The 72,089-nt window shown below is 45.7% G+C and overlaps 1 protein-coding gene and 1 long non-coding RNA gene across 3 annotated transcripts; one reads left to right on the forward strand and one right to left on the reverse strand.

Annotated features, from left to right (window-relative positions):
• Nucleotides 1–4,299: 4,299 nt before the first annotated feature.
• LOC140710821 (uncharacterized) lies at nucleotides 4,300–53,393 on the reverse strand. 2 transcript variants are annotated; one of them, XR_012091892.1, is made up of 5 exons: nucleotides 52,766–53,393; nucleotides 49,280–49,443; nucleotides 35,381–35,931; nucleotides 7,384–7,485; nucleotides 4,300–5,569 (listed from the first exon to the last, which is right to left on the reverse strand). It is a non-coding gene; the product is annotated as an uncharacterized lncRNA (long non-coding RNA). The 2 variants fall into 2 exon arrangements; XR_012091891.1 differs by lacking the exons at nucleotides 4,300–5,569; nucleotides 7,384–7,485 and adding an exon at nucleotides 33,240–33,468 and having other exon boundaries at nucleotides 52,766–53,387.
• LOC140710820 (uncharacterized) lies at nucleotides 36,144–42,173 on the forward strand. Its single transcript, XM_073013350.1, has one exon. It carries the CDS (start codon nucleotides 37,397–37,399, stop codon nucleotides 41,876–41,878), a length of 4,482 nt encoding a protein of 1,493 aa, XP_072869451.1. The 5' UTR covers nucleotides 36,144–37,396; the 3' UTR covers nucleotides 41,879–42,173.
• Nucleotides 53,394–72,089: the final 18,696 nt, after the last annotated feature.

Here is a 72,089-nt window from a genome sequence, read left to right on the forward strand (position 1 = left end):
CCTTGGGTCTGATTTTACATCCATGCTCTATTTCCTGGGCTGCCATAAGCTGAACCTCCACCCGGGCCATGTTGGCCTTCGTGATGCACTTCCTGCTCGCAGACTCCATAGCTGGCCTTCCTGAGATGGTAGAGACGATTTCTGAACCTTGTGAGCGCAAAAACACACTAAGTAAACTGAGCGTGTTAAATGAGAGCCATGGTGGGGAATTTCTCCGGTACAAGAAGAGTGGGACTGGCGTGGCTGAGTCTCCTGTTGAAGCAGGAGGGGACAAAAAGAAGTTGCCAGTTTTCCCCTCCATGTCATTGTGTCCTGCCCACCCCGTTCCCGGGGCTGCCTGTAGAGCTCACACTTGCTCCACACACCTGAACTTCTGGCCCTCTGCTGAATTCTTGCTGTGCCCTTGGGACAAAGCTTGAAACTCGGCCCCTCTCCTGAGTCCCCAAGCGACCTTGTCTTGGTCAAGAGGGCCTTGGGAGTGACACAGGACATCCCCAGCCACCTCTATGAAAATAAACCTGTCTGCACCTGTGTTGAACAGTCAGGTGCCGACTCTGTCCACTCGCCAGTGTGGACGCCCAGGGGACCCGTGGTGATGAAGTGTCCAGTCCTAACAGGCAGCCTGGTAGGAGGGACACAAGCAGACTATCCCCTGAGCCTCCACACACTGACAAAGGCCCCTTTGATGTTCTCCATTCTTGGGGACCACTCGACCCTCTCAAGCTCCTGGCCCTGGCCCACCCCAGCCTGCTCTCAGGGGCCTCACGCTGACCCAGACCCTTTGCAATGCCACGGTTCTTTCTTCACAAGTCAGCCTGGGCCACCCAACTCCACACCCTCATCCCCTGAGGACCTCTGACCCCTCTGTCCCTGTCTTCCCTCCAGCTGGTGCCTCACCTGAGGGATCCCAGAGCTCAACCTCTCACAGGACCTCCAAGACCCATCACCGCAAGGCTTCTCTGAGGGCCTAGATCCTTGGTCCTCGCGAGAGCAGCTGGCCTGACTGTGCGTGCAGGTAGCTGATTGGCTGGCTCAGTGCGCATGCAGGAGGTGGTGCCATGTGGAGCCACACCCCCTCCAGGCACTCCTACCCCTGAGGGACGGCCCATGGCTGCTGTGGACTGGAGGGTGGCTTTCCTGGACCTTCACCCCTACAGTCCTCCAACTCCTCATCCTGGGGAAGGACAGAAGGACCTGGGAGTGTAATGGGGAGCAGCCAGTGACCCTGCACTGAAGGATGGAGGCCATGTGGCTGTGGCTTAGGACCTTGCATCTAGGCTCGTTCCAGCCATCTCTGCCCCTTTGGGAACAATGACCATAACCTGGGCTACTGAAACCTGACCCTCCACGGGTGTAGACTGACGGCAAGCACATCTACAATTTTTAATTTTCTATCCAAAACATTGTCTACTGTCTTATCCAAGAATGCATTTTTCCTCCAGGAACAGATTTTGACAATGCTCCCTTAAAAAACTACAGTCTACGGACCACTGAGCTTTTTTTTTTTTTTTTTTTTTTTTAACTCTTGAGCCTTTATGGTACAAGAACCAGTCATTGCATTCTCTGAAGTTGGCTATGACCAAGCCAGTTGGGGTGAAAGAATCAATCAAAGATAATGTGGTGTTGCTGCTGTTGCTGTTTTCATCCTGAATTATCTCATCATATATGTGAGGTGCCTGAAATATAGGAAACACTCACTGAATATTGCATTGCCTTCTTGTGTACCTCTTAAATGACAGCTGCTTTCTCCATTTATTCTTGATGGCATGTCACCCAATATGGGCTCCTATGCTACTAAATATAGGTCAAGCTACATGACAGCAGCATTTCATTTTCTTAAAACACAAAATCTTATTTATATAATTTAGTGAATGTCAACTCAGCTGATGTCAAACTATAAACTTAGCTAGAGGGTATTCACTGGAGCAAATAGTCTTTAGTTTCCTTTTCCAAACATAAAGTATGTTTCACTTTGATTACTGATGTTGGAAGATATATGTATAATTATCAGTTTGAAAATTGACCATTCTAAGGATTCAGAGTAAGACAGGTTTATAAGATCACCTTGCATCTGCGAGACTGGACAGATTCACCAATTTCCTGGCAGCAGAGAAGTGGACTGCCTGGTGAACATTATGATCATAATGAAAAGAATATATAAAACTGAGCTTCCAATGTCTCTTTGTAACTCTTACATGAATTTAAGTATTACTTGAATTTAAGTATTACTTGTTTTCTTTTCTTGATCTCAAATCACATAATCTAAAAAATGTTTATTAGACTTCTTTTTCCTCCAAACTACAAAAGTGAAGTGTGCTCTTAAAAAATAGATAATTGCCACCAGGCACTGTAGCTCAAGCCTGTAAACCCAGCACTTGGGGAGGTTGTAGCAGGAGGATCGCTTGAGCCCAGGAAATCAAGACCAGCCTGGGCAACGTAGCAAAACCCCAACTCTACAAACTTTTTAAAAAATTAGCCAGGTGCGGTGGCCCCTGCCTGTAGTCCCAGCTACTCAGGAGGCTGAGGCAGGAGGATTCCTTGAGCCCAGGAGGTCAAGACTGCAATGAGCTATGATCATGCCACTGAACTCCAGCCTGAGTGACAGAGCGAGATCCTGTTTGAAAAAAAAATTTAAAAACACAACTGTTTATAACTGCAGAAGTTAATATCTTTAATGGTTCCCCTCATATCATGTCATTAATTCCCAATTAACCAGCAATGGGATATAGACTGCTATGTATATATGTATTTCTATACCGATGTAAAGAGGAGTTAACGATGGCACATTAAACTTTCCCATCATTAAATGCAATCAATACCACCTACCTCATAGAATTAGCTTGATAATTAGATGTGTTAATATCTGCCAATTTTACCAAACAGTGTCAAGAACATAATAAATAATCTGTAGTATTTGGTATAATAAATAATGATCACCAGATGAGCTTTTATTTTCAATGGAAGTGACTTTTATTTTAAATTTCAGAAATCAGAAAAATAATTCCCCTTTGCTTTTCTTTAAGATATAACAGCAAAAGTTGATGTCTGTAGGACATAATATACATATACACACACTCACACAGATACACACCGGTATGCACACATACACGCACACAAACACGACACACACACACAGATACACACACAGAGAAAGATACAAGCGCGCACACACGCGCACACACACACATACACACACACGCAGTATGAGCTATCCCAACCAAAACTTTCAGAGTAAAGGCAGTACAGCCTGCTTCTGGAGTCACTTTTTTTTTTTTTTTTTGAGATTGGGTCTCACTCTGCTTCCCAGGCTGGGTGCAGTGGTGCCATCATACCTCACTGTGCCCTTGAAATCCTGGGCTCAAGCAATCCTCCCTCTTCAGGCTCCCATGTAGTGGGATTACAGGTGTGTGCCACCGCTCCTGGCTAGTTTTTAAAACTTGTAGGGCTGGGTGCCATGGCTCACGCCTGTAATCCCAGCACTTTGGGAGGCCAAGGCGGGCAGATTACGAGGTCAGGAGATCAAGACCATCCTGGTTAACATGGTGAAACCCCGTCTCTACTAAAAATACAAAAAAAATTAGCCAGGCATGGTGGTGGGCGCCTGTAGTCCCAGCTACTCGGGAGGTTGAGGCAGGAGAATGGCTGAAACCCGGGAGGCGGAGCTTGCAGTAAGCCGAGAAGGTGCCACTGCACTCCAGCCTGGGCGACAGAGCGAGACTCCGACTCAAATAATAAATAAATAAATAAATCTTGTTGTAGAGACAGATCTTACTATATTGCCCAGGCTTGTCTTGAACTCCCAGCCTCAAGCAATCCTACTGCCTCATCCTACTAAAGTGCTAGCATTACAAGCATAAGCCACCACCATGCATGGCAAAGAGTCACATAATTTAATAAACACACATACAGTGATTGTACCAGGGTGGAAGTTGCAAAGGTTCTGGAGATGCTGATTAGAAAGTTTGCAAAGACCCATTCTACATGTCAAAGCAAACGATCCCAGAAGTGAAGGGGGTGGAGAAATAGACTGTACCTGTGCGTGAAAGACCTGCAAAGAATCTGAGGACATTTTTAATCCACTTCAGGGAATTAAAAATCGCTTACACCCCTGCCCAGCCCAATCCTCTCAGAACCCTGGACAAAACTGATGACTTTTGACAAGAGGACCTTGTCATCTTCCAGGACCTCAACGTCACCACCTTTAGATGGGATTTCCCAAATGCACTTTCCAAAGTGAAAGAGCAGAAGGAAATACAACAGACCCCTGCAGTTGCAACAAATGAAAGAACAGCTTAAAAGGCATATTTAGTTTGAGTAGGAGCCGCAGTCAGGCAAGCTATTTCTGCAGATCTTTAGATTTACAAAATGATCATTTCCAAAGTGTGTTGATTCCATACCGATATCTACTCAATTTAAAGACAACTATTTATTGCAGCCAACCTGAGAAACAGAGTAAAATGCCATCACTAAACAAAACAAACACACATACACACACGCGCGCGCACAGATACACACAGAAACACACACATGCACAGATATACACACGGCAAGTATGAGCTTCCCCAACCAAAACTTTCAGAATAAAGGAGTTACAGACGGCTTTTGGAGTCACTGAATTTTTATTTACTTTTTTTGAGATGAGATCTCACTCTGTCTCCCAGGCTGGGTGCAGTGGGGCAATCATAGCTCACTGCAGCCTTGAACTCCTGAGCCCAAACAATCCTCCCTGCTCAGCCTCCTGTGTAGCTGGGATTACACCACCACACCTGGCTAAATAATTTTTTTTTTTTTTTTTTGTAGAGAGGGGTCTCACTATGTTGCCCACGTTGGTCTTGAAATCCTGGCCTCAAGCCATCCTCCGGCATCAGACTCCTAAATTGCAGAGATTACAGGCATGAGTCATTGTGCCAGGCCAAGAGCCACTGAATTTTATAAACACACACACAATAATTGTATCAAGGTCTGTTCTAAAGGGTTGATAGATATTAACCCATTTGATCCCCATGAAAAACTTACGAAGTGGGTACTTTCATTACTTACAAGGGAAAGTCTCCACTAGTAAACAGAAGAGGTGTGACTCAAGCCCAGTTAGTCTTGCCTTTACAATTCATGCTTTGGCCTCTCCTCTATGCTACCTGTCCACATTCTGGTTGGGAAATTCCTCCTTCAAACCACTACCTGGCTCTGTAGCTAGCCAGGTATGCCCTCTGTTAAACGAAAATCTCTTGAAAACTAATATACTAGAGAATGCTGTGTGTGGCTAGATCAACACTGATCTAAATACCAAAAACTTGGGGGTGGAAAATGATTACAAACAAGTATGAGACAATGCTGGGTGTTCAATTGTTCTACTGCAAAATGTGGTGTATCAGAAAGCCTCAGGGATAGGGTTGCAGTTGGAGGAGTTCAGTTGGGGTTCAGGATTATTAACTTCAAATTCATCTATCCTCAGACCCTAATTTGTCAAAGAAGGATAATGGATCATGTACTCATGTAATTGGCCAATTTTTGCTTCTGAACCCCAAATAGCTGGTGACATGAGGTGGTTCTCCGGGGATAGGTTTTCTCCCTTGTAAAATAAGAACAAAGAGAGAATAGATGAGTACAATTCCTCAGTTATTCTGAAAACAAAACATGCTTTGAAATGCTTATTAATGTTCCTCTGCAAAACATTGAGGAAAACATAATGATCTAAACCCTGCTTTGGCCTAATTTGAAATTGAGCCGAATTACAGATGCTATGGCTTGCCAGGTCTCCTTTTCTGGGTCCTTCCATTTATTCTTCAATATGGCAAAATTACAAGTAAAGAAAAAAAACTCTTACAGCAAATGGAATTTATTCTCCATGAAGCTGAAAAGCACTGGATAACTCGGTGACAAATAATTGACCTTCACAGGAAAGAAACTCCTCAAAAGAGCTGTCATTTTGCGTTCAGAGTTCAGTCCACAATGATCAATTCAGACAATATCCAGTGAACTGAAGAGGGGTCCGTTTTCTTTCATTTTGTTATGAAATTCAGAAGTGAGTTTAATGTGGGAATCTGGCTGAATCGCCAGTGACCTCTAATCATGCCTCAATAGATTGATACAGGGCACATGATAGCTAAAAAATGAGCTTATGCCTTCATTTTAGTCCCAGTGGTACCTTCCAAAGAGTGGATGATTCTTTAAAAGCTTTATATTGTGATTAGATGATTAAGGCTTTAGGATTGAAGTGTTATGTTCCCTTCAACTGAAACCTGCAACATGGAGTGACTTTCCAACAACTACTTGCCTAAAAGAAAAAAGCTTTAATTTCCCTAAGCATGATCCCAACCAAGGAATTCACTGATCCTTGACCAAATCAGCATTATATTCGGCTGCTTTCAGGTAGGTTGTCTCACTCGGGCAAGCAAATGAATTGGAAACACTTTTATCCAAACAAAAACAAAAACAAAAATTTTCTTTCTACGGAAGCAAGCTTTGAGCACAAACAAATTGCTCAAAGTTCATTTAGAAATAATCAACCATATGAGACTGTTAAAAGAGCCTCAAATTATGGAGGTATAATTTCAGGACATTCAATATCCCTGGAAAACAGCCCAGGCTCTTTGCTCACAATTTCTCATCAGGCCAGCGATCAGGTCCTGGAGTGAAGCCCATTATTTTCTCGTCCCAGTCCAAACTCTAAGCCATTTTGTTGCATGATTTCTTTGCCATTTCCTCATAAAGGAATTACTTGTATATGAAAAGATAATTAAGACATTTCCCCCATTTCATCTGAAGTTCTTTCATCAGTTTTAACAACCTTACCATTTAAACGTGATCACACATGAAATCTAGAGCTAACTACTGGCCCATTTGGAACAAATGAGCATCTTTTCTATATTTGTATTTACGACATCCCCTTATTTGAAAATTAAAAAAAGGCAAACAGTTTTAGAGAAAGGACCCTACTGTTGTGGATGTTTTTCATAGAGATGTGTTCTATTGTGGAATTTTTTAGGCTCTTGGCCAATTAAAGTTTTAAAGCAGACGTGTACATGAAAACCCCTGCCCCCTGACCATTTTACAGAGAAATTTTTGCATGTCTTTCTGTGTTCAAGTCCCAGAAAACCATGCACTGCGGATCAGACCCTTTGAAATTTAGGAATGCACCCATCTAGAAAAGCTGCTTTAAGAGCATATGTAACTCTGCTATGGGGCGGGAGCCTCCCATGGGAAACCTAAATCCCTTGAACTTGCTTCAAAAACCTAGGGCACCGTAGTACATGCAAGGTGGACTCCAAAGAAACAACAGGTGGCAGGAGCCACCAGCTGCCCATGTAACCCCTGTGCAAAGAGATGAGACAGACCACCCCTTGGGCATGCACCCGCTTCTGGGTCCCATTCGACTGTTTTTACCTTCATGCTCCTTTTCCTGTGCTGCCATTAGCTGAGTTTCCACCAGGGCCTTCCCAGCCCTCCCAATGGACTTCCTGCTCACGGACACCATGGCTGGCTATCCTGGAACAGTAGAGAAAAATCCTGGGACACATTAAGGAAATGGGACACGTGAAATGTGAACCACTGGGGAAGGTTTTGAGGTTCAAGAAGAGTGGGGCTGGCATCCCCTGAGCCTCCTGTTGAAGCAGGAGGGGACAAGACAGAAGACATCAGCGTCCCCACCTGTCCCGTCATGTCCTGTACACCTTGTCCCCGAGTCTGACTGCAGAGCTTGCACACCTAAACTCCTGGCCCACTGCTGAATTCTCACTGCCACCTTGGTACAAAGTTTGGCCCTGGCCTTGGGTCCCCAAGCAACTCCCTGCTGGTCTGGAGGGGTTGGAGTGACACAGGACCTCCTCAGCCATGTCCATGGGAATGAACCAGTGTGAACCTGTCCTGGACAGTCAGTTGTGGGCACCACCCACTTGCCAGCGTGGATGCCCGGGGGACTCCCTGTGAGCAAGTGTCCCATCCTTCCCCGAGCTCCACACCCTTGTCCCCAGAGGACCTCAGACCTCACGCTCCCCTCCTTCCCACCTGCTGGTACCTCACCTGAGGGATCCCTGACCTTGTTCCATCACAGGACCTCCAGGACCCCTGCACAGCCACGCTCCTCTGCGGACCTGTGTCTTCGTCCTTGCTAGAGTAGCTGGCTTGGCTGCATAGGCACCTCTTTGATTGGCCGGCTCAGCAGGCATGAGGGAGGTGGGGCAGTATGGTGCCAGGCCTCTTGCAGCCACGCCCTCCAACTAAGGTACAGCCCATGGCTGCTGTGGGCTGGAGGGTGGCTCTCCCAGACCCTTTTCTCTACAGTCTTCCAGATCCTTATTCTGGGGTAGTACACAAGGACCTGGGAGTGATGTAGGAAGCAGCCAGGGACCCTACCCTGAGGGATGGAGGCCAAGTAAGTGCCATGGCCTAAAACCTCGCCCCAGGGATCCTTGCAGCCACCCCTGCCCCTTTGGGAGGTATGGCTATCCCCCTGGAGGCGGGACCCAGGCTCCCTCCCATGCCCTGTGTGCTTCCAACATGCCCAGCTGCATCCTTTTTATCAACAGATTGTGCTTTTGTGTTCTATTTAACAACACTGTTGACTATCTACTATAGACTAAATGCTTACATCTCAAAATCCATTTATTGACATCATAACCAATGTGAGAGTATTTTGGAGGGAGTTGTTTTAGGTTGTCTTAGATCATGAAGGGAGAGCCCTCATTAATGCACTTACTGCCCTTATGAGAGACATAGTAGAGTGCTGCCTTGGGACTTCCAACAAGTTTGGCCACATGACAAACACAGCTGTCTGTCAACCAGGGAGTGGTACATGACAAGACACCAAATCTGCCAGGTTCTTGTTCTTGGACTCCTGACTTCCAGAACTATGGGAAATATAAATACGATATACAGTCTATGGTATTGCATTAGGGGAGCATAAACACAATAAGACAAGAAATTGGTACCATAAAGTGGAGGTACTGTGCTGTTGTACCTCCATATTTAAGAAGTGCATAAAATGTGTAGGCTGCTTTGGAATTGATTCATTGGTTCAGGCTGCAAGAGTTCTGAGGTGCATACTAGGAAAAGACTACTAGGGAAGTTGTAATGAAGGAAATGCTAAAGGCGATTTTGGTCAGGGGTCAGAAGTAAAATGTGAAAGATGTAGAGAAATCCTTAATCCACTTAGAGAATAACTAATCCTTTTGTTAAAAATGTGCATGATTAAGGCCATCTGATGAGGTCTCCTATGGAAAATGGGAACATGTTATTAGAAACTGTAGAAATGGGGAACATCACACATCGGGACCTATTGTGGGGGGGGGGAAGGGATAGCATTAGGAGATATACCTAATGTAAATGACGAGTTAATGGGTGCAGCACACCAACATGGCACATGTATACATATGTAACAAACCTGCACGTTGTGCACATGTACCCTAGAACTTGAAGTATAATAATAAAATAGAAAGAAACTGTAGAAAAGTCCATTCTTGTTATAAAGTGGCTGAAGACATGGCTAAATGTGTTCGTGCCCCAGTATTGTGTGGAAGGTAGAATTTCTGAGTGATGATATTGAGTATTTGGCTGACTAAATTTCTAAGCAAAGTGCGGAAGATGTGGCCCAGTTTTTCTGACTACTAGTAGCAAAATGCAATAAGAGAGAAATGATTTAAAGATAGAATTGTTAACCAAGATGGAATCAGCACTTAAAGGCTTGGAAAATTCTCAACCATTTCACATAAAAAAGAATGAGAAGGCCTGTTTTGAAGAGAGCACTGAAGGTGTGGCCATGGACTACTTGATAAGGAGATGAATATCCACCAGTGATCTCATCAGAAGCTAAGTGCCATAGGCCAGGACCATGGAAGAATTCAAAGGTGATGCCATTTTTGCCTGTGGGATCTCAGAAACCCCACTCGTCTCTGTCTCACATCACAGGATGTGAATCCCCTACATTGGAGTCTAGCTCCTTATAAGGCCCAGGTGCACCTCCATTGGGCCCTGTGAGGCTTGGGCTGCACCCTTCAGAGCCTTGGGAACATGACCAAGATTTTAAAAAGTGGGGAGTCCCAGAAGAGCCACATATTTGGTATTGCAGCCCTGGAGATCCATGGAGCTCACACCTAGAGCCACTACATGGGTAAGAGCATGTGAAATTGGGACACTGGGGCTGCCAGGAGTCATGATGGCTCAACCCCTGTCCTGGAATGCTGTGAAGGCTGGGCTGCCTCCCCAGTGTGTACATCAAGGTGGACCTCTGCCTCAGTGGGCCTAGAAGGTACAGCATGGATCCAAAAAGGATTATTCCTGAGCCTTCATGTCTAATGTGATTTACTCCATTGGATTTCAACTTGCTCCAAACCTGTGACCCCTTTCTTCTTTCCTATATCTTTCTTTTACATGGGCAATGTCTGTCCTATGTCTATTATGCCATTGTAATTTTGAAGCAAATAACATGTTTTCACAAATTCACAAAAGACAGCAAATTCCCTCAGGATGAATCACACCTTGAGGCACTTCAATAGCTGATTTAGAGGGTATTTAGATGAAATATCAGATTTTTTACTCTAGAAACAATTCTGCAATGAGTAAAGACATTGGGGGTAGAAGAGATGTAATGAATACATGATGAATGTGAGAAAGACATGAATTTGTGGGGCCAGATGCTGCAAAAAAGAAAAAAAGGAATTAAATGAAGGCCCCCTGTCTACTCCAATCCAGAGACACTGTCAAAGTCACTCTACCTGGGCTGCTCCTCTTCTTCCCCATTGACTTCCTTTTCACAAGACTTCTATGTCCTAACTTGAAACCCCACCACTCACTCCACACCCCTTCTTATAAAGCCCCTTTTTCCAGCCATTCTTCCATCCCTCTCCTCTGAACCGATGTTCTTCATCAGGTGATCAAGACAACTGTGAGGGTTAAAAGAACATTTCATGGGAGTTCACGAAAAAAACAGTCTGGAAAATCTTCTGCCCCTATGAGAAATGTTAAGAAAGCTAGAGGGTCAGCACTCTGCAGCCTTCCTCACAGGTTGAATGAAGAACTGAATCAAACGGGGAATGACAAGATGAACACATGAGAAATAACAAAGATGGCATTATAGCCAATCACACAGAAATACAAAAGATCCTCAGAGACTATTATGAACACTTCTGTGCACAAACAGTAGAAAATCTAAAGGAAATAATAAAATTCCTGAACAAACACAACCTCCCTAGATTGAACAAGGAAGAAATTGAAACACCAAACAGACTTACAATGAGTTCCAAAACTGAAGTAGTAATTAAAAAAATCTATGCACCAGAAAAAAGCCCTGGACCAGATAGACTTCCACTTGAATTCGACCAGATGTACAAAGAAGAAATGATGCGAATTCTGCCGAAATTATCCCAAAAAGTCAAGAAGGGGGTTCTCTGCCCTAATATTCTGTGAAGCAAGCATCATCATGATACCAAAATACAGCAAAGACAAAGAAAAAGAAACCTACTGACCAATATCCTGGATGAACATAGACACAAAAAACCTCAACAAAATATGGCAAACTGAATCCAGCAGCACGTTGTTGTGGGAAGTCAGGGACTCCAAATGGAGGGCCCATCTGAAACTTTAATTTGGGAAGATTGTGTTAATTCACATGCAGTAGTATTAAAAAATGACTCATATGGTTTAGTAATAGACTGGACATTAAAGGGTTATTTAAAAAACAATTGCTCCTCTGGGGGAAGGGAATGTCTGTAGGCTACTTATTTTATTTCTTAATAAATAAAAGACGAGAATCATCGTTCTACTTTGTATAGGAGGTTCAGCTCATTCTTTCCCTTAAAATGGGAAGATAAGGGCATTACCCTCCTCCCGAGGCCTCGTATGATACTCCCCATTCTGAGCCCAGAACACCCAGAACTTTGGAAATTGGCTATTGCCATGTGAGTATGTGAAGGGGAAGCTTTTCTGTCTGTTGTCCCCGCTACCGCCCATCGTGTCCATGATTATGAACTCCATGATAAATCCCCTTTCAACCCTTTTCCTCTTTCTGATGACAATCCCCCTTTATGGGACTCCAATTGGCATTATAATAATTCTTCTCAACCCTGGTATGTCCCTTTACCTCTTTGACATCCCTGGGCACCCCGGATTGCTTCTTTATGGCAGAGAACATCAGGCATGGCCACCACTGCTCCCCTCCCTCAGTATCAATGTAGATTCAGACATTCTGCTTTGTTTACCTCCAACCTGACTATTCACATACAGAGTTGTGTTAAGCCTCCTTACATGCTGTTAGTGGGAAATATCAAAATTTGGATAAATAATCAAACTGTTCAATGCATTAATTGTCATTTATACATTTGTATTAACTCCCATTTTGACTCCAGAAAGTGTAATGTTGGTCTGAGTTCAAGAAGGAATCTGGATACTGGTAACATTGCCCAGACCTTGGGAATCCTCCCCCTCAGTACATTTAATTGATGAAGTGTTCAAGCGAATTCTCAAAAGATCTAAGAGATTTGTTTTCACTTTAATTGCTATGATCATGGGCCTAATTACAGTCACTGCACTGGCCACCACTGCTGGAATGGCATTACATCAATCTATTCAAATGGCTCATTTTGTTAATGATTGGCAAGCCAATTCCGCCCAAATGTGGAATTCTCAACAAGGCATTGATCAAAAATTGGCTAATCAAATTAATGATTTAAGACAGTCTGTTATTTGGTTTGGAGATCAGGTAGTAAGTCTCAAGCATTGCATGCAAATGCAGTGCAACTGGAATACTTCTGATTTCTATATCACACTATATTCCTATAACGAGACTGATCATTCATGGGAAACGGTCAAAGGACAACTTCTGGGTAGGGAAGATAATTTATCCTGGTACGTAACTAAACTAAAGAAACACATTTTTGAAGTCTCTCAAGCTCATTTATCCATTGTGCCTGGAGCTGAGGCATTAGATCAGATGGCAGAAAGTCTTTCTGGACTAAATCCTACGACTTAGATTAAGGGACTCCTTTCTGGACTAAACCCCACGACTTTCTATTAGGGGCTCCACTGTAGTAAATTTTGGAATTATGCTTCTCTGTTTAATCAGCCTGTTTTTAACTTTGGTGTAAAACTTTGGTTCTTAACTTTGATGCCAGACCAGTCAAAGAATCGAGAGAATGAACAAGACTTCATCTCCATGGCGCATTTATATAAAAAGAAAGGGAGAGATGTTGCGGGAAGTCAGGGACCCCAAACGGAGGGACCAGCTGGAACCATGGCAGAAGAATATACATTGTGAAGATTTCATAGACATTTATCAGTTCCCAAAATTAGTACTTTTACACTTTCTTATGCCTGTCTTTGCTGCAATCTCTGAATATAAATTGTGAAGATTTCATGGACATTTGTCACTTCCCTAATAATACTCTTACGATTTCTTACGCCTGTCTTTACTTTAATCTCTTAATCCCGGTATCTTCGTAAGCTGAGAATGTATGTCACCTCAGGACCACTGTTGTACAAACTGATTTTAAAACGTATGTTTGAACAAAAAGAAATCAGTGCAACTTGAAAAAGAACAGAATAACAGCGATTTTCAGGGAACAAGGGAAGATAATCATAAGGTCTGGCTGCCTGCGGGGTCGGGTGGAATACAGCCATATTTTTCTTCTTGCAGAGAGCCTATAAATGGACGTGCAAGTAAGAGAGATATTGCTGAATTCTTTTTCCAGCAAGGAATACCCTGGGGAAGGAATGCATTCCTGGGGGGAGGTCTATAAACGGCTGCTCTAGGAGTATCTGTCTTATGCAGTTGAGATAAGGACTGAAGTACATCTGGTCTCCTGCAGTACCCTCAGGCTCACCTGGTGAAACTGAGGTCAGATTGGTTCTCTGCTCTCAAACCCTGCTTTCTGTTGTTTAAGATGTTTATCAAGACAATACATGCACAGCCAAACATAGACCCTCATCAGTAATTCTAATTTTGCCCTTGCCTTGTGATCTTGCTTTGCCCTTTGCCTTGTGATCTTTATTGGCCTCAGAAGCATGTGAACTTTGTGACCTACTCTCTGTTCATACACCCCCTCCCATTTAGAAATTCCTAATAAAACTTGCTGGTTTTGTGGTCCAGGGGACATCACAGACCTACCGATATGTGATGTTACCCCTGGAGGCCCAGCTGTAAAATTCCTCTCTTTGTACTCTTTCTCTTTATTTCTCAGACCGGCTGACACTTAGGGAAAATAGAAAGAACTTACTTTGAAATATTGGGGGCTAGCTCCCCCGATAGTACATGAAAAAGTTAATTCACCATCAAGTTAGGTTCTATTCTTGGGATGCAAGATTGGTTTAACACATGCAAATTATTAAGTGTGATTTACCACCATAAAAGCAAACACTATATGATAATCCCAATGGACACAGAAAAAGCTTTTGATAAAATCCAGCACCTCTTCATGATAACAAACCCTCAACAAACAAGGTTTCAAGGAAACACACCTTAAACTAGTAAGATATGTATATGTCAAACTCACAGCCAGCATCAATACCAAATGGGAAAAAGCTGGAAGCATTCTACTTAAGAACAGGAACAAAACAAGGATGGTCACTCTAACCTCTCCTAGTCAACATAGTACTGGAAGTCCTGGTTAGAGCCATCAAGCAAGAGAAAGAAAGAAATGGCATCCAGATAGGAAAAGAAGAAGTCAAACAATCTCTTATTGCTGTCAATATGATTCTATATGTAGAAAACCCTAATGACTCTATCAAAATGCTCCTAGAACTGATAAATGATGTCAGTAAAATTACAGGACACAAAATCAAGGTGTAAACATCAGTAACGTTTCTAGACACCAATGACACTCAAGATGAAAACCAAATGAAGAATGCAATCCCATTTATAATAGTCACAAAAAGATACTTAACAATATATCTAACCAAGGAAGTGCAAGATCTCTACAGGAAGAATTACAAAACACTGCTGAAAGAAATCATAGATCACACAAACAAATGGAAAAATATTTCATGCTCATAGAGTAGAAGAATCAATGCCATCAAAACGACCACACTGCCCAAAGCAATACACAGATTCAATGCCTTCCCAACAAACAATCATCATTTTATATAAAATTCAAAAAAAAATTTGTGAAATTCATACGGACCTCAAAAAGAGCCCAAATATTCCAAGCAATCTGAAACAAAAAGAATAAAACTGGAGACATCACACTGCCTGACTTCAAATTCTACTACAAGGCTACATTAACCAAAACACTATGGTTCAGACACACAGACCAGTAGAACAGGACAGAGAACCCAGAAATAAAGCCACACATCTACAACCATCTGACCTTCAGCAAAGTCAACAAAAACAAGCAATGAGGAAAGGCCTTTCTATTCAATAAATCATGCTGGCATAACTGGCTAGCCATATGCAGAAGACTGAAACTGGGCCCCTTTCTTTCACTATATAAAAAAATCAACTCAAGATGAGTTAAAGACTTAAATGTAAAACTTAAAACTATAAAATCCCTAGGATTTTATAGGGAAATCTAGGAAACTTAGGGAAAATCTAGGAAATACCACTATGGACATGAGCATTGCCAAAGATTTCAGGATGAAGTCAGAAAAATCAATTACAACAAAAACAAGAATAATCAAGTGGAATCTAATTAAACTAAAAACCTCTGCACAGCAAAGGAACTATCAAGAGAGTAAATAGACAACCTACAGAAGAGGTGAAAATATTTGCAAACTTTGCATTCAACGAAGATCTAATATCCAGGATCTAGAAGGAGAACAAACAAATCAACGAGCATGAAACAAGTAACACCATAAAAAACGGAGCCAAAGACATGAATGGACACTTCTCAAAAGAAAACATACTTGCAGACAACAAACATGAAAAAATGCTCAGCATCACTAAGCATCAGAGAAATGCAAGTCAAAACCACAATGAGATACAATCTCACACAAGTCAGAATGATTATTATTAAAGATCAAAAAATAACGGATATTAGCAGGGCATCAGAGAAAAGGGAATGCTTATACACTGATGGTGGGAATGGCAATGAGGGCAGCCACGGTGAAAAGCAGGTTGGAGATGTCTCAAAGAACTAAAAACAGAACTACTATTGGACCCAACAATCCCATTAATGGGTATATACCCAAAGGAAAATAAATCGTTCTACCCTAAAGACACCAGTACTAATATGTGCATCACGGCACTGTTCAAAGACATGGAATCAACTTAGGTGCCCATCAACAGTGAATTCGATAAATAAAATGTGGTGTATATATACACCATGGATTACTTCCCAGTCATAAAGAAATGAAATCATGTCCTTTGCAACAACATGGATATAGTTGGCAGACATTATCGTAAGTGCTAATGCCAAAAGAGAATACCACATACTGCATGTTCTCACTTAAAAGTGGAAGCTAAACATTATGTACACATGGACACAAAAATGGGAACAATAGGCACTGGGGCTACAAGATAGGAGAGGGAAGTTGGGGAAAGGGTTGAAAATCTACTTTTGGGTGCTAGTCTCACTATCTGGGTGATGATTTCAATTGTACCCCAAACCTCAGCATCACACAATATACCTTTGTAACAAACCTGCACATGTACTGGCTGACTCCAAAATAAGAGCTAAAGAAAAAATTAAAATGAGAATAACATAAATAGTATTACACAGTTCGTTAAAGCTTAATTATATACAACAAAGCTATAATTGATGTAAAGTGAGGTTTTTGTTATCCTTATAATTTCTCCTCACTAGAGACCCAGTAAAATCTCTTAACACAGAATGTTTAATAAAATGGCCTGGGTGTGGTGGCTGACACTTGTAATCCCTGCAATTTGGGATGTGGAAGCAGGAGATTAGCTTGAGCCCAGGAGTTTGAGACCAGCCTGGGCAACATAGCGAGACTTCCTCTCTGCATATTAAAAGGAACAAAATTAGCCGGCCATGGTGGTACATGGCTATGGTCCCAGTTACTAGGCTAGTTGAGTTGGGAGAATTACTTGAGCCCAGGTGGTCTAGGCTATAATGAGCCCTGATCACGCCACTGCACTACAGCCTGTGTAACAGAGCAAGACTCTGTCTCAAAATAAACAAAAACGATTCATTACTTTTGAAAAAAAAGAACAATTAAAATGAAGATGGCCTTCCCTACTTACAAATATAATTAATGCAAGAGGAAAATGTTACAGTAAAACCTATGTATTAGGGATTTTTTTCATATAACAACTTAGAAGAGAGAGAGCACAATTCATATTCTCAAATGTTAAAAAGCATACAGCTCTTTATTGAATTATACAGAATCTTTTCTGTTTATGAAGTTAGGTGTTTATTATTGTTGAAGCATGTTTACAGGATAAATGAGGCCAGACATTGTTACCTTAGGGGAAATAAAATAGAATATCATCAGGATTCAGTTTATACTTAAAAACTAAATTGATACACTAATTTAGTGTAGAAGTTGTCACATTTTAATTTACTTGATTGCTCGTTTTATAACGAATAATGGCAATCTATCATTTCAAGTAAGTAAAAATGTCCTGGAGTAAAATGTGGGAGATATTTGCTAGTATATATCTCTTCCTCATTGAAGTGAGGGAAAAGCATTTGTAAGCTTACTGTTTCCAGTTCCACATGTAAGGAGCTTGGAAATCTCCACTCTGTCCTAACAACAAGGAAAAGATGAAGAGACAGAAAAATCAACAACTTGTCTTTGATCCCAAAAAGAGGGAAGGACATAGTGCAATCTACCGCCCTCTAGAAGACATAGACAGGCAAACGCAAGGAATCCTGTCTTACCTGAGCAGGGATCAGGAGTGGACACCACCACTGAAAGCTTTGCAGGGCCGGGAAAACCTGGCCTGTAATTGACAGCTGAGGCCTCAGTGTGGACAACTCTGAGTATTACAAAGTCCAGGGGAACAACTCATACGGGACCAAACAATACGTTGAGATTTACCTTTATCTGCTCAATCAGGTACCCACAGCAAACATCAGAGAAAAGTCTCATACTTCCATCATGGGGAGGAGGAAAGGAACCATTTTGAAATATATCAGAGCACTCGGTTCTCTTAAAAAGTCTCCCTCGGGAGAAACTAAGTTATCCCCAACCTGCTGTAGTATAAACAGAGCTGACACAACCTGGGGGAAGGGAAGCACCCAACTCCAGTCTACTCTAGCCTTGCAGGTAAGAAGGGAAATAAACACCTCCACTCACTCTAGCAACCCTTTTCCACCTGCACTGGATGAAAAAAAATGGGCACACATTTGTGAAGTTCATAGTGAAAGGGCATAGACTCAATAAAAGCCTGAGACGTACTCATGTCCCTATACAACACGTACCTTCCCTCCACACTTCACCATCACATCACTGAAGTCCTGTGTGCATTAATCACTTTTACCTGGTACACCATGTCGGGCTATCAGGAAAACATTACAAGGCATACTGAAAGGCAGAGGCAGTATGAAGAGACGGAGCAAGCAGCAGAACCAGACATGGCAGGGATGAGGGAATCATCAGATTGGAAATTGAAAACAAGTATGATTAAAATGCTAAGGGCTCTAGTAGAAATGCTAGGGGCTTTAAAATAGAAAGTATCCAACAGCAGATGGACCATGTACATCCAGAGCTGGGAAAGTTACCCCCAAAATACTGGGGTACTTTTACCTGACATTTAACAAACAACTGTCCACAGAATGCAGGTTTTGATCAATAGGAGTTTTATCATTTGGCTCAAGTAAGGAGAACACTGGGAGCATTTTTCAAAGCAGTGTCTCCCCGAGGGAAAGTGACAGGAGAGTTTTATTGGGCAATGGAGAGTTAAGAGAGTGTGTCATCACATGCAGAGGTAGGGTCCCCGTTCCACAGACACAGTGATTCATCCTCCCTGCACATAGGTGGCATGTCACGGTATTGAAATGATAGCTCCTCTCAGGGAAGCGACTTTAGCATGGTAATGAGGAAAGTTTACTCAGGATCATCTATAGATTCCTAGGATCTATCAGGAGTTGGTTTTAACCATGTAGGTAACTGCATTCCTCACTGGGATTGGGAAGAAGCAAGCTGCAGGGCAGGACTCTAAAGCAGGCTAATTGCTCAAGTTGGTCAAATTCACGCAATCCCTGGAGACCCTCGATGTCTGCTTACACAAATTCTAAGAAACAATAAAAAAGAATTGCTATAAATTATAAGCACTGTAGCAGAAATTAAAGTGCCTTTCATGGGTTTATTAGTTGAATAGGTGTAGCTGAGGAAAGAATCTCTGAGCTTGAAGATATATCAATATAAACTTCAAAAACTGAAAAACAAATGGAACACAAAGACCGAAAAAAATGAAAACACTCTAGCTACAGAGTATAGGACAACTACAAAGGTGTAACTATGCGTAATGGAAATTCAAGGAGGTGAAGAATGGGAGAAATAATTAGAAGAAATTTTTGAAATATAGTAATTTAGAATGTCCCAAATTAATCTCAGTCACCAAACTACAAATCCAGGATGCTTAGAAAACACCAAGCAGGATAAATGCTAAAAATTGAAAAAAGACAAAAGCTACACCTAGGCCCATGATAGTCAAACTACAGAGAATTAAACATAAAGAAAGAATCCTAAAATAATATCATGGAAAACACCTTACATATGGTGGAAGAAAGACAAGAATTACCTGCAACTACTTCTCAGAAGCCATATAAGTGAGAAGAGAATGGGGTGAAATATTTCAAGTGTTGAGAGAAAAAATCCCTAACTGATATGGTTTGGATCTATGTCCCCGCCCAAATCTCATGTCAAATTGTAATGTCCAGCGTTGGAGGGGGTGCCTAGTAGGAGGTGATTGAATCATAGGAGTGGTTCTCATAAATGGTTTGGCATCATCTCCTGGGCACTGTCCTCATGATAGTGAGTGAGTCCTTGTGAGATCTCCTTGTTTAATAATGTATAGCACCGACCCCTCCCCGCCTTACTCTCTCTCTTCCTCCTGCTTTGGCCATGTGAAGTAGTGGGTCTCTCTTCATCTTCTGTCATGATTGTAAGTTTCCTAAGGCCTCCCCAGAAGCCAAGCAGATGCCGCCATGCTTCCAGTATGGCCTGCAGAACCAAGATCCAATTAAACTTCTTTTCTTTATAAATTACTCAGTCTCGGGTATTTCTTTATAGCAGTGAGAGAACAGACTAATACTCCAATATAGATTTCTATACCCTGTGCAATTATCCTTCAAATGGGAAGGAGAACCAAAGACTTTCTCAGACAAACAAAAATTAAGGGAATTTGCTGATGGTCCCCAGCTTTGAAACATGTTAGAAGAAGTTCCTTTTTCTATTTTTTAGAGATGGAGTTTCACTACATTGCCCAGGCTGGCCTCGAACTCTAGGGCTTAAGCGATTCTTCCCACCTCACCCTCCCAAGAAGCTAGGGCTACACGCACGTAACACTGAACTTGGCTAAGAAGTTCTTTAGAGAGGAGAAATACATAGGTCTGAAGCTCAGACCTACATAAAGATAAGAATACCATCAAAGAACAAATCGGGTATGGTAAAGCAGAAATATTTATGTTTCTTTTTCTTAACTGAACTAAGAGAAAACAATTTGTTCAAAATAATAATGTATCAATTATACATGCATTTATGTTTGTATATATACACTTGTATATAAGTGAAGTGAATGACAGCAATGATACAAAAGACAGGAAGGAGGAAATTGGATTTGTTTATTATAAGGTACTCACACAACCCAGGAAGTGATATACAGTTATATGAAAGTGAACTTGAATTCATTGTAAGTGTGGAGTGTAATCTCTTGGGAAACCACTAAAAAATCTAACAAATAAATATAACCGATATGCTAAGAAAGGAGAGAAAATAGAATCACACAAAATACTCACTTAAAATCACAAAAGACACATTAATAGTGGGACACAAAACTAGGAACAAAGATCAAGGACAGCAAATAGAAAACAGTCACAAATATGGTTCAGGTTTATCCAGCTATATCAATAATCACTTTGAATATCAATGGACTAAATATACCAATTAAATACAGATTGTCAGACATGATCAAAAAACAAAATCCAACTATATTTTGTCTACAAGAAATAACGTTAAAGACACATACAGATTACAGGTAAATGAATGGAGAAATATATTCCGTGCAGACAGTAATCGAAAGAAAGGAGTAGCTCTTTTAATTTCAGACAGAGCAGACTTCAAAGCAAGGAAAGTTATTATAGATAAATAAGGCATTATGTAATGATTAAGGGGTCAACTCTCCAAGAAGACTTGCAGGCCTTAACATGTAAGCGCCTCACAAGAGAACATAAAACTACAGGAGGCAAAGACCTTATTGATGTATGTGTATTGACAGAGAATAATCATATTTATTTCAGTTGTACAATTTGATGTTTTGATGGACATATGCGTTGTGAAATGATCACCACGATCAAGCTGATTAACATATTCATCATCTCACACAGTTACCATTTTCTTTTCTCCTGCTTTATTTTTGTGGTGAGAACACTTAAGGTCCACCATCCTAGCAAATTTAATGTACGCACACAATAGAGTACTGTGAACTACCCACAAGGGAAACAAAGTTTCAGTTACTTAAGATGAATAAGTTCCGGAGATCTAACATACAGCATGTGATTATAGTCAACAATAACCATTCTTCCTCACTCAAAATTCCTACCTCCTGTTAAAAACATGACTTCTTACTCTGTATACATCCACTTTGCCCTAGTGAATAGTTAACTAGAGATAGCTAGGTGAAGCCAGTGAGTGGAAAATCACATTCTTTTCAAAACTACTTTTTACTTCCTGCTGAAATAGTAGTCTAATATGCTGGATATTTAGTGGTTCCTAGGTAACTATTTGAATAGACACCACTGTGATTACTTGGAAAATGGGTGGAACAAAGGAAGTAAAAAATAAAACATATCCTGGTGCACTCTACATTCTTACATCTTCTAGAAATATTAAGTTAGTACTATTGATAACTAGCATTACCTAGGTAAGACTTAAATTAAAATACCTAGATAAAATTAGAATAACTAGTCAGTCAGGAAGCTGAAAATCAATTTCTTCACAACTCAAATTTCTCATTTCTTGTATGAAGAATGAGGTAGTTTTATAGATGGGTAATGGTACATAGCTAATTATATAATTAGAAATAAGAGGTACTCATAATAAGTATTTGAGGCTAGAATGATGAAAAGTCATCCTTTTTAATTCAAAATTCTTATCTCTTGTAGGATTAATGAGTTAGTAAGAGAGATAAGTATACGTTAAGTATAGGTGCCTAGGTAACAATTTCACTTCAGATAACTAGAAACATAAAGAGAAATAATTGATACTGGGAAGTGAAAAATGAGTAATTCTAAGTCAACATATGTTTACTTTTTGTATGTGAAGCATGAGTTAGATAGAGAGTGGTGGTGGCTAGTTATGTGGAAAAAGTAGCAGTAACCAGAATGAATATTTTATGTCAGGAGTCTGAAAAACATAATCTTCTAAAATCTAACATTTTATGTATTTTAGAAAATAAGTACTACAAATATTAGCTGCTGCTAAGGTAACACGTTTGCTAGACATAACTAGAGATGATGACGACAACATGATGAATAAGAGTTTCAAACTATTTTTCCTAACTCTAAATTTTTATCTCTTGGAGAAATGTTGTGTTATTACAATATGTAATTAAAGGTACCTCAGTACCTAGTGAGTCAGAGTTAACTACTGCAAAGGAGGTAGTGAAAATCATATTGGTTTCAACACTAGCATGAAGTAATGTGATAGTGACAAACATAATCTGTGGTACCTAGATACCTATTTACTAGACATAATTTAAAAACATGTTATATTTAGTCTGTGGAAAGAAACAGATTTTCTTCTCTAATCTTAATTCTTGTATCTTTTTTTCAATGTTGACTTAGTGCAATTGAGATCTATTTTTACTAAATTAAGATTTAATATAGATAAATGAATATAACTAAATGACTAGTTGGAGCCACAAAGCTGAAAATTACGTTCTTTTCAACATTAATTCTGATTTTTTGTTGAAGTAGTACTACGGATAAGTGTTACTGCTTCGAAACCTAGTTAACCAGAGACAAGTAGACACGAACGGGAAAAATAGGAGCAAAACGAAAATAGAAAACACATATTGGCTGTGTGCGATGGTGCACGCCTATAATCCCAGAATTTGGGGAGGTCCAGATCGGGGGATCAGAGCCCAGGAGTTTGAGGCTGCAGCGAGCTATGATCACCCCACTGAACTCCAGTCTGGACAACAAAGTGAGACCTTGTAGAACAGAAAGGAAAGAAAGGGAGGGAAGGAAGCAAGGGAGGGAGGGAGATAGAGAGGGAGTCATAGAAAACACAAGTAATTACCTAGACATAACTGGAGACAATTAGAATAACTAGGTGAAGTTAAAAAACAGAAATGCTAGTATTTTCTCAAGTTGGAATCAGTAATTCTTATTTGATACTGTTAACCCTATCTATCTGTCTATCTGTCTACATATCTACCTACTAGATACCTTGGAGATGTTATGGATTTGGTTCCAGACCAACTTAATAAATATCTCATAAATAAATATCTCAGCAAAGGAAACCATAATAATTTTTTTGATTTCCTGTGCATATAAAAGTTATGTTCACATTATAATATAGTCTATTAAGTGTGCAATAGCATTTTTTTAAATGTACGGATGTTAAAAATACATTATTGCTAAAAAATGCTGACAACCATCTGAGCCTACGGTGTATAATAATCTTTTTGCTGGTGGAGGGTTTTGCCTTTGTGTTGTTGGCTGCTGACTTATCAGGTGGTGGTACTGAAGGCTAGGTTGGCTATGGCAATTTCTTATAATAAAACAACAATGGAGATGGCCACATCAATTGACTCATCCTTTCATGAAAGATGTCTCTGTAGCATGTGATGCTTCTTGATAGTGTTTTATGCAGAGTAGCACTTCTTTCAAAATCAGCATCAACCCACTCAAACCCTGCTGCTGTTTTATCATCTAAGTTTATGAAATATTCTAGGTCCTTCGCCTATTTGTTAATCCGACGTTTTGGGTTTTTGCTCTTGCGTTGTGTGAGTTTCTCGTGTATTTTAGGTATTCACTTGTTATTAGATATATGTTTTGCAAATGGTTTCCCACAATCTATAGCTTGCCTTTTCATTTTGTTGGTTGTTTCTTTGTGCAGAAGCTTTTATTCAACATACTCTCATTTGTTTATTTTGCTTTTGTTGTGATATCCAAGAACATCATTGCCAAGGCCAAAATCAAGGAGATTTTCCCTGTTTCCTTCAAGGGGTTTTATGATTTCAGGGCTCACATTTAGATCCTTTATTCATTTTGAAGGGGTTTTTGTACATGGTGTAAGACAGGGTCCAGTTTCATTCTGTTGTATGTGGATATCCAGTTTTGCCAACACCATTTATTGAAGACACAACCCTTTCATGTTGTGTCTTCTTTGGGAGCTTGTTGGAAATTAGTCAATGGTATATGACTGTGTTTATTTCTAGGGTATCCATTCTGTTCTATATGGTCTATATATCTTCTTGCATGCCAAACTAATCTGTACATTTCTATCTCAAGAATCAATGTTCAACAGCTATTTCCATTTCTGTCCTACTGGCCTGCTATATATATATTTGAAATTCAAGACTGCAACATCAACTCCTTCCTTAGTTTCCAGGCTGCCCACCTGACTTACATATTTTAGCTTTCTGCCACCACCCACAATGTTTGAGCCAATTCCTTAGAGAAAACCATACCATACACATTGTTATTCATAAGTAAATACTATATGATGATAAACAGACCTTTATGATATATAATTTCACACACACACAAACTATACTTTTGATTTCTCTGAACTCAATCTGATACAGATAACCAGCTAAGCAAGTAAATTTGCTGATCTGAAACCAGTGCTTTAAAGCATGAGAATGAAAAATTGAGGGACAATATGTGGACACTGAGAAAAGGAAGTGACATGGAAAGGTTGTCTCGTAGCAACCCAGAAGTGAATGCTCTTCAAGGTGCATCAGAGGAATTTGTAGGAAAGACGGATTATTGACATCTTCATATAGTCTTAAATACTTCCAGGTTGGCATGAAGGGATTTTGGGTGGGACATACAAAAGCTGGGTAATGGTGGAAGGTAGGAGAGAATAGTACCACTGAATGGGGTGTCCCTGGAAAAAGTGCAGGTAACATCTTCCCCTGCGATGTGATCTGCCAGAAGAGAAGATGGGGAAATTAAGAGGGGTGACATGTCATTTTCAGAACTGTCTTTTGAAGTGCTAAGATCTTCCTTTCTCAAACAGAGCATCCTGGCTTCCTCATCAGATGCCCCACCCCCATTGACAATGTCCTCATGGTGATATATGATGTATAAGCCTCTTCCCCTAGGGAAACCGTTGGCTGGGCAGGGGCTTGCTGACCAATCAAAGCTCAGGAGTCATGCCAACCGTTGCCCTGGGAGGGACATATATAGGGAGGCCAGGTGGTCTGGAGTAGACCCTTGAGAGATGCTGGTATGGTAAAGATGGCCAGGAAGTCCAGGCATGGTGGCTCATGCCTGTAATCCCAGCACTTTGAGAGGCCGAGGCTGGCGGATCATGAGGTCAGGAGTTTGAGACCAGCCTGGCCAACACAGTAAAACCCTGTCTCTACTAAAAATGCAAAAATTAACCAGACATGATAGAATGCACCTGTAATCCCAGCTACTCCGGAGGCTGAGGCAGGAGAATTGCTTGAAGCCAGGAGGTGGAGGTTGCAGTGAGTGGAGATCACACCTCTGCACCAGCCTGAACGACAGAGCGAGACTTCATTTCAAAAAAAAAAAAAAAAAAAAAAAAAAAAAAAGGGGGGAGGGGGGGAGATGGCCAGGAAACCGTGAGCCTCCTGCTCAATTGTTGAAGAACAACCACCCACCAACACCAAAGAGGAGAGGAAGAGGAAAGCCCCCTCTCATCCGAGGTCTAGAAGCCCTATCAAAGTGAGCGGCCCACCCAAGCTCCTCTTATTTTCGATTCTTCCCCTTGACCTTTCCCCTTGACTCTTCCCTCCTGAGAAACCTACCCTGTCTTCTCCTGGCATAACCCCCACCCCAGCCTGCACCCTTTTCATGAAACCCTTGTTCCCAGCCCTCCCCCACCCTCTTCCCCAAAACCAATGCCCTTCTGTGATCTCCTTGTTGTACTTCCAGATTCCCAAGACAACCCGGAAGGGAAAAGGGACCCTTTGAAGGAGTTCCAGGAAAAAAGTCACCCCCAAAAGACCACTGCTTCAAGAAAACCTGAGGAAGGGAGAGGGCCAACACTCTCCAGCCATTCTGACCAGCTGAATGAGGAACTCAATCAAAATGAGCCACAGCAGGACCAAGAAAGCAAGGAGACCTCTACCATTTCCAGAGCCTCCCTGGACAGCCAGTAATTTCAGGGCAAGTTCAGAGACCTAGATCTATCTGAGAGGTCTCCAGAAGTCTAACACCAAATATATATATAGCTGACAGGGTTTAGAGTACATTCTACACTGCACAGGGCACACCCTATGGTGATGAAAATAAAATGAACCTGTTGTAAAATGATGTGTGTGTCTGTGCCTTCTCAGATGGTGGAGAAGGAGGAAGAAGGGAAAACCTGGGAAGGGATGGAGGTGGGTGTTGCCAGGACTGGTAAATGAGCATTGGCTTCAACTTACTGTCACCAGCTGCATTAGCGGCCTAACAAAAGAGTCAGCCTGTCCTTTGAAAGTTTGAAGCCAGGCATTGACTTCTCCTCTCTATCTATGAAGTCCTAGATGGTATCTTCTTCCAATAGAAGGCTGTTTCATCCTAGAAGGAAATTCTGTTGTGAGCATAGTCATCTTCACCCATGATCTCAGCTAGATCTTCTGGAGAACTTTCTGCAGTGCCTCCATCAGCATTTTATTCTCCACCTTGCACTTTTATGTGATGGAGATGGCCTCTTTCCTTACACCCCACGAACCAACATCTGCCAGCTACTCACGTTTTTATTTGTTTGTTTGTTTGTTTGTTTGTTTTTCATCTTCCTCATCTCTCTCAGCCTCAGAGAACTGAGGAAAGTTAGGGCTGTGCTCTGGATTAGGCCTTGGCTTAAGGGCATGTGGTGGCTGGTTTGACGGTCTAGCCACTAAAACTCTCTGCATATCAGCAGAAAAGCTGTTTTGCTTCCTTATCATTCATGTGTTTGCTGGAGTAGCACTTTTCATTTCTTTCACCACCTGGCTAAGTGTTTGGTGCAGGAGGCCTAGTTTGGGGCCTATCTCAGCTCGAGACATGCCTTCCTCACTGAGCTTAATAATTTTTCACTTTTGATTTAAAGTGAGAGATCTGCAACTCCTCCTTTCACTCAGACCATTAGAGGCCATCGCAGGATTATTATTTGGCCTAATTTCAATACTATCGTGTCACAGGGAGTAGGGAGACCAGAGCAGACTGAGAGAGATGGGGAAAGGCCAGTCAGTGGAGCAGTCAAAACACACACAACGTTGGTTGATTAAGTTTGCTTCTTCTAGGGTGCATTTTGTGGCTTCCCAATGTGATTGCAATAGCAACATCAAAGATCACTGATCACAGATCAACATAACAGATATAATCCTAGTGAAAATCTGAGATACTGTAAGAATTACCAAAATGTGACACAGACACACGAGGTGAGCACATGCTGTGAAAAATCGTGCCCACAGATTGTTCAAAGCAGGGTATTAGGAACCTTCCAAAACAAGCTGTATCTGCAAAGTGCAATAAAGCACAGTCAAACAAAGTATGCCAGTAGTTCTGTTTCTCCTGTGCAATATGTCTGAGTATCTATCTATCTATGTATCTATCTTTCTATCCATCTTTCTTTCTGTCTATCCGTCTATCTCTATGCCTATCTATCCAGTTATCTATTTTCCTGCCTACCTATCTAGCTGTCTGCATACCTATTATATATATAGACACACTATCTCTGCGTCTTTGATTCAATTAGCTACTGCTTTATCTACCTCATTGATTTAAAAAGAGACACATAATTCCATCAATCAGATATAATATTCCATCTAAAATCCGGGGTATTATTTCCTTTCAATCTTTTCTCTCTCTAGGTAGATAAAGGTGTAGGTATAGAGAAAGACATAGCTATAGACTCAGATAGATATAGCTATAGATTGTCTTTACATCTTCTAAAGTTGTATTTAACTTTGGTACCTGTCTTTGTTTGCTACCAGTTCTGCAAGTTTCTTTCTGTTTTTAATCATGCATTTTCTTTCTTTCATCTACATTTAGCAAACAAAGTCTTCAAGATTGTATTCATTCTGATCATGCTTTCCCACTGCCTGTACAAGTAACAGGTTAAAGGTAAGGCTACTGTATGCCATTCCCTTTGAATTCACTTGCTTGTGACCATCAGCATTTCACTGCCTCATAGAAAGCCACCAATGCGTTCGGTGAGGAACAATGGGCAATGGCCACCAGAGCCCTTGCTGTACTACTGACTCTTCGTGAGATCATATAATAAAATGTGGTTTCCTATGGTAACTTTACTAAAAAATATCTCTCATTTCACTTATTCATGCTAAACATTGACTCAGTTTGATCTCTGTCACAATGGCATGTTACTACTGGAAAAGGCATAAACTAGTCTGAAAATATTTGGAGATTTCACTACATGCTCCACGAAGTAATCCATAGATGTCTATATACCATAGATACATCAATATTTCCTAACTCATCTGGGTGCTAATTCTAAGAACAGCACATTGCTAATACTTCTCCACCTTGATCACTGCCAATTTATTCCTTCTAATTACCTAGACTCGTGACAAAACATTTTCTCACTGTTTTAGGAGCCCGTGGTGTAGAACTTTGTCAAGGCAATTTGACAGCCTAAATATCACGCTTTGTTATTTCATTCATAGTCTCAAAGAAATCAAGGTGAGAGTCTGGTTTTAGAGAAGGGCTCAGCAGATTAGATATTGCTGATGGATACTGAGATGAGATATGGGTAGGAGTATAACAGATGAATGAGGATGGAAAAGATGGCCCATGCAATACCCAAAATAGGATCCAGGCATGTGCAAGGGTATAGGGACAGAGAACATAGGCTCAACATCATTACTCTTAGGGAAATGCAAATCAAACCACCATCCTATCAGCTAACCACCCCCCAGGATGTTTAGTTTTAAAAGGAAGACAAAAATTGTTGTTGTTAAGATGTGGAGAAACTGCAAGCCTTATACACTGCTGGTGGGAATGTAAAATGGTGTGGCTACTATGAAAAACAGTTTGGTGGTTCCTCAAAAGGTTAAAAGTAATTAACATATGAAACCATCATTCCACTCCTAGATACATGCCGAAAAATTTAAAACGGACATTCAAGCAAATACACGTGTCTGAATGTTCATAACAGCACCATTGACGACAGCCCAACAGGAGCATCCCACATTACCACCGACAGATAAATGGATGAACACAACACGATGGATCCACCTAATGGGATATTCCATAGCTAGAAGAAAGAATGACGCTCTGATACATGGTACAACATGGATGAACTTGGAAACCGTGTTACGTGAAATAAGCCAGACACAAAAGTTCACGTACCCTATGATTCCATTTATACGGAATGTCCAGAAGAGGCAAATGTTAAGGATTAGCAATACTTAGAAATCAGGCTGTTATCATGTCATCTGATAACAAAGCAGATGAGTGGCTGCCAGGAATGGAGGGAGGTGGGAATCAGTAGTGACTGCCTAATGGGTACAGGGTTTCCTCTGGGACTGATGCAAATGTTGTGTAAATAGACAGAGGTGATGATTTTACAAAACTGTGAATATAATTTATGCCACCAAATGGTATGCTTAAAAAGCTAATTTCATGTTTTCTGAGTTTCACTTCAAGAAATATTTCTTTTAAAAATAACAATTCATGCCGGGCGCGGTGGCTCACGCCTGCAATCCCAGCACTTTGGGAGGCCGAGACGGGTGGATCACGAGGTCAGGAGATCGAGACCATCCTGGCTAACACGGTGAAACCCCATCTCTACTAAAAAATACAAAAAACTAGCCGAGCAAGGTGGCGGGCGCCTGTAGTCCCAGCTACTCGGGAGGCTGAGGCAGGAGAATGGCATAGACCCGGGAGGCGGAGCTTGCAGTGAGCTGAGACCCGGCCACTGCACTCCAGCCTGGGCGACAGAGCGAGACTCCATCTCAAAAAAAATAAATAAATAAAAATAGAAATAACAATTCTTAGACCCAGGCAATACATGTTCAAGTATTCCGAGAAAATCTAAGCGACCATTAAAAGGAAATTTTCGTTTAAAAATAATCTTCAGTTCATTCATGTTTACATACAAATATGGTCCATGAAAAGAAGTTGGTTTTTGAAAACAAAACAAGTAACGAAAGAAATATGCAAAGAAATAATCAATAGAGTAACAAGGCAACCTGAAGAATGGAAGAAAATATTTGCAAAACGTGCTTGCTACAAGGAACTAATATGCAGAATCTACAAGGAACTCTACAAAATCAGCAAGGAGAAAGAACAAACAATCCCATTAAAACGTGGGCAAATGACATGAACAGACATTTCTCAAAAGAAGGTATACAAATGGCCAAGACATTTTTGAAAAAATGTTCAACATTGCTCATCATCAAGGAAACACCAATGAACACCAGGGTGAGACAGCACCTTACCCCAGCCAGAATGGCCGTGATTAAAAAGTCAATAAACACTAGATGTTGGTGCAAGTGTTGGTGAAAAGGAATGCTTTTACGCTGCTGGTGGGAATGTAAATAAGTCCGACCCCTATGGACAACAGAACTAATAGTCGATACACCATACGATCCAGCAATCCCACGACTGGGTATCTGCTCAACGGAAATGAAGTCATTATGTGAAAAAGACAGCTGCACCTGTATGTTTATGGCAGCACAATTCACAATCGCCAACATGTGGCATCCACCTAAGTGCCCATCGACCGATGAGTGGAGGAAGAAAATGTGTTTATACACCGTGAAATACTAGTCAGGTATTAAAAAAAAAAAGAAAGAACAAAATCGTGTCTTTTGCGGCAACTTGGATGCAACTGCAGGCCATTATCCTAAGTGAGCTAAGTCAGGAATGGAAAACCGAATACCGCATGTTCTGGGTGTGAGCTAAGCTACAGGTACACAAAAGTACCTGGCCTCCTGTGTTCTGGAGGTGGGAAAGGTGGCCCCTCGCCGGACCTGGATCCTGCGTCCCTGTGCCTCAAGAGAGAACAAAACCTGTGACGCCTTCACTTGCCTCCCTCCACGACCCGTTCTGTGACACTTCCCCTGCCCCCAGCGCCTAGGCCAAGGAGAATTCCCAGCCATGTTGCGAATCCTTTCTTGGTTCCCGCGTGAGATGAGGCGGGATGTGACTGAGTGAGCTCCAGATCGACCCTGAGCCTCGGGGGATGTATTGGCGTTTCCTGCTCTCCGTAGCAAGTCGTCATCCAGGAGAACATCCGGACGACACTCCGGTTTCTATGACAACCAAGGTAAACGTTTCTTTCCCGGCGGCAGACACATATCACAAGGATATTTACAGAGCGGACAGCTGGAATAGCTGTAGGAACGTCAAGACTAGTAGGTGTCTGCTATCGATGTGACAGTGGGGAGGGCGGGGGCGGAGGGGAGGGTGTGTGTGTGAGGATGTCTGCGTGTGTGTGATAGTGTGCGAGGGTGTGTGGATGTGTGTATGTGAGGATGTGTGTGGATACGTGTGTATGTGTGTGCGTGTGTGTGTGTGAGGACGTGTGTGTGTTTCGGTGTGTGTGTGTGGATGTGTGTGTGTGAGGATGCGTGTGGGTATTGTGCAAGTGTGTGCATGTGTTTGTGTGTGAGGATGTGTGTGTGTGAGGATGTGTGTGTGTGTGAGAGTGTGTGTGTGTGAGGATGTGTGTGTGTGTGTGAGGGTGTGTGTGGGTGTGGCATTGAGTTGACTACTCAGGGCTCTCATCCCTCCTGTTCATAATGGAGGTTGGCAACTCCTGAGGAACCGGGACTGAGGGGATTGAGTAGCGCGTCATCCTTAGACCTGACTCACTGTCCTGAGGTGACACGTGTTGAGCCAGAGCATTGTCACCAGAGTCAGTCCTTTAAAGCAGAGATCCCCAAGGATTTCTGACCTTAAAGGAATGTCGCAGGTCCCCGTCAGGATGGAAATTTACTCGCCTCCTCGTTGTAAGAACTTAGGACGCATACATTAGGAGAGGGAAATTTGATGCCGGCAAATGACGAGCTAGGATGGGTAGTACTGGAAGGCCTCCCGTCACTTTGAGCAAGCCGGGACTCATGCTATGCTCATTCTGGGTGGCTGACCCTTGAGACCCATGTTCTGTAAAAGGCGAAGTTCCTGGTCTCGCTCTGCTAACTACAATGAGGTGAATTGAGTGAAAATCAGTGAGGGCCCCTTCTCCATGACAGAAGCGAAAAACACAGGCTCCTTCACCAGGGCGGACCATTGTGTTCCTATTGTCTACCAAAAGGCTCTGCTCTCCAGGTCGGAGAGCGGTGCAATTGTTCACTAACTGCATTCTCTATTCATGCTTGCAATTAGTGAACAGAATAACAGGAAAACTGGACTGATGCCAATTCTCACCCAATGGTGCTACAAGTGCACTGCAAACCCTAGGGAAGCGTGAGACCTGTCTCTACAGATAGGTTGAAAATTGATGTGCAATTCACCTGCGCAAAGGGAAGGTGTAGGAATATACAAGAATGCACTTCCTTTAGAGAAACCATTTAATACACGGTGCCTTTATTGTACTAAAGGATGCCGCCAGCTCATCGTTGGAAGGAAATACCTGTTTTGGGGAGGGTCTAAAGTCACACACCTAGCAGCCGACAGGAGCTCCACAAAGCTCTGGTAATGCTAGGGAGGGGTGCTGGAGGGAGGATGCCTGCTTCTCAGTGGGAGGGGGACCACGTCAGGAAAGGGACCCCACTTTGAGAAGAGCTGCTGGGAACTGTGTTCTTTTACTTGTTCCTAAAAAGTAAATGAAGCCCTCACTTGAGAAAGGAATTAACAGAGGGCTTCCAAAACGATTATCCCCCAAATCATGGCTGTCGATGGCAGAAATAAAAGCTCATGGTCTTCCAATTCTTTCATCCCTCAACTAAAGAGCAAATGGAATAGAACAAAAGTTATACACCAAAACTAGAAAATACTCTACTGATAATTTCTTTAGGGACCTAAAATGGACTATGATGCTATAGATTGTAGACTTACTATTTATCCCATTTTCCTTTTATTTTCATCTGCTTAGTCGTATTGTGCAGGCAGGGTTTGATTTCATTTTGAAGTAAAATATTAAACACGTTGTCCTACTCATTCAATACTCTGAGAACTTGGGTTCATTCACAAAAATGAGTTGGGCTTAGTGAATGTTCCGTTTTTATCTCGTGGATCCTGGTATGCGGAAGTAGATCAATATTTGCATATCATGATCTAGCTGGATCTGCAATATAGACAGATAAAGGTAAACCTAGACAGAGATAGATGTAGACCTATCTAGCTATCTTGCTCTATTTCTAACTAACATGTTGAAATCCCCCCTCTACTAAAAATACAAAAAATTAGCCAGGCATGGTGGCGGGCGCCTGTAGTCCCAGGTACTTGGGAGGCTGAGACAGGAGAATGGCTTGAACCTGGGAGGTGGAGCTTGCAGTGAGCCAAGATCGCGCTACTGCACTCCAGCCTGGGAGACAGAATGAGACTGCATCTCAAAAAAAAAAAAAAAAAAAAAAAAAAAAAAAGAAAGAAAAGAAAAGAAAGAAATATACGTATATCAACAGGACAAAAATTCTGGAGTGTGTGGACTCATATACTTGCAATAAGCATTTCTGGGTGATTGGATGGCTGATGCTTACAATATTTTCTATTTAGAAATTTTAGACATCCCTTTAGATGTTTTCCTGTCTATGTTTAAAATAAGGAACTAAATGAGGAAGAAAACAGCATTTGTACTGGAAGCAGAAACATTTACAGGAATGTGTAGAGGCAGTGAGCATGGATTCTATGCATCAATGCCAGGCTCCTTGAGTTTCCAACGTGTGTGTGTGTGTGTGTGTGTGTGTGTGCTTATGTGTGTGTGTGGAGACAGAGAGAGGGAGGAAGAGAGGAGAGACTGCATTTGGGGATGTGGTAGGCATTGACTTGGGCTTGAGGGTGCCCAATCACACCTGTTTTGTGACATGGGCTGGCAGTTTCAGTTAAGGGGAGATTGAAGTGCCAGGGTCATTGGTGATTCCTTCTCACTTTTGTTCTGGGTCCACAGGTGACACCTGTGCTTGACAGCCCAGTACTCTGAGTTTTCTAAAGAAGAGGACATTAAACCTGTACGTTCACATACCCTCATCTAAGAAAGGTTTTGTGCAACTTTTCCCTAAAGCATGTATATCTCATCATCATTACACATGTCATATTACATCTACCAGTGCCCGTGAACAAAGACACACAAACATGCCTTTGTTAAGGAAATAATTTTTGGCCCATGAAACCTGTAATTTGAAGTCCACAATGCATGAGCTAAAATATGTAAATGAGCTATGATACCCAATATTGCACGGTACCAAATATTGTACAATGGCTATAGAAAACAACAACAGGCTAGCAGAGTATTTCGATGTGGAAGGTGGGAAGTGAAGGACTGAGAAAAGAGTTGCATCTTCAGTGCACACTTCTATAATATGGGACATTTCATTAAATAAAGTTTGGAACTATCAGGGAAGCCTCACGGTACAGACGTTCACACAAATGAGGTAGGAACATGAGCATTCACAAGACAATGTTTCCAGTTATGCTCTTAAGTTAGGAGCTCCAGTTGTGTGTGTGCACATGGATGCATCGGCAATGCCTTGGAAGCAGGCACATTGTCATGTGGACTGAGCTTCTGTGACGTGGTGTCCTTTCATATGTCTGTCTACACATTTCATATTCCATGCTAACCCATTTCATGTTATTTGAGAATCAGAAAAACACAGTAAAATGACAAGAGTCACCTGTCATGTTTCCTCATTTTATCAATCTCATTGAGTACATTTCATTTCACAGAGACAGAGAGAGAGAGAGAGGGGCACAGAGAGAGAGAGAGAGAGAGAGAGAGAGAAAGACTGCTGATATGGAATCCATGTGTCTTAGGGGGATGCTGTCAGGAAAGCAGTAGTTCCCAAGGTTCTGAAACAGAAAAAGACTAGCATACACTAAGTGGCGTAACAGGGAAATTTTTGGAGATGCAAATGAAGGAAGAAAACAAAGATGGCATCCACATGATGCCTGAGATGAAGATGTCAGTTCTTTTTGAAAAGGGCATGCACTCGAGAGTTGGGGAGGGGAACAGGATAAATCACTTGATTGGCTTAGTTTCCTACCTGTATTTGGGTTTCCAGATTGACATTAGGAGTGCATAGGTCCTGAGCATCTGCACGTGGTGCCACTGGGTCGCCAGAAGAACAGCGCACTGCAGGGGCACGGAGTCGGGTTGAAGGGTCTGCACACCAGCGCTTGCAGTGTGAGCAGCAAGAGATCCAGCTCACAGAACCAAACCTGCCGCGATCCATGTGACACTGGGTAAGATTTCCCCATTTACTAAACATTCGCTTGCATTCACTTCATGCCGACATTTCACAGTGGAATTTTCCTTGCCCGTAGTTGTACAGACACTCGTTTTCAGGATAAGAGTCACGGATGGTGTCGGGAGGCAAAAGTTTAAAGCCACGGTAAAGAGGTGCAGATGGCAGCCAGTGACCGCTGCCTGCAGTGATCTTCACGACCCATGGTAGCCAGTAATCACCAGGATGAGCTCCACGCAGCTCTGGGTTACATGTTTGTGTTCTTGCACATGATATGGTGCCAACACCCAGCATCTGTGTGTGGGAGACCTCCTCGGGCTTCCTGGGAAGCACAGGTTCATACTAGCACCCTAGAAATACAAACATGAAGCGTTTCCTCAGGTTTCTGCCCAAGGAGCCCAAAGGCGCAGAATACTTAATAAGAAACGTAGGGTCCCTGCCAGGACACCCACCTCCCCATGCAGGTGTTCCTCAATATGGAATTGTTAAAATTAGCACAAGGCCTTGGGTTTGGTGTGTAATAAAGCTCCTGGGGACCTTCTGTGTGATCCCAAATACTTACCATCTGTCGATCCCTCTGGTCTAAGACTCGCTTGTCATGCTTCCTTATTTTATCAACCTCACTGAGCAGGGTGCTTTGCGTTTCACAAAAGGATGCTTTTCTGATACATTTCCGTTCTCCCTTTACCACGTTGCAGCATACTGCAGTATTGTCCACCGGAAATACAAGTTCAAGTGCCTCAGGGAGATTCAGGAGGAGGAACCCAGCCCACCCACACTGCACATCCTTTGCAGTCCGAAGGCAAAGGATGCTCTGCAGAGCAGCTTGGTTTAGGAGAGACCTGCAGTAGCAGAGGGTGTGACAAGCAGACCCCTCGACCTCCTTTAGCTACCTGTTCACACACGACTCAGCTCATCATGGACTCTGAGTACGTCCTATGCTCTTGGAAAGGCCGCCTATGGCCAGCAAAGGTTTTGTGTACACGTGGGACTTCACCAAAAACGAAGCCCCAAAAGGCGATTTCTCTAGAAGTTCAAATCCTCGCTGTAGATGAAAAAATCAAGGTGAAAAGCACAGACGTGAAGACCCCAAGTAAGTCTGAAATGGAAGACATTGCCGCCTCTGCAGCGGCACAGACGAAGCTCAGTGCCCCACTCAGAGAGAAGATGGGGTACAGAGGAACCCTTCAGGTGGCCCTGGAGATTCTGAACGAGAGAACAAATCTGGGTGGAGGAAGGAAACCACATGAACTAGAGAACACCACGCCCTCTCAGCTTTCTCAGAAGGTGCCCGAAAAACCAGCCAGTTCCGTCCCTCATGAAGATGATTGGAGATGCAAAGGCGACTTAAGGAGGAGTCTTGGGAAGAGGGAAAACCCAAGATCACCGACGATCCCTTCAGAGAGTAAGCATGCTCTGCGGGATGAGAGGTCACAGGAGCCCACAGCCATTGCCCCTACTCCAGGCGCCCTGCGCGGGGACAGGTCAGGGGCTCCCAGGGCCATTGTCCCTACTCCAGGAGCCATGCGCGGTGGCAGGTCACGGACACACAGGGCCATTGCCCCTACTCCAAATGCCCTGCGAGGTTACAGGTCTTGGGCGCACAGGGCCATTGCCCCTACCCCAGGCTGCCTGTGCAGTGACAGGTCACGGGTGCACAGGGCCACTGTCCCTAAACCAGGCTCTCTGTGCGGGGACAGGTCACAGGTGAGCAGGGCCATTGCCCCTACTTTAGGTGCCAGGCGTGGTGGCAGGTCACAGGAACGCAGAGCCATTGCCCCTACTCCAGGCGCCCTGCGTGGTGTCAGGTGACGGATGCCAAAGGACATTGCCCTTACTCCATGTGCCCTGCGAGGTTACACGTCATGGGTGCGCAGGGCCATTGTCCCTACTCCAGGTGCCCTGCGAGGTTACAGGTCATGGGCATGCAGGGCCATTGCCCCTACTCCACGCAAACTGTGCTGGGACAGGTCACGGGTGGGCATGGGCGTTGCCCCTACTCCAGGTGCCCTATGTGGTGAAAGGTCACGCACGTCCATTGCTCCTACTCCATGCACCCTGCGTGGTGAAAATTCACGGGCGTACACCAGCCTTGCCCATACCCCAGGTGCTTTGTGTGGTGACAGTTCACGAGCACGCAGGGCCAGGGCCATTGCCCCTACTACATGCGCATTGTGCAAGATAGGGTCACGGGTGGGCACAGGCATTGCCCCTATTGCAGATGCCCTGCGTGGTGACAGGTCACTGGCGTGCAGGCCCGTTGCTCCTACTCCAGGCGCCCTGTGCTGTGACAGGTCACAAGAATTCACAGCTGCTGGTCCTACTCCCGGAGCTCTACGCACTGACAGGTCAGGGGCGAGCAGGGCCATTGCCCCTACTCCAGGCACTTTGTGCAGGGAAAGGTCCCGGGCGCGCAGGGCCATTGGCCCTACTCAATGTGCACTGTGTGGAGACGAGTCACAGGTGGGCATGGGCATTGCCCCTACTCCAGGTGACCTGCGCAGGGACAGGTCACGGGCAGGCGGGGCCATTGCACCTAGTCCATCCACACTGTTCGGGGTTGGGTCCCGGGTGGGCACAGGCGTTGCCCCTCCTGCAGGTGCCCTGCACAGTGACAGGTCACCGGCGTGCAGGGCCATTGCTCCTACTCTAGGCACGCTGTGCGGTGACAGGTCGCAAAAACGCACGGCCACTGGTCCTACTCCAGGAGCCCTGCCCGGTGACAGGTCAGGGGTGAGCAGGGCCACTGCCCCCGCTCCAGGCACCTTGTGCAGTGAAAGGCCCCGGGCATGCAGGAGCATTGCCCTTACTCCGTGTTCACTGGGCAGGGACAGGTCACGGGTGGGTATGGGCCTTGCACCTACCCCAGGCACCCTGCTCGGTGGCAAATCAAGGAAACGCAGGGCCATCGCTATTACTCCCGGGGCCCTGCGTGGTGGCAGGTCACGGAAACGCAGGGCCATTGCTCCTACTCCAGGGGCCCTGCACGGTGACAGGTCACGGACTTATATGGCCATTGCTCCTACTCCAGGTGCCCTGCACGGTGACAGCTCACCAGCACGCCCGACCATTGCTCCTTCTTCAGGCACCCTGCATGGTGACAGCTCGGGAGAACGCACAGGGGTTGCCCCTACTCCAGGCGCCCTGCACGGCCACGATGGCTCTCAAGCACACATGGCCACTACTCCTACTCCAGGCACTATGTGCAGTGATAGTCTGCCATCACACGCGACCGTTGCCCCTACTCCAGGGGCCCTGCAAGATGACAGGAAACGCAACGCCATTGCTCCTACTCCCGACACCCTGCACATTGACAAGACACCAGCATGCAGAGCCATTGCTCCTACTCCAGGCGCCCTGGACGGTAACAGCTCACCAGCGCGCACGTCCATTATTCCTTCTCCAGGCGCCCTGCATGGTGACAGGTCACCAGTGCACACGGCCGTTGCTTCTACTCCAGGTGCCCTGAACGGCGACGGCTCTCAGGCGCACATGGCCATTGCTCCTACTCCAGGCACCATGCGCAGTGACAGCTCAACAGCATGCACGGCCATTGCCCCATCTGCAGGTTCCCTGCGAGGTGACAGGTCATGGAAACACAAGGCCATTGCTTCTACTCCAGGTGCCCTGCACCCTAACGGGTCTGAGAGATCACGGAAATGCAAGGCCACTGCTCCTACTCCAGGTGCCCTGCGCCGACACAGGTCCGACAGGTCACGGAAATGCAAGGCCATCGCTCCTACTCCAGACACCCTGCGCGTTGACAGGTCACCAGCATGCAGGGCCATTGCTCCTACTCCAGGCACCCTGTACATTGACAGGTCACCAGCATGCAGGGCCTCTGCTCCTTCTCCAGGCGCCCTGCATGGTGACAGGTCACCAGTACACACGGCCATTGCTTCTCCTCCAGGAGCCCTGCATGGTGACGGCTCCCAGGTGCAAACGGCTATTGCTCCTCCTCCAGGTGTCCTGCGCGATGACAAGTCACGGAAACGCAAGGCCATTGCTCCCACTTCGGCTGCCCTGCGCGGTGGCAGGTCTGACAGGTCACGGAAATGCAAGGCCATTGCTTCTACTCCAGGCACCCTGCACGTTGACAGGTCGCCAGCATGCAGGGCCTCTGCTCCTACTCCAGGCACCCTGGGTGGTGGCAGGTCACCAGTACACAGGGCCATTGCTTCTCCTGCAGGAGCCCTGCATGGTGACGGCTCTCAGGTGCAAACGGCTATTGCTCCTCCTCCAGGCGTCCTGCGCGATGACAAGTCATGGAAATGCAAGGCCATTGCTCCCACTGCAGGCACCCTGTGCAGTGACAGCTCACGAACGTGCACAGCCTTTGCTCCTACTGCAGGCTCCCTGCATGCGGACGGGTCACGAGCGCACCAGGCCATTACTCCTACTTCAGGCGCCCTGCACTGTGATGGCTCAGGAGAAAGCAGGGCCATTGCTCCTACTCCAGGCGCCCTACACGGTGACAGCTCTCAGGCACACAAGGCTATTGCTTCTACTCCAGGCGCTCTGCGCGGTGACAGCTCACCATTTCGCACAGCCATTGCATCTATGCCAGGGGTCCTGCGCAGTACCAGGTCACGGAAACGCAAGGCCATTTCTCAGACTCCAGGCACCCTGCGTGGTGACGGCTCAGGAGAACGCACGGCCATTGCTCCTACTCCAGGCACCCTGCACGGTGACAGGTCACAGGCACATATGGCCATCGATCCTACTCCAGGCATCCTGCGCAGTGACAGCTCACCATCGCGCATGGCCATTGATCTGACTCCAGGTGCCCTGGGCAGGGACAGGTCACGGGTGCTCATGGCCATTGCTCCTACCCCAGGTAGAATGCAAGCACAGGTGTTGCAAAGCTCCCAAGCCTGCCAGGATTCCCTGACACTTTCGTGGCATGGTTGTGAGAAAAAGGGCAAGAAAAGGGCAAAGGCCTCAACTCTTATGTCCCTGCCTCCCACAGTAACGGAGGAGGGTGCATCTCGGCCTCCAGGTCTCACCAGCCCTGCGCCCCCTGCTCTGAAGGAAGAGACAAGGGATAGCCGCCCGAAGAAAACCCTGATTGCTTCCCCAGAATGTTCTCCCTTCTCGGGGTACGTTCAGGACCCAGGAGAGGGTGCCTGGAAGCCAGGCTGGGCAGGCATGGCCACATCCTCTGGGTCCCGTCAGCACAGGCTGCCTTCTTCACTCTGGCTTGCCAATAGAAAAAGGAAACCTCCCGGTACAGATTTTCAGAGGCGACCTCAAGGACCTCAGACCCCTGCTGACGCCAAGCTTGCTAATCCCGTCACCATGGTTCAAAGGGCTGGCGGTAAACAGGATGGGCAGCCCGCCAGCCTTGCTTTTCCACAGGAGCCATGTCCCATTGAAAGTGGAACGATGGTCTGGTTCAAATTTCAAGATCATCCGTTTTGGCCAGCAGTGGTCAAGAGTGTCAGCAACACAGACAAGACTGCAAGGGTGCTCCTGCTTGAGGCCAACCTGCACCGTGGAAAGCGGGGCATTCAAGTTCCTCTTCGAAGGCTGAAGCACCTGGATTGTAAGGAGAAAGAGACGCTGCTCAAGAGAGCCCAGAAGACCTACAAGCAAAGTGTCAACTGGTGCTTCTCACTGATTTCCCACTACAGAGAAGGACTGGTCCGGGGTTCTTTCCGGGGCTCTTTCCTGGACTATTACGCTGCAGACGTCAGCTACCCAATCAGGAGAGCCATCCAAGAGGGAGACCTGCAGGTTGACTTTCCACAGGTGAATTATGGAGACCTGGAAGACTGGGAGGAGGAGACCTCCCTGGGCGGGAAGAGGCCTTGCAAGAAAATCCTCCCGGACCGGATGAGGGCCGCTCGGGACCGAGACAACCGGAAGCTGGTGGACTTCATCGTGACGAGAAAGGGGGCCGACCCCCACCTTCTGGACATCTTGCAAGGCAGGAAGCAGTCCAGGTGGCTGACCGCGTTTCTGACCCCACACAGGGATGTGCTCTGCGTTGAAACATACCTGGAGGATGACGATCAGTTGGAAGTCGTGGCCAAGCATTTGCAAGAAATCTACAAGCAAGTTGACAAGACCATGCTGACTCTGATAAGGGATGACAAAGTCAGTTTTGTTCTGGAAGTTCTTCTCCCGGAAGCCATGATTTGTGCCATCGCCGCACTTGATGGGCTGGATTACAAGGCAGCAGAGGAGAAGTACCTGCGAGGGCCACCTGTGCATTACCGGGAGAAAGAGCTGTTTGACAGAAATATCTTAAAGAAGGCAAGAAGGGAACCAGCAACCACCCGTAAAGCTAATTAGCTCTCCCCCTGCACCCATACCTTTGCAGGGAACCGCCTCCTTTCTAGAATTAATGAGAAAGCCTCCTCCCTTCCCCAACGCGTGTAAGTATGTTCTGGATATTCGAGACTTTGGGAATGTGCACACTTCATCTGGGGCCCATCTCTCGCGTCTGGTGGTGGCACATTCATCACCACGTCTTCATTGCAAACTCGTGAAGCGCTATTTTCTTAAACGATTGCAAACCCTTGCATTTCCCTCAACATCTTTGGATGTGTAGTTGTCCTGATAGGTTTGAAGGACAAGAGCATTGATTTCCACAACATGTCTTTTGACTGGACTTGGTACTTTCATTTAGGACCTATATTCTTTTTTTTTTTTTTTTAATTTATTTATTATTATACTTTAAGTTGTAGGGTACATGTGCATAACGTGCAGGTTTGTTACATATGTATACTTGTGCCATGTTGGTGTGCTGCACCCATCAACTCGTCATTTACATCAGGTATAACTCCCAATGCAATCCCTCCTCCCTCCCCCCTCCCCATGATAGGCCCCGGTGTGTGATGTTCCCCTTCCCGAGTCCAAGTGATCTCATTGTTCAGTTCCCACCTATGAGTGAGAACATGCGGTGTTTGGTTTTCTGTTCTTGTGATAGTTTGCTAAGAATGATGGTTTCCAGCTGCATCCACGTGATCTAGAACTAGAAGTACCATATGACCCAGCCATCCCATTACTGGGTATATACCCAAAGGATTATAAATCATGCTGCTATAAAGACACATGCACACGTATGTTTATTGCGGCACTATTCACAATAGCAAAGACTTGGAATCAACCCAAATGTCCATCAGTGACAGATTGGATTAAGAAAATGTGGCACATATACACCATGGAATACTATGCAGCCATAAAAAAGGATGAGTTTGTGTCCTTTGTAGGACCTATATTCTTTTACACAAAAAGCCACTGGTATCAGCTTTTAAACAACAATAATTTTTAAAGCCTAATGTGTATTTTTATGGAAACATCGGTGAGACTTTTCATTCTTTTGGCGATACGTGGATAGAAACTATCAGATTCCTTTTTCAGATAATTCCTGCCTTTTCCCTGCTACGCTTGTTTATTTTTTGAGAAGTAGCCCCCAGAGTTGAATCCCATGAGAGAGACATTTTCTCCTATGTTAACACGACCTTCCGATATGTCTTCAAAAATCAAGCTGCAGGCCAAACATGAAGTTACCGAATGGCTTGCACATAGTCCGGATGTGCATGAGTGAAATCTCAGTGTGCAGTGAGCGTCTTGTCAGCCTCATGCAAGATTGTCACTCTGCATTTCCCTGAAATTCCACACCCTCTTTCAACGGCTGAACCGTGTCCTAGAACAGGCTTCCGGCTGTCTTCATAACTGACAGTGATGGATCTTCTCCCTCTAGCTGTCGGTCCCCTGTGGAGGGCAGTTACAGACATCTCGTTCTCAGGCTGGCTACTCTCCACCTATGTGACTGGCCCGACTGCTTAGGAGCCCATCTACCTGCCCATAAATTGGAGGAAAGCCAGCTCCTTGTTCTGGATCCAGCATCCCCCAAGACTTGGCCATTTGTCTCAAAGCCACCAAATTTCTTTCTTTTTTTTTTTTTTTTAAATTGATTTATTATTATTATACTTTAAGTTGTAGGGTACATGTGCATAACGTGCAGGTTTGTTACATATGTATACTTGTGCCATGTTGGTGTGCTGCACAAAGCCACCAAATTTCATCTTCCGACTTATTCACGGGCTAGCTCCAACAGGTCCCAACAATCTAGACGCAGGCCGGTAAGCCATTCCGGGCTGCTAGAGAAGGAGAGGCGCCAGGGCTGGGAGTTGGAAAAATGGGTCTCAGAGGCAGCCTTCATTCTGCTAAGTGGGATCGGCCCTTGGCAGAATAATATTAAACAGATGCAGTTCAGACCTAAGTTGTGAAGGCCACAGGTTGCTAGGCTAACTTGAAACAAGATGGTTTTTGAGGATAAATGTTGTGGAAAAGCCAGTTTGTTGTTCAAACTTGATGTTAAAATAAACGTGAAGGCCTTAACATGAACCCGAGTCCTCTTTTCGTTCTTAGAGGAAGTCACCTGTTCTCATGAGACCATGTTATGTGTTCACATGGCCATGTGTTTGGGCAACATTGGCAGAGGAGCTGTTTGGAGTCACCTTAAAACCACTGTGTCTCTCACCTTGAGCTACGGCTGTGTCATGCTTGAGATTGTCCAACTCCATAGGTGGAGTGTCTAGGAAATATATAAACACACTTCCAGAGCAATAATAGCTTGGAAATTCTGACAAAATTTTAGAAGAGAGCCTTCCAAGTGGTGTATACATCAGGCCCAATGGAACCCTCTCTACACTCTGCCTGAGTGTGACCAAGACTCCTGGACACACTGCCTGGACAGTCCATGTGACATCCTCATGGCCCTGGCAATTATTTGGAAACAGACCACCTCCGTGCTCTGTGTGGACCTCACCCACCGAGACAACACACTTTAGTTACTCCACAACACTGTGTCTCCGAGTCCTACATATCACCCGAGTTCAGCTTTCTCGTGGAGCCATGTTTATCTGTAGGTTCTAACATTGCTTTACTACCCCATTCATTCATTCCTGACCTCACGTTAGGTCGGGAGAGCAAGTGAGGTGTGGTCGAAGGCTCTGCTCTGAAGACGAACTTCAGGTGCCATAGAAACAGATGGAAATGTGGTGACTCAGGTGACAACCTAATCTCTAAGGTAACAAGCATGCACTGCTTCCTCCTGTCAGTGAGAAATACTCACCAGCGTCATGGGCCAACTGACTGTTTTTGAGAGCAGAGCCCCAGGTTCACCCAACTATGTGAGATCATAGGTGTCTGTTGGCTTGGGGTGATGTGAGGGTACCAGGTCTCTCTTGGATGCCACTGACGCTTGGAGCATCTATTGAAGAGAGGCAGACACGCCTCGGACATGCATCTATTCTCCTCCTCCTTGAATCAGGGTCACTAAAAGGCATCCGGGGCCTGTGGGTGGGTTGAGGGATGTGTAGACTCTGAGATCCTTTCCAGCCTGAGCAGATGCTGCGGCCCCTCCATGATTGCCCTGAGCTGGATCTCCATCACAGGTGCTTGTGTGTCCGATGACAGAGCCCAGCCTGTCACCCACCCTGACCCGCTAGGTTAAGGTGACCTCCTCCTCTCCAGTCAGAAGGCAGACTGCTGCACATCAGGCCCTGATCTTAACCGTTGCTTGGCAGAGCTGCACACACAGAGACGGCTCACACCACATTCATAGGTCTCTATATCCAAGTAAGCAACTGATGGGGAAAGAGGGGAACCCTCAGATTTGTAAGTGTGATGACCATGAGAATTTTGAACACCTAGAATCTCCTGAACCCTCACCCTGGCATTAGCAACCACCTAACCCTTTCTAATTGGGGAGCAATCCCCTTAGCCATGGAGGCTCTGTAAAGACCTCGTCCAAGGGAGCTGCCGTAAAAGATGTTGCCTTGTTCGAGCCTGTAATTCCAGCGCATTGAGAGGCTGAAGCAGGAGTATCGCTTGAGTCTAGGAGTTGGAGACCAGTCTGGGCAACATAGTGAGACTCTGTCTCTACAGTAATAAATATTTAAAAGCTAGCTGAGTGTGGTGGTACATGCCTATAGTCCCATCTACTCGGGAGCCTGAGGTGGGAGGATTGCTTGAGTTCCGGAGGTCGAGGCTGCAGTGAGGTATGATGGCACCCTTGCACTCCAGCCTGGGAGACAGAGCGATACCCAGTCTCTAAGAAAAAAAAAAAAAAAAATTGCTTGTCTTACCTAACATTCCTCCCACTAACTTTCATCATTATGACAAGTGCAAAGTATGAATAGGAAAGATCACAGCACAGAAGAGAAATGCGGTTTCTGTTTGGGTGGGAAATACCTCATATTCAGATAACCTGTAGAAGCTGGCTAGGATGCCCTGGCATGACCTGGGACAGCATAGCTGGGAATGGATTTTGAGCATGTGGGACCAGCAAGACGGCGGACAGAATACAGTTCAATAGAGGGGAGAGTGTATTTACATGGGAGCACGAAGCTACAAGGTGGGGTTCCCCGTCCTGGGGCTGGCCTCAGATCCTGCTGGGCTGGCTGCTTCACGTTTGGACAACGACAGCCTGCGGTAAATTATGTGGAGTTATGGGAACTGCCTTGGCAGATTATTGACCAATTGGTGAGAGGGTTGAGGGGAGAGCAGTATTAGATCTGATTCATTATTTGAGACCAGAGGCCCTACCTGTGAACGTTGTTCCCTTTGAGGAATCTGCTAGTGTGGGGTGGCCCCAGCATCTTTGAGAAGCTCTGCTTTGACTCTCCTCTCAAAACAATGGTTGGAAGCAAGCGACGCCGCCATGGGACTGGCAGACAATGAGAGGATTCTCAAATGGCGGGGTCCAGACGGTGACACAAAATTATCAGGGCTCAGGTGGGCACCATTGCCGTACTGGGCGGCACAATCAGGGTGGGGTCAGGCTCATTTGACGAACAGGGACCTGTGGCAACGTCACAGACTGTAGTATCTCAGGGTCTGGATGTAGGGACAGCTGTCTGGCCTATGACTTGATTTTTATTAAAAGACAAACATGAACTGGCAAGCAGAAGGCTGATGTTAGCAGCTGCAGTGGAAAACGGTGGTTTTCCCACCAAAGGTCCAGATCTGTCAGTTCATGGGCCCAGAGCCCACTGATGGAAGTGGAGGTCAGAAACACTCAGCCACACATTCTCCCAGAGAACCTGTAGTTATTTACCAAGGTAAATAATGCAGTTCTGTCTAAAGTTCTTCTAACCGGGGATCCAATAGTTCTTTGGATCCATCCCAAGTTTGTTTCCCTCAGGACCTAGTTGCCAATGATGTACTTTGCATGTTGCATCATCTTCATGTTGGTTCAAGCAACATTACATAGAAAGGTACATATGGGAGCCTACTAAGCTGCTCCCTCCTTACAATATAGGAACATAGACGTGATACTGCTTCTATAGTAAAAACAAAGAGAAGACCCAAATTTCTAAATCAGAAATGAAAGCAAGGACATTACTACTTACCTTACAGGGATTACCAAAAAGACTCTAAGAGTATATCATGAACAATTTTACATTAAGAATGAATCTAGAGGAAATAAGCAAATTATTAGAAGCACATAACTAGAAAACTGGTTCGTAAAGAAATAGAAATTCTCTATAGACCTACAACCACTAAAGAGATTGGTTTTGTTACCAAAAATCTCGGAACAAATAAAAGCCCAGCACCAAATGGCTTCACCAGTAAACCGTACCACACCTTTAAAGAAGAATTAATGTAACTCCTTCTCAAACTCTCCCAAAAACTAGAAGAGGAGGGGAGTCTTCCCAACTCATTCTATGAGGCCAGCATTACCATGACACCAAAGGAAGACAGAGACACCATAAGAAAACTACAAACAATAATCCTTATGAAAACAAAGTTCAAAAATCCTCAAAAAAAAAAATAAAAAAACGCTAGCAAATACAAGAGGCTGAGGCAGGGGGATCTCTTGAGCCCAGGAGTTTAAGACTGCAGTAAGCTATGATGGTACCACTGCAGTCCAGCCTGGGTGACAAAGTTAAACGCAATCTCTAAAGAGGAAAAAAAAAAAAAAAAAACTAGTAGCAAACAGAATTTGGCAGCATAGTCACACGGTTATGCACCATGACCAAGTGAGATTTATTGCAAGTGAGATTTGTGTGAGGGTGGTCCAACATGAAAATTTGACAATGTAATACACCACATTAATAAAATGAAGGAAACAAACCATGTGATTATCTCAAATGATGTGGAAAAAGCATCTGAGAAAATCAAACACCGTTTCATGATAAGGACACTCAGAAAACTAAGAAGAGTATTTCCTAAACATGAAAACGGTCATTCATGAAAAATCCACAGCTAACATCACACCTGATGGTGAAAGAATAAAAGCTTTCTCCCTAAGATCATGACCAAGACAAGATGTTCACTTTCACCACTTCTAGTCAACATTTTACTTGAAGTTGTAGCCAAAGCAATTAGGAAAAAAAAAAAGAAAAAGAAAAAGAAACAAACGACATCCAACTTGGAAAAGAAGAAATAGAGTGACCCAGACTCATAGATGGCATGCTCTTATATATAGCAACTCCTAAAGAATCCACCAAAAAAAGCCATCAGAGCTAATGACAAAGTCAGCAAAGTTATAGGATACCAGATCAACATGCAAGATCCATTTGCATTTCCACACATTATGAACAATTTGAATAGGAAATTAAGAAAACACTTCTATTTACCATAACCTTAAAGAGAATAAAATACTCAGGAATAAATTTAGCCAAGGAGGTGTACACTGAAAACCACAAAACACTATTGAAAGAAGTAAAAGACCTAAACAAATGGAAAGCCGCACTGTGTCCATGGATTGGAAGATGTAATGTTGCTATAATACAGCCTCTTGGGCAGAGGGCAATTCCTCTCCCCGCATGACTCATGCCCTGCCCATACCCTGTGGAATGGGTGCCTCCCAGCTTCCAAGCCCCACACCTGCCTCGGAGCACCTGCCGACACCTGCCGGGACCTGAAGACACAGGACTCTTGCCCCACTGCAGTCAGTCACCCGCACACCTCCCTGTCATCTCCCATGCCTGGTCTTCACCACCCTTTCTGTCTTGGCTCCTCAGGCCTCTGGAATCCTCATCGAACTCCCTGCTCCCTCCATCCTTTGCATTTCTCAACTCCTAGAGTCTTTTCAGCCATGCGACCTCAGCCACTGTCACATCCTCTGCTTCCTACCAGCAACACCTGATGCCAAGGATCCCACCCTCTGACCACCCCTTTTATCTCTCCTACACACTCACTCGATTCCCCAGCAATCACTTAGCCCTGCTACTACATCTCCCACCTTCTCCTTGTCTCCATCCCGGAAGGCATTATGATCACTCCTCACACCACTCTCCTCACGTCACACTCACGCCGCCAGACCCCAGCGCAACCCTACCAACTGGTTTCCTTTTAAATGCGTCACTGCTCCTCTCACGTTGCTCCTTAGAGCCACCCAGTAATCCTACTCCATTTTCCTGGTCAGTTCACTCTCCCGCTCCACCAATTCTCATGGTGTCCCCTCTTCTAGCCCAGTACTTTCTTCCCTCTGTCACCTCAGTTGATCTTCCCAGTATGCACTAATATCACGCACCTCCAAAGAGCAGGAGCCTCTCGTGCTCCCACATCCCACTCCCGCCATTTTCCTCTCTCCCCTTGCACAGAGTTGCTCTTTGGGAGGGCTTTTCCCTCTCCCTCCCTGTCTGCACCTCCTCCCCTCCAGATTCCTCTTGAGCTCACTTGTCTTACGGCTTCTTCTACACATACCACTTGTATTACAGCTTCTATACGTACCTTGCACTGTCGTGGCTCTGGCCAAAATCCCCAGTGACTTTTCTCTCGCTGAATCCAACATCGTCCTCTGCTCTCAAACCCTTCATTAACATTCGATGTAATTGAGCACGCCTGCTTTTTCAAGCTGTCTCCACCTGGCTTCTGGGACATCACATTTTCTGAGGCTGTGTGACCAGAAGTGCAAGCCATAAACAAAGAGGAAGACAGTATTGTTTTCCACTCTCTTTGACTCTAGTCGGGCCACACCTACAGTGCTGCATCTCTGGTCACCACAACACTTTAAAGGGGAACACGGACAAAAGCCAGTCCCTACACGAGAGTAACCGGAGTGAAAAAGGAAATCCAAACTGTGTCCCCAGAAAAGCCAAAGGAATGTGGAACACTTCTCTTGAAAGAGAAGACACGGACACGCCTTTGGCCAATTGGGTGTGACTCACAAGAGAACTGGACTTCTGCCCCCACCGCACTAGCACCAGAAGCCAGGACCAGAGAGGAAGAGACAGTTTCCCCACTAGAGAACTGGCAGCCAGAACGGCAGCCGTCAGAGAAGGGAAGCTGCCTCGTGGGTCCCGAGATCACTGCGACCCGCTGCCTGAGAAGCAGAGCAGAGTCCAGAGCAGCTGCAGTGTCTGGACTCTGCTGGCCGGGGTGGGGCACTTGAGGAGGGACTTGTGCAGGGTCAGGGGGCCCATGAGTCCCCGGCCCAAGGCAGGGCTGCACATGCACCAGGCAAGAGCCGGGCAGAGGGCCTGGAGGCCCAGGCCAGCCTGGGTGCACACAGTGCCTGGACCCCACATCAAAGGCAGACATCTGGCAGGACACCAAGCAGGTCACCCCTCGGCAATGAGGACCACGCCCTGAAGGAAGGACTAGTACTGTAGTCCTGCCCAGGCAAAGCCCAGAACTGCCCTTGGGGAAGAAGCAAGGCTAAGACAGATTGGGGGCGGGGGCTGAGCCCTGACCAATAAGAGGGACAGAGGGACTGTCAATCAATGGAGCATCCCTCTTCTGTCTTTCAAGTGCATCACCCTCTTCGAAGCCTTCCTGAGGACTCATGGGAAAACGTTCTGGGAAATTCCAGGGGTGCAGTCACAGTGCTCCAGAGCCACGTCCAGAACTGCTGTGAGGCCCTGCAAAACCGGGGGCTGCCCCCGGGGTTGAGACGGCGGGGCACACAAGAAGGCTGGGCCTGAAGTGCTCCCTCCACCGCCTGCAGGCTCCCGCCCTGGGGGCGGTGGGCTGGAACAGGCGTGTTCTTTCGTGTTTCTGCATCCCCGGGTCTGACTCACAGGGAGACCAGCCGGAGTGGGGGCCCCAGGGCCAGGGAGGGGGGGTCTCACACTGTGAGGCCCCGTGCCCACCTTCTCCAGCAGCAGGACCCTGGCAGAGGGCCTCCCCACAGGCCCGGGGGCCCATCCCACCACGGGAGGGCGGGAGGGCGCTCCTCAGCGGGTGTCAGCTGCCCTAGGGCTGCAGGCACAAGGCAGAGGCAGCCCAGCTGCAATGAGAGGGGAGCGTCCGGCCACCCCAGGGAGGAGCTACAATGCTGGGGGAAAGGCCTCAGGCACAGGGACAGGGAAGCAGCCTGGCCATGTGGCTGTGCGAGAGGGGTGAGTGCTTCTCTCTTCCACCCCACCCTCTGCCTCCCTCCCGAGGTGGTGGGGGGCGGTCTGTCAATGGAGGCAGGCAGGCCAATCCCCTGGCCCAGCTGCAGCACAGAGGCCCACTAAAGGCTAGAGCGGCTCAAGTGGCGTCTGAAGGGGAGGGGAATGCTGGGAGGCCGGTGGGGGCTGAAGTGGCTTCTGAAGGGGAGGGGAATGCTGGGAGGCAGTGGGGGCTGGAACGTGAAGCTGCAGAGGTCAGAAGGGCCTGGGGGCAGAGAGGGAGAGAGAGGGCGGGAAGGAGAAGCAAGTGCCACACTCCCCTGCCTGCAGGTGGGCCCCATGGTGACTTGGGCCTCTAGCAGGCCTAGTGACAAAAGGCCTCCCAGGGCTCTTGGATAAACCTGCTCAGGGGTCGGGGGGCGGGGGGTCAAGGAGACCTCAGGGAGGTGGGGGAGGCCTGCTTCTCTCCTTTGTTACCAAGGAGGGGCCCCAGGCTTGAACGGGCCCTTGCCCCAGGAGACAGGCACGTGGTGAGTGGGGCTGGTGGGCCAGTGTCTTCACAGACATCTCAGGGTGGGGTCAGTCCCAGTGCCAGCCACCGGGCACACAGAGAGGTAGGGGCCAATGCCCACACTATCCGGGAGCCCACAGTCTCCCAGAGGAGATGCAAGGGAGGGCTCACCATCACCCTGAAGGTCTAAAGGGGCTGAAACAGACTGGACCCAATTAACTCTCAAATCTTCCCTCCAGAACAAAGGCCCCACTGAGCAGAAACTTCTGGGAATAGAAGACAAGTAAAGCAAGACAGGCACAATAGGGGCAAAGAAAAGAGAAAGTCCAAATCACAGTGGAGAGGGAGAACAAATGGAGAGCGTATAATAGAAAGTAAGCAGACAGATGCTCACAGTTCTCACAGTCACCAGAAGAGAGTGCCCTTCATACGTGAAATCAGAAAACCTAGCCTCTCCCACCCTTCCACAAGTGCAGAAGGACGAATCTCATGGGAAAACCAGTTGACAAGAGGATCAAAGACAAATCCCGTACAAAGTTACTAAAAGAAAGAAGAGAATAAGGAGCGGAATAACATCCCTCCAGGTGAAAAAAGCATCCCAGAAAGACGTGCACAGAACAGGTGAAACTGTAATCCTTTATTTTAAAGCAAGCTAAGGACCTTAAGAAAATGATTCAGCACATGAAAGAGAAACGTAAATCAGAATGTTAAAAAGCAACTCAGAAATGAGGCGATAGGCTCGGGAAAGCATGGTAAATTTGAAAAGGCCTGGGAAAGAATTATAAATAAAAGATTCTCTAAATGTTCACACATTAAGACCCTTTCATAAAAGGCCCCCAAGAATGAATACCTATGGCATATAATGCCCTAAGATAAATAGAAAAGGAAAAGAAGGTCATACGTTTAAATAAAAAGATGAATGAATAAAGAGATGAAGAAGATTTGAGAGAGAAGGACAAATACACAAGGCAGGCAACGTAAATCTAGCATGCATGTGATAGGAGTCCCCAAAGATAAAAACCAAAGCAACGGAAAAGAGGAAGGGCTAAAGTGTGTAATTCAAAATAAATAAATGAATAAATAAAAACACCTTCCTGGGGAAAAAAAGGATGAAACCCCAAATTGAAGGAGCACACCATGTACGTGGGGAAACCAGCCCAGAACAAGCAAAACCAAAACGTGTTCTCACACAATGATTGAAATTTAAAGAAAAAAAAGTCTCTGGACAGTCAGCCACAGAGAATATGTGTATAATAGAAAGAAAGTTAGATTATCCTCAAAGTGGTCATCAGAAAGCCTTCTGCTAGAAGAAAATGTAAGATAATAAAGAAAAAAATCTGAGCAAAGGATTTTGTACCCAACCAAGCTGACCTTCAAAGTGTAAGTTCCGCAAGTTCTCACCGGCATGCAAAAACTTGAAGAACAGTGCTGCAATGACTCCATTCTTAGGAATCTACCAGAGCAAAACGACTGGAGGGGCATCAGTGAAAGCTGGCGGTGAGTATGAAATACGTGTTTCCATGCAGGATTAAAGAGGACCGAAGGCCACAAGGGGGCGAGGGGAAACTTTAGCGGCGATCCATACCTCAGCCAGGCTCCATACAGTGCAGCTGGACAATGAAAGGGGATAGGGAAAGAGCAGATGCACCTTTTTCATTTTTTTTTTCAATCTCTCCTCTGTAATCACATTCGTGAAAGGCTGGTTTTGTTACTTTTTTAAATTGACGCATCATAATTGAACATTATTATGGGGCACAGAGTGATGTTTCAATACATATAACTTATAGTAGTGATTAGATCAGGGTCATTAGCATACCAGTCATCTCAAGCATGTATCATTTCTTTGTGTTGGGAACATTCCATGTCCTCCTTCTAACTATTTGAAACTCTCCATCACTGTTGACTACAGTCATCCTACAGTCCTGTAGAGCACTAGAACTTTTTCATCCTATCTGGCTATAATTTTGTATTCTTTAACGAATGCCTCCCTATCTCCCACTTCCCTCTACCCTTCCCAGTCCCCAGTACTCTCTGTTCTACTCTTTACTTCTAGGACATCAACTTTTTTAGCTTCCACAAATGAGTGAGCACATGTGGGATGTATTATTTCTGCTCCCAGCTTATTTCACATAACATAGTGTCCTCCAGGTCTGTTGACAAGTTGCCACAGATGATAGGATCTCTTTCTTTTCATGGTGGGATAGTACTCCATTGTGTGTAAGTACCACATTTTCTTCAGCCCCATCTGATCTTGGCTATTGTGAACAGTGCTTCAACCAACATGGGAGTGCAGATATCTCTTCAATATATTGATTTCCATTCCTTTGGATATATACTCAGTGGCGGGATTGCTGGTCATTCTATTTTTAGTTTTTGGTTTTTTGAGGAACCTCCGTACTGTTCTCCATAGCAGCCATACTAATTTACATTCCACCAACAGTGTACCACGGTTCCCCTTTCTCAACATCCTCGCCAGCGTCTGTTATTGCCTGTCTTTTTGATACAAGCCATTTTAGCCGGGATGAGATATCACCATGTGGTTTTGATTCACATTTCCCTGATGATTAGTGACGCTGGGCATTTTTCCATATATTTGTGGGCCATCTGTGTGTCTTCTTTTGAGAAATGTATGTTCAGATCATTCGCCTGTTGTTAAATCAGATTGTTTTGTTGTTTTGTTGGTGTTTTTCGCTGTTGAAATATTTGCGTTATTCATATAGTCTGGATATGAATCCCCTGTCAGATGAGTAGTTTACAAATATTTTCTCCCATTTTGTGGGTTGTCTCTTCATTCTGTTGATTATTTCCTTTGCTGTGCAGAAGCTTTTTAGTTTGATACGCTCCCAGTTGTTTATTTTTGCGTTGGTGGCCTGTGCTTTTGTGTTTTCATTCATAAAATCTTTACCCAGAGCAAAGTCCTGAAGCATTTACCCTATGTTTTCTCCTAAGAGTTTTAGAGTTTCAGGTCTTACATTTTGTTGTTCTGAGAATGCTTTGTGTATAGTGTGGGGTACCGCAAATGAGTATGTTGTATTCTGATGCATATATAAGCATATATAAAATAGATAAACTCACCCTGTAGTCTTGAACATTGTTGGAATTATCATCTCTATAGATTAGGAGACATTTTATCTTTAATGTGCACGCGTGCATGGGTGTGTGTCTCTGTATAATTCCCAGCACTGAACCCTGAAGAGGTCTAGAAATAATGATCAAATCAGCAGCAGTCAGCCTCCATGGCATCCAGATTGTCCCTGAAATTCCACACACTGTGTGTGTGTCTGTGTGTGTGCATGTCTGTGTGCATGTGTGTGTCTGTGTGCATGTGTGTGTGTCTGTCTGTCTCTGAGTCTGTGTGCATGTGTGTGTGTGCATGTGTGTGTGTGTGCGTTGTGTGTGTGCATGTGTGTCTGTGTGTGTGTGTGTACGTGTGTGTGTTGAAATCACCAGGAATTAGAATAGGAGTAGCACAGAGATAGCAAGCAGAAGCTAAGATCATCAAGAAACCATGGCGAGTAACCCAGGCTTCGTTACTCAACATTAACATCACTGGGAGTGGCCGATGCCGTAGGAAGACTTTCAAAACTGGGCTTTGTGTTTTCATTTCGGGGAGGAGGAAGGGAGAACCATCTGGAGCCTGCAATGAGGAGCATGGACAGGACCTACCCCACCTCCGGGACCTGTCAGAATAAGTTACATGAAAAGTTTGCACTTGTTTGTAGGTGCAAAGTGATCCCAAGCTTGAAACTATTTTTTTTTTTTTTTTCACAAAGCATCGGTCCACAATCATCTTTCCTTCCAGCGAGGCAGCAGCCTAACTGATCGCCTCAGCACTGCTCCACGCCCTTTTCTTGTCTTCAGCCTTAACGTTAGCCTATGGGGTCGAGTTTGGTACGTGACCAGGGCAATCCTCCACTTCCTGACATGACTGATGTAAAGGTCGAATGCTGGGTTTCACTTCATTTCAACTGGAAAACCACCACCTTTGCCCAAAAGCCATCCTTGATGCTGCCGCCCAAAGGTGGACTGAAATCGTGTGATCCGTGAGGGTATGGTGGGTTTCCCATCGTTTCCTTCAAGAAACACAAAGATCATTCAGGGTCCCGAAAGTGTCGTAGGGGTGGTCGGTAGAATAATGTTCCCCACCCACCCTCAAAAGTGTCTATGTCCGATGCCTGTTACCTGATGTAGCAAAAGAGGCTTTGCAGGTGTGATTAAATTAAAGATCTCGAGATGGTGCTTCTCCTGGAGCATCCAGGTGGGCCCAGAATCATCACGAGGGTCCTCAAATGGTGAAGAGGGAGGCAGAAAGCTCAGAGGCAGATATGTGACCACAAAAGCACAGGTTGGAATGACGAGGCCATGGGCCAAGGACTACAGCAGGAATCTAGAAACTGGGAAAGGCAAGGAACAGAGTCTCCTCCAGGGCCTCCAGAAGGAACGCAGCCCTGCCCAGAACTTGATGGTGGCCCAGTGAGACCCATGCGGGACTCTGGCCTCAAGAACTGTAAGATTTTATGTTGGTGTCATCTTAAGACACTCTATCTGTGGCAATTTGTGACAGCAGTGACAGAAAACTAATACAGGGTCTGTTCAGAGAAGTGATTATTGATCTTCTACTTATCTCAAGATGTATCAGGGGATTCTGAGGGCAGAACCAAATCCATGGTCCCGGCCTCTCCCTGGCACCCGGCACAGGGTCTTCCACATTACCAGCCTGGATCAAGTGCTGAGAGTATTTTAAGTGGAGATTACATTAGAATAAAGCGCTGGGTATCAATGGGAAACATTCCTCTATTTTCCCTAGATGTGTTGTATTGTCATTATGATGATGATTATTATATACTGCCTTGTGGACTTACCTCTCATATCACAACTTACCTTTGCTAATGTGATTTAATTTCCTTTATGTCCATCTTACATCCCCAGTGAATTGTTCGCTACTCCCTGGGTGGGGAAAGAATTCTTAGCTGGGCTTCTCAGCACCTCGCAGTACAGACACATCTTGCTCCGTAAGCTCCTATACAGGCTTCCTGGGGCTGCCATAACAAAGTACCAAAAACTGGGGGACCCCACAGAAACAGATGGTCTTGCCGTTGTGGACGCCGGAAGCCTGAGGTCCAGATGATGGCAGGGTGGATTCCTTCCGGGGGAATGTGAGGGCAGCATGTGCCCCAGGCCTCTCTCCTTGGCTGGTAGGTGGCCATCTTCTCCCTGTGTCTCTTCGCATCATCGTCCCTCTTTCTGTGTCTGTGTCCAAATGTCCACTTTTTCTCAGGACACCAGTCATATTGGATCGGGGCCCATCCTAACGGCTTCGTCTTAATTAGTTACACTGGCAGTGACCCTATTTCCAAATAAGGCCACATTCTGAGATCCTGGGGATTAGGACTCCAGCATATTTTTTGCAGGGGAGGGTGTGTGTGTGTGTAGGGGGGTTGCACAATTACACCCATAACAGCCTCCAAACAGTTGTTGATTGCAGTCACTACATCAGCCGTGCAGGGCTATAATTATTGCCTCCCATATTAGAAATCCAGTCTAATTCCCAAACAATGCATTTCCTTTTCCTGGAACATGGGTCATGTTGAGGGAAAAAGGGAATCCTCACCAAATCCCACCCTCCGCCCCCCCCCCCACACACACACATATACACATATTGTGCAGGGGCTCAAGGAATGGCTGGCAAATAAATGAATGAAGTCTGTCATGTTCAAACAGTGGTGACTGCACACCCAGGGTCACTGAGGGGCTGAGATGTGAGAAGCTTATCAGGATGTCGGGCCCTGAGAGTTGAGCAGCTGTGGCTCTGACACAAGGCCAGGCCTTGGGGCAGATGAGAGGGACCCCAAGCCTGGGCCTGACGGAGGCGTCCCTTAGCCCAGCACATCCTCAGCCTTGGGGATCATGAACCCCTTTGAGAACCGGAAGGGGGCAAGGGCCCTTCCGTGGAAACAGACATGTATGCACAAGACCCCCAGAAGGGTGCCTTCTCTGGCCGGGCAGTCACAGGCACCCTGGCCCCATCTGTGGTCCCAGTTGGCGCCTGACTTCCGAAGGTAAGCTCTATGTTATTTCCATGATGATACTTCGTCATTGTACTAGGACCTGGGGAAGAATCGGAGCAAAACAATCAATGACTTTGTCTAGTAAAATAATTTTATTTTCTATTTCAAAGTTGGGGAGAGATTTGGTTTGTTTTTTGTTTTTGTTTTTTTTTGAAGCAAGCAAATATTGTGATGGCTCTTCAAAAAATGAAACATAAAATTACCCAGCAACCCCACTTCTGGGTAATACCCCCCAAAATTGAAAGCAGAGTCAATGGGGTATTTGAACATCCATACTGACAGCATTAATTATTTTTATTATTATTATTTGAGACAAGCTCTCACTCTGTTGCCCAGGCCCAAGTGCAGTGGTGTGGTCCTGGCTCATTGCAGCCTCCACCTCCTGGGCTCAGGCGATCCTCCTGCCTCAGCCTCTCAAGTAGCTGGGACTACAAGCATGCATCACCACACCCAGCTACCCTTTTTATTTTTTGTAGAGAGGACGTCTCAGTATGTTGCCCAGGCTGGTCTCGAACTCCTGGGCTCAAGGGATCCTCCCACCTCAGCCTCCCAAGGTGCTGGGATGAGAGGCGTGAGCCACCGCACCTGGCCAATAGCAGCACTATCCACAGCAGCCAAAAGGTGAAAGCAGCCCAAGCACCCATCCATGGATGGATATGCAGACGCGGTCCACACGCGCCACAGAATACGATTCAGCCTTCGAAAGGGAGGAAATTCTGAACCGAGCTACAAGATGGATGACCCTTGAGGACATTATGCCAAGTGAAGTCGGCCAGATACAAAAAGACAAATACTGTAAGATTCCACTTCCATGAGGCCCTTAGAGTAGTCAAATTCATAGAGACAGGAAGTAGAATGGTGGTTGCCTTGGGCTGAGGAGTGCGGGCAGTTGGTGCTGAACGGGGACAGGGCTTTAGTTTGGGAGGACAAAGGTCTCCGGTGACAGACGGTGGTGATGGCTGCACAACACCGTGAATGTGCTGAATGCCTCCTAGCTATCCACTTCAAAACGGTTAAAGTGGTATTTTAAAGTGGAATATTTTGTGTGATGTGTATTTTACCACAATTAAAATTGTAGAAAGGAAAAGAAAAGCTGGCCAAGCATTTTAGTTTCGGCACACTGACACTCCATGGCACAGTCAGAACGAGGGACTTCCACCACCGGGATTTGAGAACCTGAAGACGCTGGCCACCAGAGAGAGTCACCAGACGCCAACGTCTGTGGCCCACAGCCCATCCCGGAGGCGAGACTCTCGGTATCCAGGGCCGGCTCCACCAGTGGCCCGCAGCCAGCCTCCTGCAACCACAGGGAGGAACCGAGAGAGGCGAGAGGGCCTCCGGAAATAGTCACCTCACTGACCTGCTAGAAGTTACTTGAGCACATCCATTCCTCGGCAATCACGGAAAAGCAAGTATTTTCTTCTAGCGTACCCAGAATGCTCAGCTGAGCGATCTGACCTGACCTAGCCCGGCTCACGGCCCCAGCGTGTGGATTTGGAACCTGCAAGCACACTGGCTCTGTTGGCAGCCCCAACTCGCACACCCAGTCTAGTCTCCCCAGCAGGGATCACCGCTGCTGCGTGGGCCTGTGGGGACTCCTCTCTGCTCTCCCACTGGCTGCAGCGTTAATAAATCCCCCTTCCCCCAACACGGCGCTGGGTGCTGAGTGAAAATATACACACGCACGTGGAGTCCAAAACCATATTTGTCCTAGGGATTGGCTCATGCTAGATGGGAAGGATAATTGGAGTGTACACAAGCAGGAGCATTTGCTATTTCTTTTCCAGTCTATGATGAAGCAGGAACGTAAACTGAGTTACTCCAGTCGGCCACAACGTGGAGTTCTGGTGTTTATCTAGCTGAAAGCCTATGTAATGTGAGCACAGAGACACATTCATTCATTCAAGAAGCACTTTGGGAGCACCCACGCTATGCCAATAAGAGGGCTGGGAGCCAGGATTACAAAACACCCCCAGTCAATGTGTGCCACAAACGACGACAGCCCCCCAGAGGGTGTCCCGAAAGCAGCAACTGGAAGTCAGTGGGATGCGTGCTAAGATCCCAGACGGGGGAAGCCACGGGACTACGGGAGGCAACAGCAAGGGCGCCTGCCCCTACTGAGTGGGCAGGGACGGCGTCCCGTGGGAACCATTTAAGCGAGAAAGGCACTACGAGTAGGAGTTACCCAGGCCGAGGACAGGGGTGGGCAGGGAATACCAGGCAGGGACAAGCACTTCCAGACAGAACGGAGCAGAGCCAGTGGAAGGCGGGGGATGGCGAACATTTTCCAGGAAGGGCCAGAGGGTCAATATTTTCAGCTTTGCGACCTCAACTTGGCCGCTGTGGCCCGAAAGCTGCCCCACAGGCACAACGCAGAGATGAAGGATCATGGCAACTTGACTCCTGGACAGTGGCATCTGCATTTCCCATCACTGTTGCCTGTCCTGAGATAATATCACTCTCCCTTTGGTCATTTAACTAGTCTCCCCGGGCTGGACACTTGGAACTTTCCCAGTCTTATGCTATCACTAGCTATGCTACACTGAAGAAGATCTTAAACATATTTCTTTCATCTATGAGAGGGCTTATCTGTCGGCTCGATATTCCTCCCACACAGTGGAGGGATCAGAGGTTCTGTGCATCTGAATCTTTAATGGGTCTTGCCAAACTGCCCTCCGTGGGAGTTGTGCCAATGTCTACTCCTGCCAACAACCAGTGGGGGCATCTATGTCCCATCGGGCTCACCAACACTGTGTAATCTGACACTTAGAATTTAGCCCATTGAATCAGTAAAAACAAACAAACCAACAAACAAAAAGTGATTATCTCAGCGTCTTTTGATGTGCATGTCTGGGGATGTGCATCTGTTCATGGGTTCAAGAGCCTCTTTTATTTCCTTTCTTGTTAACGGTCTGTTCACATCCTTTACCTTGTTCCCACTGGGTGGTTCATCCTTTTCTCTGTAAGAGTTCATTGCATATTGAGATAGGAGTTGGAGATATCCCCAGTGTGGCATTTGTCCTTTGACTTTGCTGATTGTATTAGTCTGTCCTCACATTGCTATAAAGAAATACCTGAGACTGGGTAATTTATAGAGAAAAGAGGTTTGATTGGCTCACCATTCCACAGGCTGTACAGGAAGCATGGTGTTGGCATCTATTCTGCTTCTGGGGAGGCCTCAGGAAACTTGCAATCATGGCAGAAGGCAAAGGGGGAGCAGGCACATCACCTGGCCAGAGCGGGAGCAAGAGAGAGAGTGCGAGGTGCCGCACACTTTAAAACAGCCCGATCTCACAAGAGCTCCTCGCTATCACGAGGACAGCACCAGGTGGGATGGTGTTAAACCATTCATGGAAAATCCACCCCCAGGATCCAATCACCTCCCACCAGGCCCCACCTCCAATATTGCAGATGATAATTCAATATGAGATTTGGGAGGGGACACAGATCCAAACGACATCACTGATGGTGGTTCGCTTTGCCACTCACAAGGTTTGGCTTGGCTTTGTACCTTTCTGTTACAGAAGAGACTTTCTAAATCTCTGAAGGAACAGGTGTTAGCGGTGGCAGAGATCCAAGTTGCCCCGAGTTACTGGTGGCGAATCTGTACGCGTCTGCAGCAACAGCAATTCTTGCCTCCTCAGAAGACAGCATTCAACTGAGGGGTATAAGGCAGAAAAGGGGACCAAGGTGAGTTCCAGAGCAGGAGTGTAAGTTTCTTAAAAAGGTTTTAGAACAGGAAAGAGAGGAAAGAACACTTGGAAGAGATCCAAGGGGGCACCTGAAGGTCAAAGAGACAGAGAGAAAAGGACATTTCCCCGTGACCCTGGGACTTTATAGGCTCAGGTCTTTCCCATGATTCTTCCCTTAGGGTGGGCTTTCTGCATGCACAGTGTCCTCCTTACCCTTGAGAACTGCGCCCACCCAGTGTGTTTAGGGATTTGTGCGCATGCCTACCTCAGGCTTTTTCCCTTTTTCCAGTGGAGTGTATCTGGAAGATCATAAAATACTTTGGCATTTTTGTCTCTTAATGTGCGTGCCCAGAATGTTGCTTCTCCCTTGGGGCCTGCCTTTAATCAACACTTCAATGTTAACAGGTGCGGACCATCGGGAACTGGCCTCTCCCTGACGCCGGCACCACTTTTAGAGAGGCGATGCGATAACTGCTGCACCATCACCCGACATTTCCAGTGGGTAGGGGGAAGAACCCTCGCCTGGCCCACTCGTGGCTAACTACACCTGTATAACACAGGGACTTGATCCTAAATGCAATGGAGGGCTGACACGGAAGTGTTTTCAGCAAGGAAGTGACCTGGTCGTAGGTCCATGTAATTTATGAAGCTCATTCTGGCTACAGGGTGGTGGAGGGACTGGAAAGGGACTGAAATGGCCCCAAAGAGACCAGCTTGTGGCCAGGACCAGGGTGTGGAAGTTGGGGCGGGCCAAGAAGCATTTCTGAGTGGAGCTATGTGATGGGGAGAGGGTGCGGTCCAGGAGCAGGCCAGGGTTTTGGCTTGTCCAGCTGGGTCACTGTATGCATGGCCATGGTAAGCCATGGAATGTAGAAGGAAGAGCACAGCTTCCTTTCCTTCCTTCTTTTATTGGGGTGCAAGGGAGACAATGAGTTCTGCATCCTACAGGGACCCTTTTCTTAAATCCCACAAGGCACTGAGTACCGCACCTCTGTGCTCCAGGGCAATGGCCTGTGCAGTGCCTGTTTCCCTCGAGAGCCTCCCCCAGGGGCAGGGACGATGCTTTAGCCATATACGGATCCCTGGTGCCTAGCACAGTGCCAGGCACTGAAAAAATACTAAAAAATAATGCTTACACCAGAGGAAGAGAGCTCCCCAGGGGAGGATAAATCTAGGTCATTAACAACAGCTCAGAGGACAGGATACATGCTCTGGAGTTGGCGTCATAGGCCCACAGGCGGTGCTGGGCCCGGAGAATGAATGAACAGATAAGTGAATGAATGAGGTGCCAGGCAGAGAGGAGCCCTTTCTCCACCCCCTGCCAGTGTCTCTCGGGCTTCCGTCCTTCCTTGGCCCTGCTCTTCTCAACAGGCCACATCCCACCCTCAACTCCAAAGGCCACTTGCTCATTCTGTGTTCAAACTTCAAGGTCAGTGGTCCACAGAAAGGAATGGTGGGCGATGCATGGGTGGGGGGCAGGAGAAGAAGGGCCATAGAACATCCCTTATTCCAATATCACTTTCTGAGTGTCTACTTTGTGGATGTTTCATAGGATAGTAAGTACCATATTACAGCAGTGACGTGTGTGATTTAGACATATCTAAGTGTGCACTTCTTTGGGGGAGGAGGTGTCTGTTGGGTCCTCTGGGGATGCCAAAAGAGCCTTAGGAGTGCCAGTGTCTGCCAGCCCAGAGCGGGAGATGGAAGCAAAGGCGGTCCCTTGGAGGGGCTCCCTGGTGAGCAGAGGTAAGAGGTGCAGGTAGACAGGAGGAGTTTGGCTGGGTTGGGGGGATGTTTTGTGGCAGGCAGCATCATTGATATATGATGAGCTCGGAAAGGAGGAGCTAGGCCGTCTCCTTCCTCCCGGGGAGGAAGAAAGGGCAACCATCATGCAAGTGTGAGAGAGACTTAGTACTAACCAGGCCTGCGGTTAGATTGGGCGAGGGTGGGAGTGCGGGGAGGAAGGATGGCATCTGAGGAACTGCAAGGGCCTATCGACAGATGTCACTTGGCTTGCCACCACACAGAAGCCGTTACAAATCCGTAAGCTCTGCCTCAAGCAGCAGTAGACCCAGCGCCCGTTTCCTGAGTGAGCACGATGTGGCCAGCAGATTTCAAGAAGGAGAGCGGCATGGCCCCTGCCCCCAGGAGGCTTGCAGCAGGGGATACCCCTCTAAATACATTTGCCTCTGTGTGCTTCCCATGGCTGCCATAAGAAAGCACCACAAACCAGTTGACTGTAATCACTCCACAGAAAGTTATTCTCTCCCAGTTCGGGAGGCCAGAAGCCTGAAACCAAGCTGTCTGCAGGGCCATGCTCCCTGGGGAGGCTCCAGGGGGTGATCCTTCCTCGTCTCTCCCAGCTTCCAGTGGCCCCAGGTGTCCCTTGGCCTGTGGCCTCCTGGCCCTAGTCTCCACCTCCTTCTTCATGTGGCTTTCTCCCCTGGGTCTCCATGTCTGCGTTTCTCCTTTGTTTGTTTCCTATAAGGACATTTGTGATTGGATTTAAGGCCCATGCGGGTAATGTAGGATCATCTCCTCTCAAAATGCTCAACTTCATGATCTCTGCAAAGACCCTTTTCCCAAATAAGGTCACATTTGCAAGATTGGAAGGTGAGGATGAGGCCACGTGTGGTTTGTTTGTTTTTTAGGGGAGGGGAATGGAGGGCACCATTCAGCCATGACACTGGTCCTGCCTCAGCCTGTGCATGGCTGTGCTTCTCGGGAGTTGCCCTCTGCCTTGGAGTCCAGCCTGAGTGGCGGCGGGAGGCTTTGCCACACTTGTTGCATCTGGAGGATTTCCCTCGGCTAGAAAGAATGTGATGGGGACGAAGAGCTGACTGCCTGGAAGTCTTTGCATGATTAGTGTCCTCGTGGGCACCTCCTGGTTCTGAAGTCTCTGATATCCCTGCCCTGCCTTACAGTTCTGGAGGTCAGAAGTCCAAAATGGGAAGTTCTAGGGGAAGAATCCTTTTCCTTGCCCCTGCAGGGCCAGTGAGCACAAAAGTCAGGGAGAGCAGAGACAAGAGCTCCTGACCCAGATTAGCAGAGCCTGGCCTTTGCCTAGGGGCCCCCAGAATCAAACAGGGAGCCATAAGGATGCCAGAAGTATCTCCTCACCTCATCTGCAGGACCCAGCCCTTGAGCAGGGTGTACAAGACTCAGCTCATTACCGCCTGTGCTGGCACAGTAACAGCCGCCAAAGATGTTCGTGGCCTAACCCCTGGAAGCTACACATATGTTACCTTGCTTGACAATAGCGATCTGGCAGATGTGAGATGGGTGAGGAGATTATCCTGGATTGGCCAGGTCCTTACACTTGAAGGAAAAGGGTCCTTAAGTGAGGGAGAGGTAGGAAGAAGAGTCAGTGTCAGAATGATGCCGCCAGACAAGGACTCAACCGGAAATTGCTGGCTTTGAAGACGGAAGGAGCCATGAGCCAAGGAATTCAGGCAGCCTCAAGATGACAGGAAAGGCAAGGAAAAGGATTCTTACCCTAGAACTTCCCATTTTGGACTTCTGACCTCCAGAACTGCAAGACGATAGATCTGTGTTGCTTGAAGCAGGCGGGCTTGTGATAATTTGTTACGGCAGCAACGGGGAACGAAAACACCACCTGCCTGCAGATGCACATCGGCACCACACTGCAGGGGTGGGGGTTGCGTTCACTGTGGTAAAATAGACATAACATTAAATTTACTATTTTAACCACTCTAAAGTGTATAGCTCGGTGTCATTAAGGACATTTGTAATGTTGTACAACCACCATCTCTACCCAGTTCCAAAAAGAATTTCATCATCCTCAGAAAGACTCCTCTTCCCATTAGCAGTCACGCCCCATTCACTCCTCCTCCCAGCCCCTGGAAACCACGAATCCACTTTCTGTCTCTGTGGATTTGCCTCTCTGGGCATTTCATAGAAATGGCTTCCTATAATATGTGAACCTTTGTGACTGACTCCCTTGACTTTTTTTTTTTTAATTGTAGTGAAATATGCATAACACAATATTTACCTTTTTAACCATGTGCACACACACATACAGACACAATTCTAGTGAACAACTGTTAGCGACGAGTGTCATTTCTTGCTTCCTCATATCTTAGAAGGTTTCATATACTGCTTTACTTTAAGTACCTGCCTGCATGTCACTTACCTATAAGGTAAGTATTATTGTTCCTGTTTTACAAATCAAAAGAGAGAGAGAGAGACTTAGAAAGGTTAAGTGGCCCAGGGAACCAGTTACTGAGAGATTCTTCAAGATTGTACTTTGCCTCCCTGGGCCACTTAACCCCTGACCTCAAATCACTCACCTGCCTCGGCCTTCCAAAGTGCTGGGATTACAGGCATGAGCCAGTGTGCCTGGCCTGTAGTTCTATCTCAAGAGAGATGATCCTCTTTCATGAATCATGACAGGTGCAGGCGGCATGTGGCAACATGGAAAAAGAGAAATAGAATAGCCAAGAAACTGATACTCAGAAGATCATAGAAGAGGGTGTTATACCCAGACCGTTTGTTCCCCAAAGAAGACCACCAGAGTCCAGAGTCAAAGCCAAGCGGCAAGGATCTTTACTACAAGTTCGAACTCGGTCCCTCCATTCCACAGTATACAAGAGGGCCTCGAACAATGCGAGTGCTTGCTTTTTATAGCCCGATGTAAACAGGATATGTAAAGTTACAGGGAACAAGGTAATTCTCTCGGTTACAGCATTACAATTGGTTAACATTATACATTTAGCATTCCTTATCGGAGATCTCCCAGGTGATGTTTTTCTGAAGTTTGAAAGAAATATGGAGGAATGTGTTTTTGCTGGGCTCAGGAAGTTGGGAGATATATGGGGGATGTGCCTCATTCCTTTCAAGGGCTCCAGTTTCATGGTTCCAAAGACTCCCTGAGTAGCCCCAGGACAATTCAACACCAACAGGATGAAAATCAACTCATCCCCCTACCGTGTGGTTTCTCCCATAGTCCCTGTCTCTGTTTGTGGCACCTTCCAACCCAAGTGCCAAGCTAGAAACAGTAGAGTCATCTGTAACTTTTTCCTTTGCACTACCAACCACATCCTGTCATCCTCACTGTCTCCAGTGAAGTGAGGGGCTGCCATGACGACCTCTGACATGCACTGGAGGCATATTCCCCCTTGTCTTGGGGATTAACATTTGGCTTCTTGTTACTTATGCAAATTTCTGCAGCCAGCTTGAATTTCTCCTCAGAAAATGTGTTTTTCTTTCCTATTGCATCATCAGACTGCAAATTTTCCAAACTTCTGTGCTGTGTTTCCCTTTTAAAGCTGAATGCTTTTAACAGCACCCAAGTCACCCATTGAATGCTTTGCTGTGTTTCCCTTTTAAAGCTGAATGCTTTTAACAGCACCCAAGTCACCCATTGAATGCTTTGCTGCTTAGAAATTTCTTTCAGCAGATACCCTAAGTCATCTACCTCAAGTCCAAAGTTCTATACATCCCTTGGGTAGGGTAAAATGCCACCAGTTTCTTTGCTAAGATATAGCAAGAGTTACCTTTACTCCAGTTCCCAACAAGTTCCTCATCTTCATCTGAGACCACCTCAGCCCGTATTTCATTGTCCATATCATTATCAGCATTTTGGTCAAAACCATTCAACAAGTCTCTAGGAAGTTCCCAACTTTCCCACATTTCCCTGTCTTCTTCTGAGCCCTCCAAACTGTTCCAGCCTCTGCCTGTTACCCAGTTCCAAAGTCACTTTCACATTTTTGGTTATCTTTACAGCAGCACCCCACTTTACCGGTACCAATTTACTGTCTTCATCTATTTTCACACTGTTGATACAGACATACCTGAGACTGGGTAATTTATAAAGAAGAGGTTTAATGGACTCATAGTTCCACATAGGTGGGGAGGCCTCACAGTCATAGCAGAAGGTGAAAGGCACATCTTACATGGTGGCAAGCAAGAGAGAATGAAAGATGCACATAACACCATCAGATCTCGTGAGACTTATTCACTACCACGAGAACACAATGGGGAAATCTGCCCCCATGATTCAATTATCTCCCAACCAGATTCCTCCCACAGCACATAAATGGAACACAACACTTAAATGGAAGCTACAGTTTAAGATGAGATTTGGGTGGGGACACAGCCAAACCATATCAGCATCCCATGTTTGTGAACTGGAAGAAACACAGACAAGTCAGTGTAGATTCTTGTAATTGCCCCAAGGAGCCTCCCAGAATTTACCTTCTCCCACGTCAATCCTATCTTCCACCCGACCACTGAGCCTTCAGAAAAGTAAATCTTGTTGACATACAACTGCTTCAAAGCCTTCCAAAAATCTATACTGCCTATGGGACACAAGTCCCAAATCTTGAATATAGTCTCCTTAGTTCTTTGTGATTTGGAACCACACTCCTCCACAGCTGTCCCCAGAAGCCCCCATGCTCTGTCACTCCTGTAGACCTCTGAAAGCAAGCTATCCTTCATCCTATCCATTTATTTCACAAAACTCTACTGAGTGCCTACTATGTGACAGACACTGTGCTAGGTATCATCCTAAAGAGTTGACCAGCTTCTGATGTAGGTAGTGCTCTACAAAGGACAAGATGCCAGGGGGGCACAGAACAAGAAGGCAGTGGTTGGAGATGGGAAAACAGGAAACTCAGGAGAGCTATGTGGACCCTGGGAAAAGCAGGTGGGATGAAAAAGATCCCAGGTAGTGTCTAAGAGTGAGTTTTTCAAGACACATAAGAGAAATTTGTAGGCTGTAAGTGGGTGATTCACTTCTCCACAGACATAAATACATCCATGGGACCTACCAGGCATTGTAGATAAGATGCAGAAACACTATGTGATTGTGAATTGTGGGAAGGAAGAGAGTCAACCATTGAATGGGGTGGATGTGGAGAAAAGCTTGAAGGAAACACCCTGTACCTGGCATGTGATACACCAGAATTGAACATGGGGACATGAGGAGGGAAATCGTGTCCACTTGGGAAGGTTCTTTAAGGGTACTAAAGAAATGACACCTTCTAAAACTGCAGCAACTAAGTTGGCCCACCTCCCACCCCATAAAGATGTCAGGATGGTCCTGTGTGATGTCTAAGTTCCCTCCCCAGGACTAATGTAGGCCTAGGGTGTGTTTTGCTGACAGAACAGACCCTGGCTGTGTGGCCACTCATTGTCCAGGCGAGGAGTACAGAAAAGGAGGCCATGGGGCCTGGTATAGACCAATGGGAGGGTTTGACATGGCAATGGTGACAGGGAAACCAAAAGCCCCTTGCACAGTTACCAAACAACCAACCCTCAACACCAGAAAGGAAAGAAGAGGAACACCCCTACAAGTCAGGTCCATAGATGGGGTCAAGTTAAGATAACCTAAGCCAAGCTCCTCCTCTACTTCCCCATTGACTTCCCTCCCACAAGACTCCTTCCCTGTCCTTACCTGGACCAATTTCTCTTCAGCCTACACCCGATCTCATAAAATTTTCCTGATTACCAGAGTAATGCAGGATTGTTAAAAACATGTTCAAATCCCACAGAAGCACACAAAGAAGAAAGTAACCATCTTCTGTCACCTTCTTCAGCAATAACTCCAACCAATTATTGGATGCAGGTCATTCAAAAGTTCATTTTCTCTTTGTACCTGTGTTAATGCTGGCACACAATGCCTCTAGCTAGGTCTACAGCTTTCGTCCTTAATACAGCATTAGCTGTCATCCCACACAGGAATTTGGTTTACAAAAACCTTATTTATCTACCCTTTGCCCTTCCTTTTTACACTGGTTGTCACTGAAATTCTGCTTCCTGAGATGCTGGTACACAGCAGCATCTATATACAATTTGAGTCAAACAACTGTGGCACTGTGTTACCTCCATGTAACCCTAGGTCCTACAAAAGTCTGAAGAACACAGCTCTGGTCTGGATAGTCCTTAAGGTCGTGGGCTTTTGCTTTAGCCTACTTCTTCTTAGGTCCCCGGTGTGCAGTGCCATAGACATAGTGTTACAATGAGGTGTTGACTTTCCACTACATACTCTAAGGTGTGGCCAAGCAACCATTGAGAAGGAGATTAGTATGAATAGAAGGAATCCAGGTACTATTCATCATGACAATGGGAGAATGACTGCAAAGGCATTTCGGAGATTTTCAAAGCTGCCCCTCCAATCACAGGCCCAGAGTACCAGGGCCTCAATTGAGGGCAGAATGGTTTAAAGCGAGGGGCCCTGGGCTCCTGTGGAACCTCAGGGCTCACTGTCCTGAGGTGCCTCAGGTCTCTGCTCCCCAAATTCCAGTGTGGTGCACCTAAGCCACCCCTGCTGTGGCTGAAGCATATCCATGTATGACTCAGGCCATCACTCTAGAGGGGGCAAGTAATGAGTCCTGACAGTGTCGACATGGAAATGACTCCGCAGGCACACACAGCGTAAGAGCTGTGGAGGCATGATATCCTCCACCTAGATTCCATAGAATGTCTCAAACAGCCTTGGGGCTCAGGCAGGGGCCAGCCAAATGCATGGAAGCACCATAGAGAGCCCCCACTAAGGCAAAGCTTAGTGGAGTTGTGGAAGTGGGGTCACCCCTGAGATCTCAGAACTGTAGAGCCACCAGAGTGCAACTCTGGCTGAGGAAAACCATAGGCATGCAACTTCAATACATGAGAGCTGAAACATGCTCTGCGCCTAGCAAAGTCATGGGAACAAGGCTGCTCAAGGCCTTGGAGACCCCACCCCTACATCAGTGTGTCTGGAAAGTGGGACATGGAATCAAAGAATATTATTTTCAAGCCTTAAGATTTACGGTTGTTTCTCCTGTTGGGTTTTGGACTTGCTTGTGGCCTATTACTCCTTTCTTCTCTCCTATTTCTCCCTTTTGGGATGAGAATGTTTATCCTATGCCAGTCCTACCATTGTATTTTGGAAGTACATAATTTGCTTGATTTCACAGGGTCATACCTGGAGAGAAATTTACCTAAGGATGAAGCATACCTTAAGCCGCATCTATATTGTCAGGCCTCTGAGCCCAAGCTAAGCCATCGTAAACCCCGTGACCTGCACATATACACCCTGATGGCCTGGAGCAACTGAAGAACAACAAAACAAGTGAAACAACTAGCTCCTGACTTAACGGATGACAGTCCACCATTGTGATTTGTTCCTGCCCCACCCTAACTAATCAATCGACCTTGTGACATTCCTCCCCTGGACAATGAATCTCAGGAGCTCCCCACCAAGCACCTTGTGACCCCCTCCCCTGCTAACAATAGATAAACACCTTTAACTGTAATTTTCCACTGCCTACCCAAGTCCTATGAGACTGCCCCTCTCCCGTCTTCCTTTGCTGACTCCTTTCTCGGACTCAACCCACTTGCACCCAAATGAATAAACAGCCTAATTGTTCACACAAAGCCTGTTTGGTGGTCTCTTCACACGGACATGTGTAACATTTGGTGCCGAAAAACCCAGAACAGCAGGACTCCTTCAGGAGACTGGTCCCCTGTCCTTGCCCTCACTCCATGAGGAGATCCACCTACAACCTCCGGTCCTCAGACAAGCCCAAGGAACATCTCACCGATTTCAAATTGGGTAAGCGGTCTCTTCACTCTCTTCTCCAGCCTCTCTTGCTACCCTTCAATCTCCCTGTCCTTCCAATTCCAGTTCTTTTTCCTCTCTAGTAGAGACAAAGGAGACACATTTTACCTGTGAACTCAAAAATCCCGACGTCAGTCACAGATTTGGGAAGACCGTCGTCCCTTGGTGTCTGATCTCTGCAGGGACACCTGCCTTGATCATTCACCCACACTCCCCTTTTTTTAAAAAAAAGAAAAAAAAAAAAAGCCTGCATTCATCCAACTTGGTGGAGAGGCACAAGAGAACCAAGTTGAGGGCTGGTCATTTGGGATCTCTTTCAGGGAGTGGATCAGATGCTGAGTACACATTTGGAGAATTCCTTAAAATAAGGAGACATAGTCCTATTAATCAGAAGAAGAAAGAGCACCAAACATACAGTCCTGATTCTGATGGGAGGCAAAGCAGGCATAACTTCAAGAAGAAGAGGTGACAAAAACAGGAGAAGGCAGAATAATTTGGGGGGTAAGAGTCTGAGGGGGAAGTAAGGATAAGCTCCTGCTATGGAGTGAATATTTGTGTCCTCCCAATTCATATGTTAAAATGCTATCCCCCAATGTGATAGTATTAGGAGGTGTGGCCTCTGGGAGACTATCAGGTCAGGAAAGTGGAGCCCTCATGAATGTGATTAATGCCCTTGCAAGAAGATGCAGGAGAGAGATCTCTCTGTCTTTCTGTCATGTGAGAACACAGCAAGAAGACAGCCAGAAAGTGGGCCCTCACCAGACGCCGGATCTCCCGGCATCTTTATCTTGGACTTCCCAGCCTCCAGAAGTATGAGAAATAAATCTTTTTTTTTTCTTTAAGCCACTTAGTCTACGGTAATTTGTTCTAGTTGCCTCAGCTAAGATAGCTTCTGAGTGCAAATAGAAGGGTATGCTTTAGAGAGGAAACTATAGGGAGTTGGTGAGTCTAGATGTCCAAGTTAAGGGCCAATGGTCTTGTGGGTCTCATGTCATTAAGAAGGGAGTCTAGCAAGGAAAAAAAAAAAAAAAAAAAAAACAAGAAACAGACAATAAACACTTGGAAAAAGGTTTTTTTTCTTTTCAACTTTTTAGAAATAAAAAATCAGTTTTCCCCCTTTCAAATTGGCAGAGATTAAAAACACAGTACATGCTGGTAAGGTATGGTGAGATATATATTCTAATGCTCTGCTGTAAAAGTATGAACTGGAAAAAACTTTTTGGTGAGCAATTTGTAATATTGGATCAAACACCTTGAAAATTCCTATTCTGGGATTTATTCTAGAACGATAAAACAGAGTTGTGCAGAGAGATGTAAGCAGAAAGATGTTCATAGCAGTGTGGATAGTCACTGTGAAAGGGGGAAATTAAAAA

This window comes from Chlorocebus sabaeus, chromosome X (genome assembly GCF_047675955.1).
Source record: "Chlorocebus sabaeus isolate Y175 chromosome X, mChlSab1.0.hap1, whole genome shotgun sequence".
In the NCBI taxonomy this organism is placed as follows: domain Eukaryota; kingdom Metazoa; phylum Chordata; class Mammalia; order Primates; family Cercopithecidae; genus Chlorocebus; species Chlorocebus sabaeus.

What these genes read in the sequence shown, in the direction of transcription:
- LOC140710820 (XM_073013350.1), top strand. Translation starts at nt 37,397, where the DNA reads ATGCCAAAGGACATTGCCCTTACTCCATGTGCCCTGCGAGGTTACACG.